The following is a 72,089-nucleotide window of genomic DNA, read 5'->3' as shown; positions in this document are numbered from 1 at the left end:
CCTTCCAACCCATCCTTCTAAAGCAATATATCTTCTTAATCATCTGGTTTTTATTAATCTTCTTTGCTGGATCGCCATCTGTCAGATTAAAGGCAGAGCATCTCAGTCATGCAAGGACCTTCTGAATCCCAGCACTGCCTGCCTTTCCCCATTCTCCTTCTGATTTCCCCACGTATCAAGTTTCCCATTGTTTCCTATTCAAGTGGTGATTGCTCATAGGTTCATCATGCCTTTGCCTTCCCAGAATGCCTTTTCCTTCCTGTTGCCTTGGTGAACCCCATGAAGTCTTCAAAACTTACTCCAGTTGTCACCTTCTTTTGAATTTTTTGCATCTCCTCAAGCCAGAGTCCTTTATACCTCTTTACATTGTCGCCATTTTTTTTTCATTTCTCTTTCCCTAACTAAATTGTGACCATTTAGTATTTATCTTTCTGACCCTTCCTCCTAGCAGTGTCAGTCATATGACTGATGGGCAATAAATATTTGCGGAATAAATGTATTTCTTGACGCTTAACTTTTGGTTTTGATGAAGTTTTGAATGTTATTCATATTGGCTACATACTGAAGAGAAATTTACACCAAAGGACAAAAAAAAACCATGTAAATTATTTTTTTCTTTTGAAATACAACTCTATTTTGTGTAAACTGCTTTAATTTTGACTGCCCATCAGTACTCAGTCATTGTGTTATGTAAACGTGGACCTGTAGTAGACTTAATTGTTTAAGAAGTGGAGTGTAACTATAATAATAAACTAATAGAACATAACAGTCCTGAATGGGGCCCAAGCAAGTGCTAAACAAATCAGACAATGGTAAGATAAAGTTAAAGACCACAAGATAACATTCAGGGATGTTTGCCATCATGTGGAAGATGTATTTCTCCATTGTGTAGGAATGGATCATTCACATGTAACCCAAGTGTCAGCTGTGTGGACGTCCCAGTCCCCTCACCTTCTGGAGTCCACTTTTATTTTAAATTTCAAATGAGCTATTGTTGTGGGAAAATCCCACCTGTGCATTTTTGTGGTGTTTCCATGTCTCTGTCCATGCTGCCGTGAGTTTCCTCACTATTGCTCTTGGTTTCTGCTGTCTTTCTTTTTCTTTCATTGACGCTTTGCAGTAACTGAAGGGATTATAGCATAGCACTCTGTGGACAACAGCTTAAAACTGAACAAGAGATATCATTGTCCTAAAATTTCTGGCTACCCGTTGGTTACATGAGGTTATGGGGAGGCTGGCTTTCCTTCTTGAAGCTCCTATCTTCTGCTTATCTCTAATCTCTTTGTATCATCTTGCCTGGGTGACCTGCTGAGATTCAAAGTTCTCACTTGTGTAGAGCGATTTGCTTCTAATATTGCATATCCTTCCAGACTATGGCCTGAGGTAGGGTGGGGGTGGGCATTCACAATGAGTTTTCAATACAATGAATATTTTTTTCTAAATAAATAGCATTATCTCTGATCTGATGCTACTCTGCAAGAGTGCAGAAGAAACGAATCTGTTCTTGTTCTAAATAGTAATTTTCTTCTGGATCACCATAGAAGTGGTTGCTTTCCAGCTCAGAATTTTCTGGAGCCCAAACTATGGAAGCTCAGAATGTCTGACTTCGAAGCAATATTAAAACTCAACCAAATAGGATATAGCTATGTGTTTTCTTTTCTTTTGTTCATGTGTTTTCAACAGTTTTTCCTCATGATTTGAAATCTAGGCATGTATAGGCTATATGTTAAGTTATTCTTGTAGCATGAATATTGGCCATGAGCAAAAAAAAAAAGAGTCGGGTACTACCTGCAGGCTTTAGTCAGCTTTATTCTTCCTTATTCAATAATGCTTTAAGCTATTCCAGTTTAATGATTTACTTTTAGTGGAATTGAACTTGAGTGTCTCAAAATACTATCATTAATTATGTTCATCTTTCATTATAATTACAACCTTGTCCAACAAACCTCATGAAATTTATAGTGGTCAGGCATAATAGCAATGGGGCACCCATCACTAGTTAGTCTGTGGACAAAATCCTCAGGAAAAATAAAAATAACAACAGCAGCAGCTGTAATTAATTGAACATTCCTATGTGACAGGCACTCATTTAAGCATGTTATATGTAATAGCTGCCATACAACAACCTGATAAAAGAGATACAATGAACATCCCCATTGTACAGATGAGAAAACAGAAGCACAAATAGTTTAACAACATGTCTGAGAAAGGGAGGTCTTAGCATGTGGTCTGTTGGGCTACATTTGGCCTATGGGTCTCTTGGAAGAGATGAAGAGACCAAGATCCAAGCAAATGAAGATAGTTGTAAAGTCTTGGACCCAGAACACCCATATTGGTGTGCTTTGCATTACAGCACCTGCTGCCTTTTTTTCCAAAGGTTTTGGAATTTCAATTTTTTTCAGAAAGGAATGTGTGACTTGCAGCTATCTGGAGGTAGTGAACAAATGGCAGCCAAGATGCTCCAATGGCTATTTGGTTCATCTCTTCCCAGGAACATTTGCCATTGTTTTCAGAAAATAAGTAATTGTTATGAGTTAATTTGTGCCTGATTCAGGAATGCAGGTGGATATTACAATAAAAAGTTCCACTGCTGTGACCCTCTATTGACCTTATAAGTGAAGTACATCATTCTAGTTATACAATAAAGCTTAAACTTCAGAGAATAGAGACTGGCACAGAAAATAAGATAACATTTTTAAATGTGCAGTCGTCTTTTAATTACCTGGGGCTCTCTGATACCAGGCCACTTCTCTGTCTGATCAAATGACCAGTTAATTTGAAAAAAGAAAAAAGCAATCAAAGAGATTTCCCCATTATAACTTTCAATTCAGTTGAAGAAAAGTCAGTTTAATAGCAGCAATTTATGTTGTTGTTGTTGTTGTTGCTAATAATAGAAATTCATTTGAATTAGTCTAAACAAAAGGGAGACTTTAATGGCATAGAAGGGTGGCCTGGAAGCAAATGGCAGGAATGTAGCAGTGAATCAAAAGTGAAGGCTATAAGGAGCACAGAAAACAGCCTTTATATTTTGTTTCCACTTCTCTCCGCAAATGCTTTTCATTTTGCTGTCTTTTGCAAATCAGCTAGCTCTGCCACTTTTCTACTCCTTTGTAAAATAATGGCCATGCCCAGGTTCTCAAGTTTATATAGTTTTCATATAACAGAACCCACATTAAGACTTTACTCTCTCAGTCACAATTGTAAAGTCCCAAGGAAGGGCTGTGATTGGCTTAATTTAACTCTGGGGCTCAGCCACTGCCAATCAGCTGTCTGGGCGATGGCCTTACTGTAACTAAAACATGGCTTTCAGAGTCCCATCCCTCTGACCCAGGGAATCAGAGTGGAGAGCTGGTCTCAGAGAAGAGGGACTTATGAGCAGGGCAGACACCACAATGGTCTCCTCTATTACCATGTGAACTAGATCTCTGTATGAACAAGCCCTTAGAAATTAAAGGACTATGTCAAGTTCAAAGACAGTGTCTCTTCTATCCCGCTTGGCACATTTTTAGACTAGATCATTGAGTTTGTAATTATGACAATAAATTTAAAAATCAGCCTGAATAAACCACAGTGTTATTAGGTTGGTGCAAAAGTAATTGGGGTTTTTGCAATTATTTTTAATCTTTTAGACTGCAATTACTTTTGCATCAACCTAATAATTTGAGTTCTCTGTAAACCAATAGCTAGAATGGATTCCAAAGCTAAGAGGAAGCATTTTGGATTATTCTTGACACCACACCCTTAATTTGTGGGGATAATTGAGATGCATCCAGGTTTTCAGTCCTGCTGATGGTGTTTAAGATGTAGCTTAAATTAGACTTGCCTATTTCCTGCTGATCAGATCCTTGGAGCCTATAGGGTTTTCAAATGCCTGCATATAATTATATAAACCAATCTGGGGGATGCATGAGTAGAGAAAGAGGAAGTTCTTGTCATGTTTCTAATATATCTTTTGTATTCTCCTAAGACCTGAAAGAAACTTGAAAGATAATCCAGTTAGATCCCTTCATTTTACAGATAGAAAATAAAGCACAGAGAGAGGAATTGAACAATCCAAATAACATTTGAGTGGCAGATCCAGTATTAAAACCCTAGGTCCCAGTCTTCTTTTTTATTATGTCCTACTATTAACAGTCAGACTCACAGAACATATGGCAGCACTGCTAAGTAGATATAGTTTCGCTAGTTTTTAAGTTATTTTTTCCCCAATATCTGCACTTTACTTATTCAGTCTAATATTTTCAGGCTCTGAATAAATGCTTTGGATAATTTTCTGGCTATTCAACTAATCTGTAACAATAACTCAGCAGCATAGATGATTAAATAGTATATTTATATATATTATTTTTTTTTTTTTTTGCTGTCTACTGTATTGATAGAGAATTAGGCTTATGTTTCCTTAATTGCAGAAAGAAAAGCAGCAAATATGCGCTTTGTAATTTAGAATAAATTTGTTCTTCACAACCAGTTGTAAAGAAATCTGTACAGAAAAATTTCCATAACTATAACTTTGTGTTGGAACCAGGAAAATACATGGCCTACAGTGCGTTTTATCTTTGTTTTCTCCACTCCGTGAAGGCAGATTATAAGAAAGGACTAGGTTTTAGATTAGAAATTAAATACTGGTGTAGAGATTTATATGTGCACAATAGTCTTTCAATCGTTTCTCCTTTCATTGTTCACAATGAACAGAGAGGAAATATGGCTAAAGAGTTTTTACTGATTCAAAGATGGCCATGCTAAATTCCAATATGCATTCTCAATTCCAAATAATTTGGGAAATGAAGCATGAAACTAAACACGAAATTGAAAATATATAATATACGTGCAATGTGCCAACCTTGTCTGGCCAAATGGCATGGGGTTAGAGTTCTGAATTCCTGGATTGTAATTTGTCCCAAGGTTTACATATAGATTGCACTAATTTGCTTTTTCAATTTGACAGAATAAATTATGTGCTTCTCAAATGGATCATTATTTTTGAATTAAAGTTATTTTTTCTAAAACAGGGAAGGGGCTGCTGGGAAGATTAAGCTCTTTGGTGACTATAATTTTTAATTCAATTTATTATCAAATAAAAGCAGAGTCATACTGTAAAAAAATCAAATAGGACTGCAAGGGTTCTGCTCCCTAACATTGGGTCATGCTCCCCAGGAGCAAAAACTTTCAACTCTTAGTTGACTCCTTTGAATTTTATCTCCATATTTCTAAATAAGGCGAAAAATGCTGACTTTTTTCAATTTTAGATATTATTTTACCTATTGACTTCACGTACACAGCTTTCCCAACTCCCATCCTCCTGAGTTGCAGCTGTGACAATATTTGCATGGTCATAATATTATTACCACTTAATTTTGGCTTATCCAAAAATTATAATGTTGAGAAGGGAGGAGTTGAAGAAGTGTGTGTATGTGTAATAAGCAAGGGATGTTAGTACACATAGAACTAAATGTAGACAATGATGCTGAACTGTGGAATTCCCAAATTATTTTATCTCACTGATAAAATATTGACCTCATATTGAATGGAGCACTGTGGATTTCTCTAAGTATATTTTAGAACAAAAGAGATGACATAATTTCAAATCTTTTTCCTTATTCAGCAGAAAACATCAGTTTCCAAGTATCATAACAAAAAGCCACAACGTTATCAATTCATCAGATCCCATAGTAATTTTATTCTCTTAATCAAAAAACAATGGATGTTATAAGTCTTTATTACCTTTAGAGAAATGCCCCAAATATTATTTTTGCTATAAAATTATATTTTCTGTCACTAACACAGAATCATGAAACTTTAGAGTTAGGTATGTCCTAAGGGTCACTTCCTTCTCCTTATGGATTGATAAGTGGATTTCCACTGAAGGTTAGTTACATGAATAAGTCAATGCAGTAAACTCTACTCCCCAAATTTCAAGTTCTTTACCCAGAATTTATCTAGTATTTAAATATCAATAAACATCTAGCTCTTTGCTCTCAATTCAGGAAGATGCTGGAACTCAACCTGGCTTCCACCTGCTTACGCTGGCTGCCCGAGAGATCTCTGCAGGTAGTAAATGGGGACAGTTACACTGAACTTGTTTCTTTGCTGACTTTCAGGGGTCTCTGTCCTGCAGTGTCTGATGTCAAGTGCCTGAAAACCATGGAGATAGACATACACATACATCTGTCCCTTTTTCATTTTTTAGTTATTTAGTGGAAGGGTAAATCCAGTCCCCAGTTACTCCATTTTGGTTACAAGTGAAAATCCTGGTATTCGGTTTTTGTGATAAAACTTAAGTTTCTCTGCTCTACATCACTCAGTTCTAATTTGGAGCGTTTACCTAGGCCGCTTTAGGTGGCAGCATTAGGCATCACGTCGTCTCCCTTAGCTTTGTAAAAGCCACTATACGGGTCCGTATTTCTAGCATCTGGAAAGTAGTCCTAGTCTAACCTCAGCAGCTGTTTATTGAGGGCCAAGTGCCTGAGACTTAGGATGTGGAGGTGAAGAGCACAGAAGAGGCCCTTTGCTTTAAGGCGAAAATATGAAATAAATAATAATACTGCGTTAACTTCCTGCCACTATCGCCTTACCCTACTTTATTTTTCTTTATACTGTTTTTGGCTCCCTGATGTCATGTGACCATTGGTTTACGTGTTGGTTTTACTCCAGTGAGATTGTAAGCTCCATGTGAGCAGAAACTTTGCATGTTTTGCTGCTGTATCCCCAATGCCTAGAAAAATGCCTGGGATGTAATGAGTACTTAACAAGTATTTGTCAAATGACAGAATGTTGAGTGAAAGTGCTACGAGAGGACGGCAAGGGTGTAATGAAATTCTGTAACCTGGACTACCTCTCAGATGTAATCCTTGGAACCACCTGCATAAGAATCGTTTCAGGTGATTGTTTAACATGAAGATTTTGATCCCCTCCCCAGATCCACTGATACTACTGAATTTCTGAGAGTGAGGCCTGGCAATTAAACATTTTAACAACCTTCCCAGATAATTTGTACAAACACTGAATTTGGAAAACAACTGGTTTGGGTCACAGGAAAGGTTGAAGAGAAGTAGTCATGTAAATGAAACTCTGAATGGTGGGTGGGTGTGTGTGTGTGTGTGTGTGTGTGTGTGTGTGTGACCTCCAGGTGGGCAGGAGCCAATTCAGGAAGTGTTTTTAGCAGGGGAGTTACAAGATTAGGTCTATGTTTTTAAAAAGACCACTCTGGCTGTAGTGAGGTAGTTTTCTTTATCTCAAAAGAACTCCTGCCTTGTAGCTGCGAGTTCCTATATAGACAGATCATGTGTTTTGCAATCAAGTAGAACAGACACAACCTCTTAGTAGCTGTGTGACAGAGAAAAAGTCTATAACACGTCTCAGCCTTACCTTCCTCGCATATAAAATTGGGATAATCATTTCCTTATTGGGTTTTCTGAAGGATCAACTGGTTTAATTCATATAACATACCTGGTGCATACAGATCTGGGAATATTGTTGGTTTTTTATGACCTTCATTCTAAGGTTCTTCGGCCCTTTGGAAGGAAATCAGGGAAACACATGAAACACTGGCGTACCCAGGGCCGATGTTGGCAAGTACATGAGTCAAACAGTCACAGGTTTGAGACGTCCTACACAATGTGGGCTGAGACTGTGGGTGGGCACGGACTCCTAGAGGCAACATCAGGAAAAAGAGAAGAGAGTGGTGTGACCGGTTCTTGCTGAAAAAATCATGCAGAATTTAAACACAGTCTTTGTCATCAGGGGCTGGGACTGGCAGCCAACTGTTCAATAAGACCTTTCTCAAAGGCCAGCACAAATCACTTTAGTTCCAGCAGTAAAATCTTCCAAGTATTTCGTTAGATTTCTCTCTTCCCTGGTGATGCATTGTTCTTGATTGCTTAGCAATAAAAACATTAAAACATTTTGTACCTTGTTTTTCCTTCCTTCCTTCCTTCCTTCCTTCCTTCCTTCCTTCCTTCCTTCCTTCCTTCCTTCCTTCCTTCCTTCCTCTTTCTTCCGTTTCTTCCCAACTTACATCTCAAACAACTAGACTCTAAGAGTTGTGCCTGTTCTACAGGTTCCTATTACTGGAACTGAGTGATGGTTTGAGCAGTGACCCATGTTCCCGAGTCGGCATCATGTTCTTCCCTCTCAGGCACACCCTCCACTGTGTCCAATCATCTCTCATTAAGTTTCACATTGTCTGAGTGTAACCTCTTTTCCCTTTGAAGCTGTCCTTAATGTTCATCATAACCTAATTGCAGCTGGTTAGAGTTAATAAGGGAGTTATACAGGGCAATTCTTGGCTTGTGAGACATGCTTTCATTCAGTTAAATATAAACAATGTACATACACACATGCACTTGCACTCGTACTCATATAACCTTGAGTGCCTACTATGTGCCTGGCAATATTGACGGTGGGTACACACTGGTGCATAACACGGAATCCCTGCACTCAGGAGGGAAATAAACACACACACACACACACACACACAAGTACATGTGTAATACTAAGTGATAGTAAGTTCCATAAAGGAAATACACAAGACACATTAATAGAGAATAGCAAGAAGAGAGGGAAAAAAATTATTTAACACGATCCTGGAAGCATCTCTGAAGATACGACTTTGCAAATTAAGACAGGTCGGCCATGCAAAGAGCAGAAGGATATGCACTCAAGACAGAGAGAACAGCATGAGTGAAGGTCCCGAGACAAGAAAGACCTTTTCTGTGTGTGTGTGTGTGTGCGCGTGCGCGTGCGTGTGTGTGTGTGTGTGTGTGTGTGTGTGTGTGTGTGTGTAACTGAAAGGAGACCCGTGTGGCTTGGACATAAAGGGAAAGATGAAGCATAAAGAGAAAACGTAGCCCAAGATGAAGTTGTACAGGTAAATAAGGACCAGGCATTAGATCAGGTAGGTCTCTGTGGGCTCTGGATAAGAAGTATGAGTTCTAGTTTGAGTGCATTGGAAACACATTGAGAAGTTTTGTGAAAGGGCTTGAGATTATCTGATTTTTATTTTAGAAAGATTTGTTTTGATTTCTCTGTGGATATAGATTGGAAGATCAAGGGAGAATCAGGAAGCACAGTATGGAGGCTTTCACAGTCGTCCAGGGAAGAGATGGTAGTGGCTTGAACCAGGATGGTAGCAACAGATATCAAAAAATGTGGGTGCATGTCACATTTATTTTGAAAACATAAGTGAAAGAATGGATTTGGGATTGAGAGAGAGCAATCAAAATGGCTTACAATTTCTAGCCATTTACTGAAAAGAGGAAAGGAAGGGAGAGGGGTGTTTTGGTGTTTAAATCAAGAGGTCAGTTTTGAAAATGTTAAGTTTGAGATGTCTGGGAGAAAACCAAAAGTAAACATAAAATAAGTAGTTAATTTTATAAATTTGGGGTTTAGAAGAGAGCTCAAGGAGATGATTACAAACTACAACTCCATCAGTACACAGGCAGTATGCAAGTTGGGGTACCCACTAAGATTTTTAAAATGAGGCTCTCAAATACAGTGGATCAAACAAGACACAAGTTTATTTCTCATTTGTGTAATGGCTCAGACAGACGTAGGGGGGTGGCTCTAGATTAGGTAGACAGCTCCACTCCCCAAGGTCATTCAGGGATGCAGTTTAACTTTATCTTACTGATTTGTTATCTGTTTGAATATTATTATTTTTGTATGGTTCGATTTGGTTCACTAGCACCAGGACCACATTCCATTGTTCAGAAAAAGGGGGAAAAACAGCAATTTCTTTTTAAGGAAGGTAGGGGTAGAAGTTCTAGGTGACCCAGAACTTTCACATATGACTTAGTTGCAAGAGAGGCTGTAACATACCATCTCTAAACTGACCCTGTGCCACTAGGCGAGGTGTCAATTCCACTACTACAAAGAAAGGGAAAATGGATACTAGAATATAATACACACTTTCTGCTACAGGCAGTTTGTAAAGCCTAGGGACTGGATGTACAGGGCTTCTCAGTGTCAGTACTTTTGACATTTTGGACCAGATAATTCTTTGTTGTGAGAGGCTGTGCATTGTAGGATTATGTATTAACTACCAATGTTTAGCAGCATCTCCATTCTCTACCTCTGGATGCCACTGGCATCCTCTCCACTATGACAATAAAATGTGTCTTTAGTAATTGACAAGTATCCTCTAGGGGGCAAAATTATTCCCTGTTGAGAACCACTGGGTTACACAGGGAGAGAAGACAGAGAAAGAAGATGAGAGTGTGACGACAGGGGTTGAGAAGTGCCAGTGTTTAAAGATTGTGTGGAGAGGAGAAAAGTGAGCAGAGGAGACAGGCAAGGAATAGTCAATGGGATATACAAAAAGCAGGATTGCAGGGTGACACGAAAGCCAATAAAGAAGGAAGTTCCAATAAGATTGGAATGGTTGACGTTGTTAAATACTACTCTGAAATCCACTGAGATGGGGACAGAAATGTGTTCGTTGGATTTTTCCCATGGAGATTATTGGTGACCTAGACAAGAGTGATTTCTGTGTAGTGGTGGAGACGAAACTCAGGTTGCGGTGAGTAAAGCATAAGTCAAAAATGAATAAGCGGACACAATATTGTAGACATCCCTTAAACAAGTGAAAAAGTACAGAAAAATCGATCAGGAGCTGGAGGGTTATAAGAATTCAAGGGAGCTGTTTGTTGTTGTTGTTTGCTTTTGTTTTGTTTTTTTAATAGGAGATGCTAGAGCTTGTTTTGCATGAATTCAAAAAAACTACTCCAATATAAAGAGAGTGACTTATGATCCAGAAAAGAGAGATAAAGACCAAATAGTCAAAGTCTTTGAGGGGTTGAGACCCAGTGCACTTATTGAGAAAATGGCCTTTGAGGTGAGAAGGGATACCTGGGTGGTAACTGGCAGAAGGGCATGAAGGACAAAGTTAGTTCTGTAGATTAGCTGATGGTAATACGAGGGAGTTCCCACTGGGTGGGAACTTTCAGCAAAGTTGGAGATTGGCTCCTGGGCTGAGAGTGACGGGGTCATAGAGCTGCTGTGGCATTGCGTGGGTCTGCAGGGGATGGCACAGAGATGACATTTGAGGGCAGCTTGAGAATTGTAGGAGAGTTGGACAGTGTTGAGAGAGTCTGTTTGAGATTTGAGGTCATGTGTCTAGAGTAACATCAGTCTTCCTGGCTGTATAGACACATAGCAAGGTATAGACTTGCTTAGTATCTAAAGTGAAGTAGTCAATGGCATGTACAGAGAATATGTCCAAAAGCGTGCCCTGGAGTCACTTCTCTCCAGTCTGAAAGCAACTCTCTTCTCTACTCCAGTTTCTGGAAAGGCACCTGGCAAGAGCAAGAAGGGCTGAAGTCTTATGCGGTGTTGGTTTACTAAGGTCAGGGCTTAGACTTGTAAGGGGGACTTATGAAAAGTTAGACTTGACCCTGAGTGGAGGATATCGGGTAGTCCTTTTTACATAGATCTCTAGGATTGACTGGAACTTATGTGAATAACATAAAATAGATTTAAAAACACTATGGGACAAGATATGCCTCATTCTGGAACTGCATTACTGAAGATAACTAAACTTGATTGCAGCATTGACTAAACTAAGAAATCCAACAGAAGGCTGATCTCCTGAATGTTCGCCAGTAGCCCAAGTCTGCAGCACAGATCCTCAATCCTGCCTGTGCCCATTTTGTGCCCATTTTGCAGAGAATATCAGGATTTGAAGATGGTAAATAATTTGCTTTAGATTGCACAGTTAATAAGTTATGATTTAGCTCCAGTTCTACCTGACTCCAGCTGTTAACTATTGTGTTCTCAGCTTCACTATGGTCAAGAAATATTTCCTGAGCATATTTACAAGGTAGTATGGTAAACACTGCGGGGAAGAGAATCTTAATCAGACATAATATGTGCCCTTGAAGACGTTATCATTTACTAGGAAAATACTAATCCCTATAATGTATGGCAGACAATGGCCTGAGGGATGGAGAACTCACCTTTTAGAAGACTCCCTGGAGGGGATAACAGAAGTGAGTGAGCCTTGGAAAAGGGGTAAGACATGGCTATGCTGAACCAAGCAAATAAGAATAGAAAAGAAAGAGGCAAGTATTACAATTGGCTGGCAGAGCAGGAACAAAAATATAGAGGTGGCGAAGGCAAGGCATTTTTTTAGGGAAAATTTAAATCGCCAGTTTGATTGGACAGTGAGTATATGTGGGGAAATAGAGACAGATGATGCTGCAAAAATCCAGGGAAGATTTAAATGGTATCAATAATAATTACAGCTAATATTTGCCAGGGACTTAATATGTGTCATACATTATCCTTTGGGGTTTATATTCATTAACCCACTGAAAACTTCTAACCTGTGAGATTGATATTATCTTAACCGTCCCCTCCCACACACACACACACCATTTTACAGATGGATAAACTGAGGTTCAGACAAGTAATTTGTCTAAGGTCCATGGTGAACAGTGATGAAGCTGAGACTGAAACCCAAGTTTGTCTAATATTAAAATTCATGTGCTTATTCCTGGAGCTATCTGGTCACCCTCCAAACACTACAACTGACACCAAATGGATTCTGCATCAGAGCCACAGTTTTAAACTACCGGTGACTTTTCCTTTCTCCCCTGATTTATGCTGATCTGGTGTATGTTGTCATTTCTCTGCAAACTTTTAAAGGCCTGTGGGGGAAGAGTTGGCCCTAATTTCATTCCAATGGAGAAAGAAAAAAAGAAAGAAATGAAAAGTGAATCAAATTACTCTCGCTGAAAAGTTGTCTCTTCTCCCCAAACTTAAGTGTATGAAGGTTAGGGCCTCACCTTCTGCTGTAAGAGAATGGACTTGTCCATTCTTAGACTTACACTGGGAGAGGGAGCAAGGGGATCATTCCTTGAGGTTCTGGACGATATGTCACTTGAGGTACTTTCCAAGAGGAGCTGCCATGTTGACTTTTACACAGGGTTAGGGTGACTATACATCCTGGTTGGCCAAGGGTGGTCTTAGTCTATGCCTGTTAACCTGGCATAATTAGGAATAGTGCCATCTTGTACTTTCAAGTTGTAAGAGTTCGAGGATACGTTATATGGCCAATCTACTGAAGTTCACGTAGCCAAGGAGGTTGGAACCGTTCCCAGCACCGTCACTTTGGATGAGGTTTCTGCCCTCCAGGAAGTTGCAACCAGGAGTCCAGACCATTCCCACCCACCCCCCACCCCCAATTCTGTTCCTTTACAACCTGGCAGAATAAATAATGCCTTAGGGATGTGGACTCTCCCCATTAAACCAAATGACTGTTGGTGTCCTGGGCTGCTCCAGAGACAATGAGGTCAGGGGCTGTTCTTCACATTTGAGGGCTGAGCTCAGGGTAACAGAAGAGGAGAGGCTGTACTCATCCATGAAGTCAGCAGTTTTGGGAAAGGGAGGAGATGAGCTAAGAACTTCAGTCTCAGGAGGTCCCAATGAAATCAGAGTCATGCTGAGTCACATGAAGGGAGACACAAATTGTGCCTTGGGGTTAGAAGGCTCTTTAATGAGGTATTTATGACGCCCCCCACCCCTTCTTCTAGGAAAGAATGCACCTATGTTTGAAGAGTTCTCTGTACTCATTGAAGTTTCTTATTAAAAATTTAAAAGTATATAAAATGCTACCTATCTTGGGTTACCCCTTAAGGTGGCATACTTTGATTATTGATGAGTTGGAAGATATTCATTTTTCATGGAATCCATTCAGAAGATGCTGGGCCACCGGGCTCAAGGCTGAGATTGGAAGAAATAGAAACCAGAGTACAATAAAATGCTGTTCTTGCTCTTCAAGTTCATTTTCACCATCCAGTACAATAACGCCACTAAGCAAATATTTTTAAACACTCCAAACAATACTGTACATTGTTTGTGGAAACGTTCATATATAGTAAAAGTGAAAAACATGCATGGGAATGATGCAATACCTCTTGAATACCACTTAACCTTAGGGAGGATGGGAGGGAAGGAAAGGGACGGGCCTGGGCTTCAGCTGTATTGGAAGGGTTTTATTTCATGGTGGGGGAGGATGGGGCAGGCACTGAAACAAAAATGGCAGCATTTCAACATCTATAGCTAAAAATATTATCAGTGGTACTGTTTTCTGTACCTTTCTAAATCTTTGAAGTAGTTTGCAATTAAACATTTTTTGAAATCCTACAACTGCTTTCTAAGAAAGGTGGGTCTGTTAAAGTGGATGGTCCAGACGAGTTGGTGAGGAAGAGGAGAAATGGAAGGAGGAAGAGGGGCTGCTGAAATGGTATGAAGCTGAGGCCTCCTGGGGTCATGGAGTCTATGAAAAATCTCCAAGTATGGTTTGACTATTTAAAAAAAGGGACATCTACATGTAATTTGAAATGGTGTGTGTTTCTCTAATATAAACCTCTCCATGTAACTCACACACGTGGGCCTGCTGAGAGCTGTTGTTTTTAAATTGAGGAAGGTGCCAGGTTCTTATCTGGATGACTCTGGTACACAAAGAAATAGCATGGCAGGTACAGGGTCAACAACCCACACAATTAACTCTCTCAGTCGAATCAGGAGTTGAAAGCCAAGGTTGACTTTTCGTCTCTTAAGAAATTCACAGAAAATTGGAGAAAGACTTTGGAATTCCACAAGGCAGAGCAGAAAAGAGAGAGGAGTTGAGACAATCTTCTCTAAAGTTTAAAGTCAGGGAGACCCCAGAGGACTCTGGGTGAAATGGTTTCTCACACTGGGGAGGTGGTAATGAGTAAGCCCTCCAACCAGTTATGAGTGAGCCTCTAGGAAAAGATGGGAACATCTGACTTCTTGCACAGATGAGTGTGGAGAGGAAATGAAAGGGACACAGAAGAAAGTGCATGGGATGGGAAGTGTGGGGGGCACATGGGATCCCCAAGTTCTCACTGAGTGACACCTGAGGAAGACACAGGCCATGCAGCCAGTCCTCATTGGCTAAGAGCATCCCCAAGTCCTCAAGGAACTTGTGTAGAGGGTTCCACATTCTGTACACTCCCATGACTTCTGAGAGAGATGACGTTGGAGTGGGAGCTGCGCTCATCCAGATGTCCTGCTTTATCCTGTTTTCAAATTATGGGCGTCCAGGGATCTCACGAGGACTCCTACCTGCAAACACACCGGGCACTTCTGCCAAGTTGCTGACTTACGACCACGGAATAGACTGAGGTCTGTCGTCCCTTTAGCAACGTAGGCAAAAGGGTAGTAACCTAGACCAGGCAAAGGCAGGGGAGTAATATTTTGCCATCTGGTGCAGTCACTGACCAAACGTTAATCTTTTTATTTTCTAGGTCTGGTATTAACTAGGGTCATGTAGCTGTTTCTTTCCTAGATAGGAAAGGAGTCAATGCAGTAGTAGATGGGGTTAGGGGTGAGATGGTGAGGGCGGCGGTGGGAGGCGGAGAAGGGAGGAGGTGAGGCCCAGGGAAAGCTGCGAGGGAGGAGAAGCAAAACAGGTTTCTTGGAAATGGAACTGCTTCCAACAAAGAACAGGCTGATGTGGTAAGAGCAAAGTAATAAAAAACAGACAGCTCACATTTCCCTGCAAGTGCAGAGCCAAACAGAAACTGAATTTTGGCTGTTTCCAGATTGTTGTATCTACCCAAGTTCTTCCCCAGGCCCTGGGTGGGGAGTGGGGTGGGGGAATCTTTCTTCAAAGCCCCACCCCCTCCCCGCTGACTCTACAGCAGAGTGCAAAGCCTGGGACACGGGGAGCCCTCCTTTCTCTGCCTCCCAACTAGTATTGCTCCTATCAGCACTATAAACACAGGGGTGGGAAGTCTCCTTGCTCAGCCCACTCCTTCCAAATCCCCCTCCCCCTCATGCCTTCCTTTGTATTCCCCACCGCTGCTTTACGAAATCCTCCAGCTCACAAAGAACTGTCCACACACTTGCCATTCATTCTCTTGCTGTGTGGAGGGCTTGACTCATTCTAAGAGACAGAAAGTAAGTGGGATCTCCAGTTTCATACAGCTCACTGCGCGAGGGCTGCATCTGATAGCCTTTGTTTAAAGGAGTCTGTGGTGGGATCTGATATTGGATCAAACAGTTGACCCCTCCCACTCCCTCTGAACCCTTCATTTTGGCTGATCTCATCAGAGCATCCCCAGAGCTTTCTGAAGCTTTTACCAAAAACACAGTCTGACTTCTTGCACCATCAAAAGACTAGTTTCTGAAAACTGGCAGGAGCAGTCTGTTTCTTTGCCAGCTGGAAAAGGGAAGGGGCAGGTCTCTAAGAAGAAAGTGGGACCTCAACTCCAAGCTGAGAGGTCAGTGGACCTGGAGGAATAGGTCACATGTCAACCCCGAGTCTTCCTTTACTCCTGAGAGCAGTAGTCGCAGGGACAAGCCCAAAGCAGAGAGATCTATGCAGAGGCAAGGGTGAACATCTGACTCTTCAACTAAAGCCAAGTTGGGGAGATGAAAAGAATAAGAAAGGGCAGTTATGTAACTTTCCCACATGTTGTTAGCTGGAGACTGAGTGTGGGCACAGGTCCTTCCATGGGCTTCCCTCTGTTCATCCAAATGGGCTCAGGGTTCCCTAGTCCTGTATGCAGCTTGGTGGGACATGATCTCCTCTCTCAATTGTCATGGAGCCCAGCACAATGCTGATTGAGTTCAGATTGTGTAGGGACCCTAAACTGAGTTGGATGCTGTGGTGACTGTTCCAAGAACTGAAGGCATGACTTGTGCTCTAACAGGAGAGAAAGAGCACATTGACTAATCCATACTCATCTTTAGCTTCGACGTACAAGGTATACAGAGGACTGCAAATTAATAGTGGAAGCGTGGTACAAAGTAGTCTGTTTATCTGATACTTCGATATTTTATACAAGATTCATATTAACTAAAATGTAAGCTCTATTGGGTTAGGGATTTTGATTTTTTTTTTTTTTTCCTGTTGCATCCCCAAAGCCAGGAATACTGCCTAGGTATACTGCATGTATTAGATACCCAGTAAAAATCTATTGAATTAATACATGTATTCCAGCACCAAATCTTTTATATTAAGTACCTGTTAGAACTCTTTCGTAAATTCCTTCTAATTTTTGCTGCTATCCTAAAGTTGAGAAGCTAAACTTCATTTAAATTTTGCTTGGTGACTCAGGGCCTGATTCCAACTTAATTACACTGTGTAAGAAGAAGGGTAGCTCTCATCAGATATGATTAAAATACGTGTCTGTTTGCTCCTATTTGCCCCTCTGCAAAATGGCCTCAGAGTGTTTTGAGTTCTTCTGTTGTATTTACGTTGTTTTCCTGTATCCTCCTTCAAGAGCAAATTGTGGTTTTAATGTTTTATTGTTCTTGTTTTTTTTGTTTTATTCTTTGGGCGTCTACCTGTAATCTCCTGAGTTCTGATTTGCTCCTTTGAATCTGTGACGTGGAATGGCCTAGTCTAGCGTGATAAAAGTACAAGCCTTGGAGATCTGGTTTTGGTTTCACCTCTTACCTTTAGTTATGTGTTACTGGGCTGGCTGATTAACCCCTGTGGAGCTCAGTGTCTTCGTTTTAAAACAGGAAAACACATGCCTTGCTGCTGGCATTTAGCATATTATGAGAGCAGAACTGGTCATGTTAACTGATAACTGCTTTGGGGAGAAGGGAGTGAGGGAAAGAGAAGAATCAGGGATATTTCCTAAAATTTTGGTTTGATCAACTGGGTGTACAGTGGTGTAAATGGGAAAGGCTGGGAGAGGAGCAGATGCTGACAACTTTGCTTTGAACATGTAAATGTAAGAGCCTATATGCTACACAAGGGCACTCTTAGGTCGGGTTTTAGAGGAGACAAAAGGCTAGATATGTTCATTTGGGAGACATAGGCTTATACATGATACTCAAAGCTGTGGGGAAATGTGTGGACTGGGAAGAGGAGGGGATCTGACTGGTTAACTCCTGATCACCATTCAAGTTTCCCCCCAATGTCTCCTTCCTCATGGATGCCTTTCCAGTCTCCTGATTCAATAAATCCCTGTTGTAAGGGACCCATAGCCATCACATACCTCTCCTTCATAGCATTCAATACAGTCTAAATCTACATTTACTTGGGTGATAGTTTGCTATTGTGATGATTGTGTCACCGCACAATAGCTACCCAAGGGTAGAGACTGTGCCTTCTTAAGAAATGCAAATGGTAGTTACAAAATAGTCATGGGAATGGGAAGTACAGCATAGAGAATATAGTCAATAATGTTGCAACAGCTAGGTACGGTATCAGGTGGGTATTAAACTAATCAGGGGAATCACTGTATAAATTATATAAATGTTTAACCACTAGGCTGTACCCCTGAAACCCATATAAGATAATATTGAATGCCAACTGTAACTGAAAAAAATAAATAATTAAAAAAAAGAAAGATCACCCAAAACTTGGAAATAAGGTGTAGTGCATGACCATGTGTTCTTTCAATTACACGTAGAGAATTGAATCATATAAGTCAGTCCACAGGAAACTGCTTATCATTCAACATACTATTTACCATTCATTAGGGCCCAGATTTTGTAAAATTAGGACTGAACTTGTAGAAAGCTGACATTATACAAGTGATTTTGTCCAATAGAGAGGATTATTACCACAAAGATTATGGTTTTATTACCCTGTGAGAATTAACTGGTTTTGTATCCAGCTTAGTTAGCAGTCTTAGTCCAGCATTCTTTTTTTTTTATTGTGGTAAAATACATATAACATAAAATTTGCCATCTTTATCTGTATAGTTCAGTGGTATTCAATTCATTAATAATGTTCTGTAACCATCACCACCATTCATCTTCAGTACATTTCTTCTTGTAAAACTGAAATTCAATACCTGTTAAAAGATAACTCACATTCCCCCTCCTGCAGCCCCTGTCAACCACCATCCTACTTTCTGTCTCTCTGACTGTGACGACTCTCAGTGCCTCATCTAAGTAGAATCACACAGTATTTACTTTTTTGTGACTGGTTTATTTCACTTAGCATAATGTCTTCAAGGTTCATCCCTGTAGTAGCATCTGTCAGAATTTCCTTCTTTTTAAGGCTGAATAATATTCTGTTGTATGTATATACTGCACTCAGCTTATCCAGTCATCTCTTGATGGACACTAAGATATTTCCATGTTTTATCTAGTGGAATAATACTACTACGTATAAACATGGGTGTACAAATAGGTATCTCTTTGACATGCTGCTTTCAATTCTTTTGGGTATATACCCACAAGTGGCATTGCTGGATCATATGGTAGCTCTATTTAAAATCTTTTGAGGAACCCGCATACTGTTTTCCATTGTAGCTCTATCATTGTAAATTCCCACTTCCCACCAACATTTTTACGTACAGTCTTCTTTCATTTCTTTCAGCAATGTTTTGTAGTTTTCATTGTACAAGTCTTTCAGCTCCTTGGTTCAGTTAATTCATAAGTATTTTATTCTTTTTGATGCTATTGTAAGTGGAATTGTTTTCTTAATTTCTCTTCCAGGTAGCTCATTAGTGCATAGAGATACAGCTGAGTTTTGTTTGCTGATTTTGTATTCTGATACTGTACTGAACTCATTAATCAGTTCTAACAGTTTGTGTGTATGTGAGTGTGTGTGTGTGTGTGTGTGTGTGTGTGCGCGTGCGATCTATAGGGTTTTCTACACATAAGATTGTGTCACCTGCAAAGAGAGATCATTTTATTTCTTCTGTTCCAATGTGGATGTGTTTTATTTCTTTTTCTTGCCTGATTACTCTGGCTGGAATATCTAGTACCACGTTAAATACAAGTGGTGAGTGGGCATCCTTGCTTTGTTCCTAATCTTAGAGGAAAAGCTTTCAGTCTTTCACCATTAAGCGTGATGTTTGCTGTGGGTTTTTCATATATGGCTTTTATTATATATTGACGTAATTTCCTTCTAATAGTTTTCTGAGTGTTTTTTTTATCATGAAAGGATATTGAATTTTGTCTTTTTTTTTCATACTGAGATGATCAAGTGATTTCTCCCCCTTCATTCAGTTAATGTAGTGTATTACATCAATCAATTTTTGTGTTGAACCACCTTTGCATTCCATGAATAAATTTCACTTGGTCGTAGTGTATATTCCATTCAATATATTGCTGAATATGGTTTGTTAGTATTCAGTGAGGGTTTACGCACCAGTTTTTATAAGGATTATTGGTCTGTAATTTTCTTTTCCTGTATTTTCTTTATCTGGTTTTGGTATCAGAGTAATTCTGGCATCATAGCGTATGTTACGAAATGTAGCTTTCTCTTTAATTTTTTTGAAAAAGTTTGACAAGGATTGGTATTAATTCTTCTTTAAAAGTTTGGTAGAAGTCACCAGTGATGCCATCAATCCAGGTCTTTTTTTCTTTCTATTTTTTCTGGAAGATTTTTGATTATTGATTCAATCTCTTTATTAGTTACAGGTCTATTTAGATTTTCTGTTTCTTTGTGATTTAGTCTTGGTAGGTTTTGTGTTTCCAGGAACTTGTCCATTTTATTTGGTTATCCAGTTTGTTGGTGTACAATTGTTTATACTATTCTCTTATAATCTTTTTTATGTCTGTGGAATTGGTAGTATTGTCCCAACTTTCAGTTCTGATTTTAGTAATTTGATTCTTCTTTTTTTCCCCTTAATCTTTTTAGCTAAACGTTTGTCAATTTTGTATGTAACTATTACCTTCTTCCATAACTTCCAAGTGATGTCTCAATTCTCTCATCACTTTTTCTGTTTGCAAAACTGTAAGCCTTCATTTAGACAGTGTTCTGTGTGGTCAGTTAGCCTCCACTTCGTACCAATACAATAATCATCACAAAAGCAGAAGTGGCCCTGAAATTGCATGGGAAAACTCAGTTGTAAAGTGGCCATCTAGAACATGTAAAATACACTTGGATTAATTTTTCAATAATGGGTGATTTAAACCCATTTAAAGAATTTAATTTAATTTAAATAATTAAATGGGTTTAAATAATTAATTTCAGACAAAATTTACAAATGCAACTTTCAATCCTCAGAGTACATTTTTTTCTGGCACTCCGATATCTGCCATTGCCCATTTATGTTGCCACGCTATAAATTATTGATGTTCCTGTGCTCTCACTTTCTGTTTTCTTTCTCTCATTCTAAGCTTCCTGGCTGACATGTTATCTGTGTGTGGTCCTCTACATCATCACGCTACCATTTGAATAAAATGTTGATCTCTATCTACAGCTACATATATCCCTATATCTGTGTTTAAGGTTAAAAAAAAAGCAACATTGCATACTTTTTCAAAACTGTTCTTTGAGTTATTGCTTCATGATGAGAAATTCTAAGATAAATACAATGTTTATGCTTAAAGTTTAGAAACACAGATCCTCAAATCTAATATTGTGGTCCATCTGAGAATATATGGACGCCAAACTTTAGTTAGAAGTCTGCTGCTTTCTTAACATCATTTTCATTTTCTGTAAATATTGGAGGATTGCACCAAGTCATTGCTGATGCTCTGATTAGGTGAAATATTCTCTCAGGTCCTTGGGTATCTCATTGGATTTAATTAAACTCTTTCACGGACTACAGAAATATTTCCACTGGACAATAACACCCATAAGAGTTGGAATTTTATCTTTTTTTTTTACATGTATTCCTTAGCATGGAGGGCTGGAGGGTGAAGCATTGCTCATATTAGACACCCAATAAATAATTATAGAATGAACATTTATTGAATCTCAGTAATATATCCTCAGACGTCATGTTGGCTTTGCTTCAATCCACCAACCATACAGATTCAATCATGCTAGTTTTCCACTTCACAACTTCTGAATGGACTCACATTGCCTACCTAGAAAATAAAATCTAAACCTCTTCCTATGGCATTTAAGGACATTCAGAGTCTGGTTCCATCTACATAATGATGTAGAAAACCCTGCACGCATAAGATGTCAGCCAGGAAGCTTAGGAAGGGAGGAAAAACAGAAAGTATTAGTCCTATTTCCTGGCACTTTGCCCCTGTGCAACAGCCACATTAAACTACTTATTGCTAATTCACTGCTCCACCCATCAATTTTGAAAGTTCTGGCTGCAAATTAGTGGCATATTTTTAAAAATTTGACTTGCATCTCCAATAAGTCTGGAGAGCTGAGATTTTCCCAGGTACTTTAAGAAAGTGATCTTCTTTGCTTTTATTGTGAATGCTATCGGTCTTTGCTTTTTCCCTTTTTAATGTGGGTATTTTAATTATTTGGGCTTATGTTTGATTACTGGCATATGACTACTACTAATTTTTATGAGAAATCCTTCTCATAATCTTATCCTTTCATCGATGTACTCTTTTAACCATTGTCTCATCATTTTCATTTTAGTCTTAAATATTTTAATTTGTGTAATCTAAATATTTTCTGGAAGTAGGCAGAAAAAATGGTCTTCTCTAAACCAAAAAAATATATACTATTTGTTATGAGTGTAGAGAGTTATTCTGAGAAATTGGCTTATGTAATTGTGGAAGCTTGTCAATTCAAACTCTGCAGGGTAGACAGATAGGCTGGAGAGACAAGGAAGAGTTGCAGGCCCAGTACAAATGCTGGGGCAGTTGGCAGAATTCCTTATTGCTTCAGGGAAGTCTGTCTTTGGTCTATTAAGGCCTTCAGCTGACTGGATGTGGCCCACCCACATTATGGAGAGTAATCTCCTTTACTCAAAGTCCACCAATTTCTATGTTAATCTCATCCAACAGACATCCAGAATAATGCTTGACCAAATATCTGGGCACCGTGGCCCAGTAAAATGGACATACAAAATTAACCATCACAGACACTGAGTGACACAGATGTGTTAAAGGCCATGCCAGCTATGTGAGCAACATGCTATGTGAGTGTGTGGTGGTGAGGAATGGTACGTCTAACATCTCCAAAGTGGAGAGTTCTGTTTAGTCGCTAAGTCCGTATCTTAGCTTTAGGTCATGGCCATGGGCACACAAATTGAACACTCGTGCTTTGTTAGGCTTGGATAAATCACCAGTGTTTTCTTAAGCTTTGGTATATCACGAAGCATCCCAGGTCTTTCCCTTGGTTTTACTTTTGTCCACATGATTTCTGTTCTCCTATCTTTTCCTCAAGAGTCAGTGTTGCATGGAGGTTGAGGTCATGCAATAGGGAACCAAATGGTTGACTTCTAATCTTGGCTTGGCCATGTAATCACAGTGCGATCTTGGGTAAGCTACTTGACCTCTCTAAGTCTCGGTGATTCATCTGTAATGTACAAATAAAAATAGTTCCTTCTTCAGAGATTATTGTATTAATTAGATGATTCATGAAAAACCCTTAATAGATTCTTTAGCACCTCATCTGTTCTCAATAAACATAAGCAGTTAGTTTTTACATATCTCAATTTCTATTTTCTTCTACCTTCAGGTAACTTCTTGTAGGTCTGATAACAGAGACTGCCAAATCCCCATCCGTTTGCACACCTTCACCCATTTTCAAGAAGGTGCAGGATAAAGCATGGGCTCTGAAGTTAGAGAGACCTGGTTTAGAACTGTGGTTATACAACTTACTGTGTGACTCCTGGCTAATATAGCACTTAGTGTCCCAAAGCCTCAGTTTCTCACTTATAAATTAAAGATAATAAAACCAACCTAAGGAGCTGGTTATGAAGATAAATCGGTGTTCTCATTTCTCTGATATCAGTTATCAAAATGTTCCGTTCGTAGTATGATCAATGAAATTAAGCACCACGCACTTTCCTTATATCTGAATGTCTTTAAGATCTCACTTTCCAGGTCAACCCAACTCCCATCTGGAAGCAGCACTGCACTGCTCCACCCCTCCCTCAGCAGAAAAGCCATTAAATCTCATCCAGAGATACATCAGTAGGGCGTTTAAAACCTGGACTTGATTTCTACTTTCCCCACGTTTGCGCTGGGTAACTTTGGCCAAATTTAAAATTTTCTGATATTCTACTTTCCTCTCCTCTAAAATAGAGATAATGATGCCTGCTGCAAAAGGTTGTTGTGGGAATCCGATTAAATTTACTTAGTATATTAAATTTACTTTGAGCGCCTACTATGTGCCAGCCATTGTGCTAGGTATTGGAATTCCAGTAGTGAGCCTGTTAGTGCATTGGTATGGTGCTCAGCACAGGGCCTAGAGTACAGGAAGCTTCAACCTGTGAGGTCTGTGATCAGTATCATCACTATCATCGTCGTCGTCATCACACCTGTGCTGTGCTCCCTATACACGGACTAATTCAATTACATTTTAACTCCTCTAGTCGCTGTCAAAATAAATAAATCCTTCGATGTTCTTAGAAATTCTGGGGAGATGTGTCTTCCCAGATAGCTACCCATAATCCCCACGGACCTCATGCTACAGTAAAAAAACATAAGTAAGTTAAAAAGTTATTTAACTAATTCTAACATACAACTGAAGGTGCAGATCATTGGTGTCGCGTGTACTGTCATATAGTTAGTACCTGATTGAAGGAAAAGAGTAGTCTGGATAATCCTAAAGAGCAAATAATATTTTCAAAATTGAGTGCTTGAACAGTAGAATGGATACATTGTGGTATATCCACAACATGGAATACTATACAACAACGAAAAAGAACGAACTACATGTTGTTAAATGTAAGTGGAAATCTCACAAACATTATGTTGAGCAAAAGAATCCAGACACATGGTGTATGGTTCAATTTATATGATAAGTAAGGCAGATAAAACTTATCTATGGTGACAGAATTCAGAATAGTGGTTACCTCTGGGGTTTAGGTACTGATTGGAAGGGGCATGAAGGAAACTCCTAGGTGATAGAAATGTCCTATATCTTAATCTAGGTGATGATTACATAAATATAAGGATCTCTCTCTGTCTTTCAGTACCTTTATACATTTTACATATGTAAAAAATACCAAGCTATTTACTGAAGATATAATATTACACTTAACATGTAGCATTTAATGTAAATTATAATATGCAACAATAAATGTTATATCAATACAAAGTAATTTATAAAAAATTAGGTAATAAACATCTGTCTATGTATACATCCGGCGCTCTCTCTCTCTCTCTCTCTCTCTCTCTATATATATATATATATATAGATAGATAGATAGATAGATAGATAGATGATAGATAGATAGATAGAGATATATATAGATATATTTATATATCTAGATATATATCCATACATATATCTATATATCTATATCTATATCTATATCTATATCTATATCTATATCTATATCTATCGGTCTATCTATCTATCTATTCACACACACACACATGCACAGAGGGTGCCAAAAAATGTATATATATTTTAAGAAAGGAAAAAACTGTTAAAATTGTAATACTAAATATATACCAATAACAAAAGGTGAATACAAGTCCTGTTTGACTTCTACAATTACAAGAGGTGCTCAAAGTGGTTACCATCAGTGTAACTTTAATACTTTTATTTTTTTTTCCTATTTACTTTCAGTTCATGTTTGGTTGAGGCTGGTATTAAAACGAGTTTGTGTTTTCCAAGTGTATTCCTGGTTCTTCTCTGCCTTCCTCAAGCTCTCGGCAGTACTTACGGAGAAAGAGGATGATCAGGAGGTGGTGGGGGAAAGCAGTGGAGAAAATACAAAAGTAGTTGTGGGCTTAAAATGTGCCGTCAGTAATTCTTAAAGTGAACGATCTGTATGTATGTAACTGCTCATTACATGAGGCTGTTGTGATTCCCCCCGCCCCCTGGCATTGGCAGTGGAGTGTTGGGGTGCCTCCCCTTGGCCTAGAATTAAATAGGAAAATGGTAATTACCAGCAGGCCTCTAGTTCTCCAAGTTATTATTTGGGGTGGATGGTAATGGCCTTGGAAATGTTGGGAATGAGGTGAAGGTAAGAAGAAAGGGGGACATTTCTACATACAGATTTTGGCCTCCTTCATCCTTTCTTTAGATTTGCTTGACACTTGAGGGGGTAAGGGATGATGCTGGCCCAGTTTCCTGTCTCCTTCTGATTTGGTGTTGGAGATAAGCCATGATACCTATGCAGAGTGCAGCTTGCTCCCTGAAGTTTGAAAGAAAATAAAGGTGATAGTCAAAGCACTGTAAGTGACCGTGTGCTCTGAGAGTTGATCTTTCAGCTGGGCCTATAGCCATGGGTGAGAGAGAGGCAGCAGGAATCAGCAGCAAATCTAGAATGTAGAAGTGATTCAGAGAAGGTGTGGAAGTAAATATCGTTCTTTTTTATTCAAGAAGGGATGAGAGAGAGGAAGGGGGTAGAGAGAGAGAGAGACGAAGGAAGAAGGAAAGGAAAGGAAACAAGAAAGAAAGGGAAAGGAAAGGAGAAGAAAGAAAAGGAAAGAGAGAGAGAGAGAGAGAGAGAGAGAGAGAGAGAGAGAGAGAGAGAGAGAGAAAGACCTACAAGAGAGAAAATAGGAAACAAGTGGAGCTGGGAAGGTGGGAAAGACAAAAACCTACTGCTAAAGAATAGTTACTTGACAACCTCCAAATCATAATTAGGAGAAACTTCCTGGACTCACATTTTCCACATAAACACTCAGGCACTGGGCAAAGTTAATGGGTCCCTGACTACTGCACAAGAGAGCCACCTCTGTCCAAACCCAGCAGCGATTGACGTCACAGACAGAGTGTCAGAGGAATGTGTTCTGCTCCGCTCATTTATATGTTTGACCCTAACCTTTTCCAGATGTGCAGTGGTTCTTCCTTCCAAACAGGGAGTTTCAACACTGAGCATTGCATGCTCTCCAAATCCCATCCTGCAGCAAAAACAAAAATCCAAGTTTTAGAACTGGACCTGTGCTTGTACACTGGAGTTGCTCTAGGCTGTTTAGGGTCTGCTGCTGGAGGCCTGTACAATGGGGTTTCTGTCTTTACTGTGCCTCAAGCTGCTCCTCAGCATCTGGCTGGCCGCCTGTCTTTGTCTGGCTGCGAAGAGGTGGGAGTACCCAGGCAAGCAAGGTCCTTCAGGATCTAGCTCCAGTCTGTCCCTGCCCCCTCCTGCCTGAACTCCCTGCCTTCCTGGTTCCAGGCACACACATCACTTGCAGTGGTGCTAACACTTCTTGGTGACTCATGGCTCTGTGGCTTTGCTGACTCTGTTCAGGCTGCTGGAACGGCCTCTCCCCTTTCCCCTTTATGACTTGGTGGACACTGAGTCCTCATTCAGTTCTAAAGGCGGTGCAAGCTTCCCTACTCCTAGAAGCCTTTTCTCTCTCCCTTCCCTCCTCCTTCCAGTTCCAAATGGCCATTCTGCTCCCTCCATAGCTGTGCTGTGTACGGACTCCTGACCTTATGCTTCACGTGCACGTGCTTACTTTTCTCTCTCTGCTTGATGTTTGAGTGGGTTGTTCATGTGTCTATTTCTCCAACTAGGCGGTAAGCCCTTTAAGAACAGAGACCGTATCTTGCCCATCTTTGAACCTTCCATTGAGCACTTAGCCTGAGACATAATAAGTATTCAATAAATGTCTGAATGAATTAGTGAATATGCCCAAGGAAATGAGGACAATGATATTATGACAGAAGTCAGGCATATGAACGACTCTGGAAGAGTTGCTTTTGACAAAATAGCAAAGCCTTGTTACCACTGATGAGGAATAGCATAGGAAAATAAACATAAAATTTACGCAGTGGAGACAATTACTGTCGCTATTACAGGGCCTTAACCCTGTCACTTTTCTAAGTGATTCACTGATATGATCTCATTTTCTTCTTACCACATCCTTTTTCCAAGTGGCATGGGGATTCTATAATCATTGTTTGTATTATTTCAAGTTTCTAGACAACATGATTCTGTAGCCTGCAGTGGAGACGTGTTCCAAGACCCGTTAACTCTTTAGAAAGCCCTAAATCCCTTTGCTGTAAAACAAGTAGACTATCTGTTACAAAGCAGCTGAGCAAAGGATCATGGCTTCAAAATTCCCTCTGTGCCTGTTACGTGAAAACCAAACTCTCCTTCCCCTCTGCACTCAGAGTTACCAGCCCTCCTTTCTCCAAACCTATGGCCCCTGATGTAAAGCCAAATCCATGAAGACGTAGCAGGGACCACCCTGGGCTTGTTAGTATACCCTTTCCCTGGAAGATAAGGCTGTATACATAAGACAGAGCTACTTACATCTTTAAAAACCCACACTCCACACTAGGCTTCCGTTTGTGAGAGGGGATTGGAAGTCTCAGCGGCATCTCCAAACGAGGAAGAAATGAAAAGAGGGCTGAAGAAACATTAGTAACAACTGGCCTTCCTGTCATCTACCCTCGGCATCTCTCCCTTCACCTCCTCAAGGAATCTGACCTCAGATGTACAGAGCTCAAAGAAATCAGAGGAGAAGTGCTGGCACCATGTTGTCACATTAAACAGCCAGGAGGCCACTGTCCCTTTCCCAGTGGTTTGCAATCATAAAGATGATGTCAGGATTTACAGCAGCCCAAGGGCTAGGGGGCCGCAAGGTGTTTGCTTGTTATCATTTTAGTAAGTGAAGTTGGGAGAAAAGTCCCCTTATCTGATTGTCCTCTGGGAGGGGAACCAGAAGTGGTGATGTCTTCCTATGATCCAGAAATCTTTCTGGCTTCCCACTGGAAAAGGAAATTTCCACAGGGAGTTCTCAATTTGCTGCCTCTCTCTCCAAGTAAGTAGACATCCAATTTTAGCGGAGTTAACGGCTAAGTGAATTAGGCCCTTCAGAGTGGCTCAGGATTCATAATTATGTAAAATAATTTATCCATTGTGTAATGTAATTATGTAGTATAATTACATTCATATAATTATATATAAAAATTGTATAAAAGAATTTATAAATTTCACAAAGAATATAAAAACCAGGCCTTAAGCATTCAGTTGTCCCTATTTTTCTATGCTGCCTCCCTAAGAACGCCCTTCACTGAAGTGGGATAAAGTGGCTTCCCAGAGTTACGGGGATTTTCCCAAGGAAGCTGTGAATTTGCGAAGCTGGGAGCACTGTAGGAAATCAATATTTTGAATCAGAAACAAAAGATGTGTGTTTTTCCAGAGTTGTGGTGCATGGGGAATGTTAGGGTTGCGTTCTTTCTTTCAGTTTTAAACACTTTGTTATTTTTCTTTAAATCTAATATCCATGCTGGGTACAGAACTTTAGTGGAGGAGCATTTCAAATTGTGGAGTAAGACTTGCATTCGTTTTAACTTTCATTCACCGCTATTTCCAAGGAGATAAAGGCAGGAGAGTGATGGGAAAAAATGAAAATAATCCTCAGCCAAATCAGATAGAGGGACAAGAGGAGCAGGAGAAGGGAAAGAACAAAACACACACTAACACACTAAAAAAGGAGGGAGGAAGCCTGGGAAAGTGAAGCTACCCAATTACTTCCCCAGTCAGGAAATTATTGCTAAGTTAATTTAATGGGTACAGGGAACAGTAAAGTCAACACAGTATGGTTCCGATGAGAGATTTAACTCTCCTCATCTCAATGTTTGCAGAAAACATTCCACTCCAATGAGTAGGAGGTGGGGAAGAATAATAAAGCTTTTTAGCGCTGCTTTAGGGATCGTGGTCCCCTGAATTACTGTCTCTAACAAACACTTACGCTGTGCCTACTACGTGCAAAGTGTGGGCAAGGCATTTGTAGGTATAAAGGTGAATAGGCCACTTGCCCTCCCATCTCAGTGACCCTGAGCTCTCTGTAGGGGTATGAAACAGACGTGAAAAGGGGGGCTAGGACAACTGTTGTTTTGGGTGAGTCTCTTTTGCCTCAAGGTTCCAAACTGCTGTATAACGATAGCATTATGAATTATTTTTCTGTCCTGTCCTCCTCTGTGGTAGACTTCTTCTCTTTCCTTCCTCCCTCCCTCCCTCCCTCCCTCCCTCCCTCCCTCCCTCCCTCCCTCCCTTCTTTCCTTCCTTCCAACTTCCTTTCTTCCCTCACTCCCCTCACCTCTTCCCTCCATCTCCCACTCTTTCTTTCATTCTTGCCATATTAGATTGAAGAAGTTTGCCAAAGATTTTTTAAATAATTAAAATATTGTTAAATTTTATGACAGTTTTTTTTCCATCTATTAAGGTGATGATATTGTTTTCTTTTTCTTTATCCCCTTAATTTGGGGAATCATATTGGTTGATTTTTGAATGAATCAACCTTGCCCACCTGGAATAAACACAACTTGGTTATTCTATTTGTGTAGTTGTTGGATTTGGCTTACTAACATTCTGTTTAGTATATCTGCATCTATGTTCATGAGTAAGAGCCTGGCCTATACGTTTCCTTTTTTATGAAGACTTGGTGCATTTAACTGAGTATTGAGATTATACTGGCTTCAAACATGAGTTTCAAATTGTTCACTTTTTTTTTCTATTCTCTGGAAGTTTGTCTAAAATAAGTTTGATTTTTCCCTTAAATGTTCAGAAGAATTCACTGGTGGAGTAACCTGGGCCTCAAGCTTTCCTCATCTATTAATTAAGATTCAATTTCTTTAATGAGTGTAGCTCTATTTATATTTTCTATATTGTTTAGTTTGGGAAATGATACTTTCTTGTACTAGCTGGCATAGTGTAAACATATTTATTACTTTTTTAGGAATTTGTCCATTTTATCTAAATTTTCAAATGTATTGGCATGAAGTCATTCATCATATGTTTTACATTGCTCTTTCAGTATTTGTGTTATTTGTAATGATGTCCACATTTGCATTCCTGATATTAGTATATTTTCCACTCTTATTGGTCTAGATAGGGAATTATCAATCTTATTACATCTTTTCGTTGAATCAATTTGTAGCTTTGTTGAAGCTCTGTATTGCTTGTTTGTTTTCTATTTTATGAATTTATATCATTTCAAATATTATTTCCTTTTACATTTAAGTGGGCTTTAATATTTTAAATTTTGGGGGACTTTAACTTTTATTAAAAGCTACCTTCTTGAGATTGATTCTTAACTATTAATAGTTGACTTTCAACCTTTTATTCTTTTCTAATGTGTTCATTTAATGCTATGCCTTTTCCTCTAATATGGCTTTATTTTCATCATATACTTTTGGGTATGTCATATTTTCATTAGTATTCATTTCAAACTTTTTTCTAATTTCCATTGTGATTTTTATTGATTGAACCACTGATTATTTATAAATGAATTGTTCGATTTCCAAACATATGGGGATTTTGTTCCATATTTCTAACTTCATTCTACTGTGTTCAGAGAACATACTCTAGATTGTTACAATCTTGAAATTTTTGAGACCAAATCAGCATGTGGTCATTTTTGTCAAATTTCCAGTGTATTTTTGGATTTGTAAGTATTGAATGTAAGTCTTGTCAACTTTCGTTTTATATAGGTTGAGGCACAAATATTAGGTACATACAAATAAAAAATTGTTATATCTTTCCGTTAAATTGAACCTTTGATCATTAAGAAATGTCCATCTTTATCTCTAATAGTCCTTCAGTCTGATGAGGGTGATGGTAACACAGTCACAGCACCTTTCTTTTGGTCAGTGTTTACATGGTTTTTCTTTTCCTATTCTTGTATTTTCCACATTACCATGTTCTTGTGTCTCTTGGAAATAGCATGTTTGTACCATTTTGTTTATCCATTCTGACAGTCTTTGTCTTTTAATTGTAATATTTAGTCCATTTGATGTAATTAGGAATAACTTGCACCTGTTTTTAGCAGCAAAGGTTTTGTTTCAGTTTATCCCACTGTTTAAGTTTCTTTTTTAGCCTTTCTTTTTCTTTGAATGACTTGTTGCTGTGTAATCCCATTAGACAAAACGTTGGCTTCTTCTCATACCATTGTTTTCTATCTTTGACTCTCCCACGATACTGATAATACCCAGACCAACGTTTCACACTCTTTGGTCTCAGAACCTCTTTACACTCTGAAAACGCATTTGGAACTCCAAAGACTTTTTATTTATGAGAGTTATAGCTCTTAAAATGTAGCATATTAAAATTTAAGGCTGAGAATATTTAAAATATTTATTAATTCATTGAAAAATAATAATAGCAAACCCTTTACATGATAACATATTTTCATGAAAAATAACTGCATTTTCCCAAACAAAAGCGTGTCATGGTTTAACATTTTGCCAATCTTTTTTTATCTGCCTTAGAGAAGGCAGCTAGATTCTTATATTTGCTACTATATTCGTTTTCTTTGTTTTTATAAATCATTTGGCCTCTGGAAAACTCCTCTGTATACTCATGAGAGTGAAAAGGCTAATACCATTTTAGTATTATTATGAAAATTGTTTTGCACTGGTGAATCCCTAGAGAGGGTCTCTAGGATTTCCAGTGGCCCACAGGACACACTTTGAGACCAGTGATTCTCAAACTTGCGTGGTGCGTCCAAACTTTAGTGGAGGGCTTGTTCATTCACAGCTTGCTGGGACACTCACTCAGAGTTTTAGATTCAGCAAGTCTAGGGTAGGGCCTGAGAATTTGTATTTCTAACAAGTTCTGAGTTGATGCTTCAGTTGCTGCGCCAGGTACCACACTTTGAGAACCACTGATCTAGACTTTTAACTCTGGGTTATTATGGATGTAATGTCTCCTTGTCTTTGCTTGTAGCTACTTTTTATGACATCAAAATCTACTAAGGTATTTGATGACTGTTACTTCATATACATCTTACACTAGTTCCTGGAATGTTCTCTTCTCTAATTGAAGTAATTAATACAAGCTTGACTTCAGTATGAGTTTTTTTGCGACAGTCTAAGGGTTTTGATGCCTGGGAATATTTTTATCATCCCTTTATATCTAAAAAGAAATTTGGATGAATATAAGCTTCTTGATTTTATGATTCCAGACACTTCCCCAATACTTTGAAAATATTACTCTAATTTTTCCACCCCTTTTTTTTTGTATGGCTGTATCTACTGTTGCTATTGAAAGATCTGAAATTAATCTAGTTCTTGCTTATTAATATAGGACCTGTGCCTTTTCTCTAGGAGCTTTCATGATTTTCTCCTTATTTCTGATAGTCTCACATTTTCTCATTATATGTTTAATGTGGGGTTCTTCCTTATACCTCCTCTTCGGGACTCTCTGGCCCCTTCCATCTGAAGCCTTCTCCTCTTCCATTTCCTTTTTCTCTTTTATTCAGGGAAATTTATCTCCATTATTTCTCCAAGTATTTCCTCCTCTCCATTATTGCTCCCTCTTTCTGGGAGATCTATTATTCTGATGTTATTTCTACTTCTATTCCCCTTACTTCGTCACCTCTTGGTTTTTCTTTTACATATTTCTTTGCCTTTTCATCTTTCCCTCTGGAAATTTTTTTCTCAATCCAGTCTTTCAACTTGCTACTCCATTTCTTACCTAATTCTTTCTGCTATTTATTTCATTTACATTCTGTATTTTAACTAGTATCTTTTCGTGTTTAATTTTTTTTTCTTGGTCTTTTTTATGCTTTCTTGTTCTTGTCTTCAATTGCTAATAACTTCTATTATCTCTTTAACATTTTTATTAGGAAACAACTTTTGGTGCTAACGTTTCTACTTTTGGTGGAATATGTAACCTGCTAAGTTATTTTCATTTTAAATAGTTATGCTCCTGAAATGTCTTAATATTTTGGCGTGTGAGCTATTTTCCTCTGGGATATTGGCTATTTTGTCAGACAAGGGTAGACCTTTGATGGCAACAGTCTTAACTGGCTCAGATTAAGCCTTGCAAAGGAGAAGGGAAAGCCAATCAGTCACTTCTGGCCCTCAGGACAGGGCTTCATTCTTTGCCTACCGGGAAGAAGCATCCTTACATTACAAAATGTAAGGAGTCCCAGGAGTTTGGAAACACAGGAGTGGAGAATTTCTGTTCAAGGTTAGTCTCCACTTGCTTTTCTTAGCACCTCACAAGTGCATATCTCGTGTGTTGCCTTGTTTGTGGTGCTTAGAACACCTGGAACAGAGCTGAGAGCCACAAATATGAGGGCAGAAATTGTTTGCCCAAGGCAAGCACAGAAAACAGCAAGGGCAGAACACTGAGAGTTCCTATCTGATTGTACTCTCCCAGCGTATGCAACCATGCTTCCTATTAAAGGCCAAAGCCTCACCCATATACCAGTTCAAAATAGTGTAACATCCTGTCTCCTGGCAATTTTTTGGTATTTTTCCTCTGTAGTTCCTTGGGGAAGGGAGTCAGTCTTCATACTGATTCAGTGTCTTGGAGTATCTTGATACTAATCCTATTTCTAATTTTTCTAAGAGTATGATAGACAAGTTACTCGATTTCTCCTTAGTTTTCTTATCCATAAAATGGTATTAATAGCTGACATTGACAACACTAGAAAGATTAGAAATTTTATATATATATGAAGTGGTTAGTATTGTTATTGGTATAGGCTATACAATGAACCATAGCTGCTGTTACAATTATTGCTGTTGTTTTTGTTGTTGTAACTGAGAACTAGAGCTGAGCCTGCCTTTCTCTTCTGCAGTGGAATGTTCTGGATAATGGGGTGCAATATGGCTGTGCCCTTAATGTAAAAAGTTGACTTTATTGTGTTTGGAATTACATCACTCAGATTATATTTCCTTTCCCTTTGGGGTCATATGAAGGTCTGACAATTGAGTTTACGGATTTGTTGCAATGATGTTGCTAAGATTTTTTTATATCAGAGGGACTATTCATTATGAATTTCTACCAACTGGACAAACAATTCACAAAGTTGACTATTTGGAAGTGCTGAAAAGGCTGCGTGAAAAAGTTAGACGACCTGAACTTTTCACCAACAATTCATGGCTCTTGCATCACGACAATGCACCAGCTCACACAGCACTGTCTGTGAGGGAGTTTTTAGCCAGTACACAAATAACTGTATTGGAACACCTTTCCTATCACCTGATCTGGCCCCTAATTACTTCTTTCTTTACCGGAAAATAAAAGAAATATTGAAAGGAAGACATTTTGATGACATTCAGGACATCAAGGGTAATATGACAACAGTTCTGATGGACATTCCAAAAAAAGAGTTCCAAAATTGCTTTGAAGGGTAGACTAGGCACTGGCTTTGGTGCATAGTTTCCCAAGGGGAATACTTCGAAGGTGACCATAGTGGTATTCAGTAGTGAGGTAAGTAGCACTTTTTCTAGGATGAGTTCACGAACTTAATTTTCTGATCTTGTATATATGTGGTTACCCAGGATTTGAAGGCCTGGGATGCAAGAAAAGGAGATGTGGGCTATGGAATTCTCATTGTGGGGAAGTAAATGATGCCCTGCAACGTGTTAGAGAACCAGACGGGACAGGATGGAAATGGATGACCATTGTGGATAGTGGGACTAGCCACATCCATGATCTAGCATTTTCTTTCCTTTTTGCCTGTTGCAGTTCCCTTCTGTGAGAGCCCAGTGCCTTCAGTGAAGTGATATTATACATTACAGAGTGGTCTTGCTTGTGCTTGGGGATTTAAGGATAGTACCATGTCCATTCTTAGGGTGATGAGTCTTGAGAAGCAGATAATGTGATGTTATGAAGAGTCTTCTACAAAAACAGATCCAGTCTTAGATAGTTGACCAAAGTGACAAGGGACAAGCAGGATGGACCTGTGTGACACCCCAACATGCCTCAGAAATACTTGGGGTGAGGAACCTGATAAAAGACTGGGCTTCTTGTAGCAGCTGGAGAGGAGGTAGAAAAATTATGATTTGACATTAGAGGAAATTGTAACCCACTATAGGATGGAGAACCAGGACCTTCACATGACAGTATTGGCTCTGATGCCACTGTGTTAATATTACCACACTCCAGCTCCCTGCAAACCCACCAGTGACTGAACAAATGTCTGTTGCCTCCTCTCCTGCTGGAAGGGCTCTTGGGGTCAGATCTTTTGACCTTGAGCTACTTGGTTTGTCAGCCCCCTGCCTTGGGTACTCGGCCACTATTTCCATCAGCAACGCTGACTTCTGACGTGGACCTGGCAACATCACAGTCAGCTATACCTACTGCGAGGCCTCAGCAACATGTGTCCTCAATTTGTCTCTTCCCAGGGTGGGTATGAGGTTGGGAAGCAAAGAAAATAAGGCTGCTGATTTCTTAAACTCACACATATTTATTCTTGAAAGATGTGCTTCTTTTCTCCCTCAGGACTAACGAAACTTTCTCCAGCTTTCATTTTTCATCTAAAATGATGTGGCTCATTTCTCTTCCTCCTCTGAGGAATAGCCAATTGCTGTTGGGTCAGTGAACTCCCAGAGGGGATAAAATGGAAGCCGATGCTATTTTAAAAATGCCAGAAAATCTTCCACTATGTCTAAATATGGCCACAAGAGACTTGAGTTCTTTAATTACGCTCTCCCCAGTTCAATAATTAGAGAAGCTCCTTGGAGTGAAGGACATGTGAGCAATTCCTAGGGGCTTTGACTGCCTCCTGGGCCACCTCCATAAACTCCACTCTGCAGACCTCACAAATTCCTACAAGGCTGGACAAAAGCAAGCCCCCCTTCTATGGGGCAAGCTCTGTTTCCTTCTACTCTGAGCAGTGACTCTCACAGCCTTTGTTATGGCCTCCTTGGAACTCTGTACATAGCAACCAGGGCGTGAGGTGAGCTGGTCTCTTCCCATTAAATATGATGCCACCAAGCTGTTCCTGTCAGTTATTACTATTAAAATGACAGCTGTTGGGTAGCCCTTAGTGGAAAGGGGCAACCTCCTCCCTCTTCTTGCTTCTCAAAAATAATGAACTTCTTACTTGCTTCCAACTAGAAAACGCACATGCTGACCCAGAGAGGGTCACATTGAGAACTTTCCCAGGCACAACCCAGCAGGCTCAGCGTCCTGATCTTGAGGACTTAAACTTGCCAGGTTCTCAGGGACTCAGCTTGAGCCTCCACCCTTCCCGCCCTCCCCGCTATGCTATCCCAGTGGTTGCGCTCTTCAATCAGAGCTGTTTCTTCCTTCAAAGAAGTAAAATCCATCAGGAAACACCCCTCCCCTGGGACAAGTTGGGGAGCTGTCAGGGAGGAAAGAAAGGCACAGATGTGTGTGTGTGTGTGTGTGTGTATACGTGTGTGCACGCACATGCGTGCAAATGCTCCTCCGTATATATGTGTATTGGGTTCTTATACATGCATTTAATGGGCACATGTGAATTTTTGTGTGCGTATCTGTCATGTATACAGTACATTGACAATCAGAGCACTTCAATCCCCTTTCCTCTTTGTTTTCCCATCCACAGCCTGCTTTTCCTTACTCCAAGTTAACCTCTTATAATTTATTTTGCTTTATCTATCTTTGTGTGTATGTCTGCAGAAAAACACAAAACAAACCAAAACAGACAAACCAACAAATGGAGCAGAATTTTGGCAAAGAGGATTGTTTGCAGATGGGAACAGTTGTGCTTGGTTTGGTGGAGGTTTTTTTCCTGGAACCCAGTGCCAGGGGCCTATGTGGTAAGAGGACACTGTCCCCTATTGACGTCATAAACCCTGCCTCACCTCCCCACTCGCCCACCCTTGTTTAGGAGGTCGTGTGCCCTGGGTGAGGAGGAATGACATGAGGCAGCCTGTTAATCCTACCTGGTGAACACAGAATAGTAAGTGGGGAAAGACAATGGCTTCTGACTGCCTTGTTAATCAAACCCAAGTGCCTGTGTTTGTTCCAAAGCTTTTTCCATTTAAGAATGTGTCCTAAAATCATCTCTTAGATTTACGATCTCGTGAGCTTTCTTCAGGGACTCACTGACACAATCATATTAACCCAATCTCTGTCTTCTGCATGTCTGGAAGTATAACATGAGATTTGGAGTCAGGCTCAAACCTTGAACTGGGTTACCAGCCATGTAACCTTGAGTAAGTTAATTATTCTCAGTTACTTCATCTAGAAAAAGGGGGAAATAACCATACCTATCTAATAGGGTGACTGGATAGATTGCATGAAACTAACCTGTAAAGATCTTAATGCAATACTTCACAAATAGTAAGTGCTCTGTTAGCTATTTTTACTTCCCCCTCCCTGCTCCCAGCTATCGCTGGTGTCAAATCTCTCACTCCTATCCCTCCCTCTTCGCTCCGTGCTGTGTTGACTTCCTAGTGCTGCCATAACAAAGTACCACAATTTGGGTGTCTTTCTACAACAGAAATTGATTCTCTCACAATTCTTGAGTCTAAAAGTTTGAAATGAAGCTGTCTGAAATGCCATGCTCCTTCCGAAGGCTCTAAAGAAGGAGCCTTTCTTGCCCCTTCCATCCTCTGGTGGCTTCTGGCATTCCTTGGCTTGTGGCCACATAACTTCACTCTCTACCTCTGTCTTCACATGTCCTTCTTCTCTCTGTCTCTGTGTCCTCTCCTACCCTTATAAGGGCACCAGTCATTGGATTTAGGGCCCAAATCCAGTATGACATAATTTTGAGATCCTTAACTAATTACATCTGCAAAGACCCTGTTTCCAGATAAGGTCACATTCTGAGGTTCTAGATAGACATGACTTTGGAGGAGACACTATACAACCTACTACACCTACCAACTTCAGCTTCTTTTTCAAATCATCTCAAGATTTGCATCTGTCAAAGTCACTTCTCCTACTCGATTAGGATTTTGCTCACTTTTCTCCATCCTCACTGCCATGACCTATAGCAAAGTTCACCTGTGTAACTCGACTCTCCTGTGAATGGATATTGCTTTTTCTCCGGTCTCACTCCTATCCATCCTTCACAGTGTCTCCAGAGTGGTCTTTTAGCTCCCAGTTGTTTTCAGGATAAAACTCAACATCTTAGCATTCAAGGCTCTTCACAAGTTGGCCCCAAACTTGCTTTTATAATATCCTACTATGCTCTCCACTAATCACCCTCAACTGTCCCAGCCCTCTCTACACTAGGTTTAAGGGAAAACCTCACTAACGCTGCAGTGTGACAGGCTGTTTCCAGGGTATGGTCTTGGATACCAGGCTCATTTAAATGAAAAGTTAGTTGAGAGTTCCTTGGAACAGGCATTCACTCAGGTGTGGCTATGAAGAGGGAAGTTGGAGGCCAGTTCTAGAGAACGTGGGGGTTCAGAGCTAGTTACCCCAAGATGTACTTCGGTGGTATGCATATTGTTTTGAGCTAAGGGCAATTTTAGCAGCAGGCTCAAGAGAAACTTCTACCCTCCTCCCCCTTCAACCACCTAGAAGAACCTAAATTAAGGGCCTTGCCCATAATAAGAGATTATCAGCCATAATCTCTTTTGGACCTACCTATATGGCAGAGCAAATTTCGGTTTACTAAACATCTTCTCTTCTTATCATCCTTCAATGACGCTTTAAGCCCCAAAGGTACCTTACCTCATCCCTAGCTCAGAATGTCTTTTATACCTAATGTCCCCATTCTGTCTCTGAACCTCTCATATACATGTGTATGAGGCATCTCTGACTCTCTCATGCATGTGGGGTTCCCATACATATGTATGTATTAAATGTGGTTATTTTCTCTTGCTAATCTGTCTCATGTCTATTTGATTATTAGATAAACCAAAAGAACCTTGAGGGTAGATGGAAATTTGTCCCTCCCACACAAGAACCTGGGTCAAACACCAGGCTTGAGGGGTGAGTTTGGTTCCACAAACAGAGAGAAGAGCTTTGGCAGCAAGGAGATCAGGAACGGGTTTGGAAAGGGAAAACAAGTTGGTGAAATAGTTGAACTGAAATAGTTGAGTGTTTGAATTGAATGAGTATGATGAATCCATTAATATATTAGGGGCTAGCCAAGCAGCCTGGGCTGGACTGGCTTAACATCACTAAGGAAGGATGGAAAGTGCATCCCACAGTCAGTCTCCACAGATCTCTGGTCATTAAGGAGGGACACATGGACCCCAGAGCCCCGTGATCTAGTCCTTGTGGCTCTCTGTTCTCTTGTTTTTGTTTGTTCTGTGGGACCAAAGGCCCTGAAAACTCCGGGTCATAAGTTGTGTTTGTAGCTGTTTGCTGTTGTGGTTTCTTAAACAGCTGGGCAGATGGAAGAACTGAGCTTTTACTGTTTTGAGAATGTCAAACGCTGTTTGTCTTGATTCTTGCCTTATTGCACTTCTAGTTTCTGAGTCTGTTTGGACACAGGCTGAGCATAAATCAGGAGACTGAGCTTGACTTGATGGCATCTAAGAAGTTCCACCTCAGATACTTTATGGCTCTGAATCCAACAAAGTAGCTGAATGAGGTGGCATTTTCTCTGCCTCCCAGATTTGGCTGACGTGACGTGCTCAATGCATGATTCTTGTTGGGTAGCTGATATACTGTAATCCTTTGGCAGAGGCTGCAGCATAAGGAAACGATGAGGGACTTATGCTACTTCAGAAGTGATTTACAAGGCTTGCAAGATATAACCGCTTCTAAAACCCATGTTTAGTTCATTACAAAACTTTTTTTTCCTCTAGCAATTTCAGAAAATTAACAGACTCAGAGTGTTTCAATGTTGGATTACGCATTGGGGATGAGTATTTCTGTCTTAGTCAGTGGAGGCTCCTATAACAAAAATCTCATAGACTGGGTAGCTTAAACAACATTTACTCCTCACAGTTCTGAAAGTTGGGAAGTACAAGATCAAGGTGCCCTCAGATGACGTGTCAGGTGAGGCCTTGCTTCCTGATCTTGCTGTGTTCTCACAGAGGCTGAGAGAGATCATCTCTCTTATCTCTTATCAAAAGGGCACTAATCCCATTCATGAGGGCTGTACCTTCATGACCTAATTACCTCCCCAAAGCCCTACCTCCAAATATCATCACATTGGGGATTAGGCTTCCCTTTTGTAGATTCAAATATTCAATCCATGGCAGGGTCTAACATTTTCATTTAACAGAAGGAAAAACTGAGGCACAGCAGCATGAGATCCTCTGCAAGGGGTCTCCAACCCAGTGAGCAGTGGTTTGTCTGTTTTTTTAGTACAGTACTTTATTCTCTTATATCACGACCATGATTCATTCCAATTATTTAAATGATATAATTTCATTCTCTCAAATTGTCTCTGTGTTGACCATTTTTTCTTCCCTTTTACTTAAAGATTGAAATAAGACAATTATAAGAACACAGGGGATTCTGGGAAGATGGCCACGTGACTGTAGCCCTCTTCTTCTTGACTCTCAATTCCCAACTCCTTCTTCTGTTGAGTTAGCTGGGAAGGAGATGAGGCTGAGTTCAGGAGGGAAGACTGGGCAGAGGTCTTTTTTCCTCCAGAGCAGAGTTAGAAATAGGAAGGAGATTGCCCCAGAATAAGGAAAGGTCAGGATGGGGGATCCTGAAAATGCTGGTTCTACGATTTATGGACCTGAGGGAAAGGGTGACATCAGCCTTAAGGGTACCTAGTTTTCTCTGGTCACTGTGTTTTCTCTGACCAAACAGAAGCTGGATGGGGTCTGCATCCTCCCTGACCCTGAGGTGGCAGAGTATGAGAACTTACCTTGTATTAGAATGTGGACTCACTGTTGGTGCCTTAGCAGGCGTCTGGCAATCTGCTGTTTCTAGACAGCCATTCTCCTGGGGTAGAAAATATTTCTTCCACACCATTTGAGTGACTGACACCAATTGGGAGACTCCAACAACCAGACCTGAACATAAATGAGCAGACAAAATGAAATGAAAACTCATCTAAGTGGTCCTGGAAACTAGAAGAGAAGAAGACCAGTCAGAACTAATAGAACCTTTTCCACAAGTTTGACTTGCTAGAGCATAACAGGTGACAGTCTACACCAAAACTGACAAGGACATTGAAGGAGATTCAAGTGTACCACAAACATAGAGCTAAATCACATAATTTCCCAATTCAATAATTTAGCAGATTGATTGAAGGGGAGGATGGTAACTTGGGAGACAAGTGGATATATATCAAAGCCCAGAACAAAAATATAAAGAAGGAAACTATGAGGGAAAATAAGTTTAGGGTGAAGAATCCCAAAGACTTGATATGTGGAAAACAGAATTTCAGAAAGGAATTGGAAAAAGAATTAATTCTTAAACAGTAAGGAGAGGGAATATTCGAGTTGAAGAGAGATCTGAATTTGTAGATTAAAAGAGTTCCTCAAATTTAAGGCAGGACTGATGAAAAGTAATATTCACCAGGCAATATTCTCATAACATTTCTGAACTCCTGATGTGAATATATGACAATCTTCCAGATGAAAAGAAAAGGTTGCCTATAATGAAAAAATAATTAGAAAAATATTGAACTTCTTGACTGTAACATTAACAGCTAAAAGATAATGAAATAGCATTTGCAGACTATAGAGAGAGGCATTTCTGCAAGAATCCTATATAAAACAATATAAACTTGCTAAGACATGACAAAATATTTGTTGATATTCAAGTCCAGGAAGTAGTATTCATCCATCCCCCCAGTATCCCACTGGATAAACTCGGTCATATGGCTCCATTTATGCAAGGGGGTGGGACAGCCTGGGGGACACATGCTGGCTGATTTATGCCATAACACTAGATAGTACTAAAGAGAGAATGGAAGTAAAGGCCTTATAATTATTTCCTTACTTGGTGTTTTCTGATTTTTACCTAGTTCTCCTTATGAAATCAGTCAGATCCATGAGTTAGCCTGGTAAATGTATTGTGCTTTTCACTCATTCAAGAGGTAGTTCTTGTGAGTCTATTCTGTGCCACAGCCTGATAAGTAGAGACTAAGACAGAGAAAGATCACTGCCCTCATGGTCTAGTGGTCCTGATACACATATCAATAGTGAAGGATTGGAGGCCAGTGTCCACTATTGTTTAGTGGCCTTGGGACTGGACAGATCCCAATTTAAATTCAAATCGTGATCGTGACAGAGACACTCTGTTACCTTGAAAGAGTTATTTAACCTCTTCAAAGCACAATTTCCTCATCTGTAAAGTAGGTATTATGATATACCACAGTGTTGTCTTTATGAGAATTAAATTATCAATAAATAATTCATGGGGCACCAATGTCCTAGATCTTAGAAACCCATAATGATAAGAAAATACGGTCCCATATATTTATTACAGAAATTAATTTCTTAAAATTAAAAACGGGCAAGCCTGGTGGCTCACGTGGGTAGAGCGCTATGCTTCTAACTCTGAGGTTGTCGGTTCTAGTCCCACATGGGCCAGTGAGCTGCGCCCTCTACAGCTAAGATTGTGAATAGCGGCTCTCCTTGGAGCTGCGCTGCTGTGAGCAGCTGGAGGTCAGCGTGAGTGTGCGCTGCCGTGGGCTGCTGTGAGTGGCCAGCCAACAACCGGTGACCGACTGCCTCTGCTGGGGGGAGTGCAAGGCTCATAATACCAGCATGAGCCAAGAAGCTGTGTCTTACACAACTAGACTGAGAAACAACGGCTTGAACCAGAGTATGAGGCGGGGAAGAAGGGGAAAAAAATTTTTTTAAACAAATTCATGATTACTATTAACATCTATATAGTACAGAAGGGTAATAGTGAAAGATAAAAGTGCCCATATACTTTATTTCTAGTCCTACTCCCCTTAGGTAATCATATTTACCATTTTTGCCAGTTGCTCCAGAGATTTTCTATGTGTAGGTAAGCATCTGCGCATATAGGTGTATGCTTTAAAAATTATAAATGGACTTACACTAAGCTGTGTTCTGTATCTTGCTTGCTTTGTCACATAATATACCTTGGTCATTTCCCCATGTCATTGTATAGACCAATTTTACTCTTTTTGATAGTAGTATAATGTGCATAATGTTTCACAGTATATATGCATACTGTGAAACATCAAAGTATATATGTAAATATACTTTGAAATGTATATCACAGTATATATATGTATATATGATATTCTAAGTGTTCCTTACTGAAAGGGACACTTGGCTTATTTCCTGACTTTTGCTATGTCTACAATGCTACTGCAAACTCCTGTGTACATTTGTACTTACATACATAAGAGAGTGCAGCTATAGGATGAATTCCTAGAAATTTAGTGATTGATACAAGGGTTCTGTACATTTTATATTTTGATAGAGATTGTCCTATTACCTTCCAAATGGATTATACCAATTTTTATTCCCACCAACCAATTTATGAACGTGCCCCCCCATCCCCCCAACTCCCCCGCCCCACATTTGTCACTGAATTACTTTTGAGATGAGAGTGGTATCCCCTTGTTGCTCAATATGCATTTATTTAATGACCAGTGTGGTTGAGTATCTCTTCCTGTTTATCAGCATTTTAATTTCTCTTTTTTTCTCAGATCTACGTCCTTTGCCATTTTTAAAAACATAGGATTGTTTCTCTTTTTAATAAATGCTTTTTTTCCCCATTCCCACCAGCAATTTATGAGGATTCTAGTTTTTCCACCTCATTGCCAATACTTGTTGTTATTATTATTATTATTATTTTAATTAAAATGTATTAAGGGGACAATGGTTTGCAAAGTTACATAGGTTTCAAATGTATAATTCTGTATTACATCATCTGTATATCACATTGTGTGTTCACCACCCAGAGTCCGTTCTCCTTCCATCATCATATATTTGACCCTGTTTACCCTCATCTACCACCCCCCTCCCCCTTAGTCTCTGGTAGCCACTAAACTATTGTCTATATCTATGAGTTTTTGTTCCTTTATTTGTTTGTCTTGTTCCTTTGTTGTTTTCAGTTTTATATCCCACAAATAAGTCACACAGAAAAAGTCGAGAACCATATGATTTCATTAAATGCTTTTTAAGACTTCTTATTTTAAGGATATTATCATTTTGGTGTCAAATGTAATGTATTTTCCAAAGCGCTATTATTTTAAACCTTTGCTCATGGTATTTTTGCTATTCAAAAGTACTTTCTTTTTTTTTGCCATATTTATTATTCTTTTAAATACGTGGTCTCTGGGTTTTGTACCATCATTAGGAGGGCCTCTGTCACTGTAAGGTTAATTTGAAAAAGTACCTGTGTGTCTCTTGGTACATTCAGTGTATTTATAAAAAGTGGTTGAATATTTTTAATACCTGGAATTTATTTTTGAATAAGGATTAGAGTAGGCATCTAGCATTATTACTTTTTCTAAATAGGTTAGTAGTTATACTAATATCACATAATGAATATTTGCTATATTTTCCCACTATACTTATTTGTACATGTTTCTCACCATATATCCATATGTGTTTTGGTGTATTTTTGGATTCTGTACTATTCCACTGATTTATCTGTCTTCTCAGGACTAACACTAGTCTAAATTAATGTAGCTATATTATTTTTTAAAATAACATTTGACTAATGCTTACTCATTGTTCATCTGTTTCAGAACCTCCCTGTTAAACATTTTTATGTTATGAGATAAATCGTTTCTGTGACATGATTGGATTTGATTAGATTCCAATGAATTTATAGATTATTTAGGGAAACTGATTTCTTTTCAACATGGGGTCCATTCTTCTATGTCTGTTAGCTAAATTTTAACATTTTAAAACAAAGGTCCCAGACATTTCTTAGTAAGTAAATTCCTATTTTAATCTTTCATTTACTATTGTAAATTAGATTTTAAAATTTCCATTATGTTTTCTAATGATTTTTTTTATCAACCATTTACTCAATTCTCTTATTTTAAAAGAAAATGTTTTTCAATGGTTTTTTTAGACTTTCCAACTATAAATCACATCATTTTTAAATAATGATCATTTTTCCTTCTCTGATTTTTTTAAACTTCTAAACTACTTTTTGTTGTTTTTGTTGGATTGCATTGGAAAGTATTTCTAGAAAGAAGTTACATAAAGGTGATGATACTGACCTTCCCAGCTTTGTTTTTTCCTTTAATGGGAATATTTATAACAGTTTGCCATTAAACAGGTAGCATAGTTTGAGATACTATTATTTTCCATGTTAAAGAAATGTCCATTTCAGCATCTATTGAAATAAGTCTATGCTTTTTGGCCCTTTCACTTACTAATGTGGTGATTTGCGTTTAAGAACATAGTTTTAAACATTGAATTATTCTTGGGTTTATGAACAAGCCCTACATGGTCCTAATATATTATTACACAATGCACTGCTAAATTATCTTTGTAATTTTTATTTTATAATTTTTACATTGATATATATTAGTTGGATTGGACCTTAAGTGCTAACTTTGTCAGGTATTATTATGATGACTGTATAATAATAATATGGGATCTTACTTCTTACTCTGTACTCTGGATTGGTTTAAAAAACACTGGTGCTCTTCAACAACTTTCACAATTGGTCAGTTTAATTTTTCCTCACTTTAGTCAATTTTGGCAGTTTTCATTTTTCATGAAAAGAGTCCATTTCTTCCAGGTTTCAAATGTGTTTGCACAGACATTTGCAAATATTTCTTATAGTTATTTTCGTTTCTTTCTTTCTCTTTGGTTATTTTTCTATTTTTTACTCCTCACTTTTTCTCTTGATGAGTCTAGGAAGTCATTTATCTAATGTTCTTGACTTTTAGTTGGAGGTAGATACAGAAATGGGCAATAAGATCAATTATAATACTTATATTGTACCTTATATTTATACCTTCATCCATTTACTATCTACTTGATCTGCCACATGCTACTGAGTTGCTTCAAGGGACACCAGGGAATGCTCAGTGCACCTTTATATGTGGAAAGGGCTCAATTCCTGCCTCAACCAAGACCGAAGACAGTCTCTTTTATTTCTCTTGTCTGTAGCGCTTCATTTGAAGATTTCATAAGAAAACAAGTTTCAACAGCTTATAATGTTTAAAACGCATTAAACTTACATACATGTACAGCGGTTTTATGGAAACCCAGCAGTAAAAGCACAATACATAGTTGAATTCAAGAAGCCATCAATGACAAAACACATTATTATTTAATGTGACACTAAGAAAAAAGAATAAAAACCATGGCCCATTAGATTATAACACATCATCAATTTTCAGAGACATAGCAATATCAGAGATGCTAAGATGTGGAAAAATATATGTATCTTAACATAGACTGAATATGGCATATGCTTTTTGGATGCAAATTAGAATGAAACTCTTAGGTCTACTTGACGATTTTGCGACTCTGTTCAAAGGTGAAGTGACCCATGAAATGTAAATTGAGAAGGAACTCCAGCAAAATATTATTTGCTAACTGGGCATCTGAGTTCAGCTTCAAAATTGACATTGCAGTGCTTGCTTCGGCAGCACATATACTAACATTAGAACGATACAGAGAAGATTAGCACGGCTCCTGCACAAGGACGACATGCAAATTCGTGAAGCGTTCCATATTTTTGGCACGGGGATATGAAATACAGTGTGGGGAATATAATCAATAATGTTGTATAGATTATGTAGGGTGCCAGATGGGCACTGGACTTATGGGGGAATCACTTCAGAGATTGTATAGATGCCTGACCAATACACTCACTGTACACCTGAAGCTGATGTAGAATAACATCGAATATCAACTATAAATAAATACATATAAATATATTTACATATATTTATACACATATATTCATTTATTCATTCACGGGATGTGGAGTACAGCATAGGGAATATAGTCAGTGGTATAGTAAGAGCTATATGCGATGTCAGCAAGGGAGTAGACTGGGACAGGGGTTATCACTTTGTGAGGGGTGTAAATGTCTAATCATTATGTTGTTTATACACCTGAAACTAATTTTTAAAAAAGCAAAGAAAAAAAAGTGTTCAGCTGATAATAAGTGCATTATTAAATAAACTGTTATTAAAATGCTAGGAAGAAAATAAAACTAAAAAGTGCCATTGCGAACTTTTCTCCTCCACGCTCTCATTCCAGACAGTCCAGGCACCACTGGCTTTGCTCGGTCTCTTTGGCAAGACAGCATATCCCTGAGCCAGAGTCTGCTGCTGAGTAGGGAAGGGGAGATATCCTGTGTTCGGGGTTTGGAAATCACTTCTTGGACAGATTCAAGTTGCTAAGTGCACAGATGAGCTCCTGCTGTTTTGTTCTCCCTGCCTGGACCACATGTGTCACAGCTGGAGCCTCTACAGCACGGGTCCCACAGTCTGGAGGACGATGCGTCATCCGCGCCTTCTCAGTCTTGGCATACATCTGCTGCTTTCCTGACAGCTGTCCAGAGCTTTTCCGACATTTCACTACTGTGGATCGGATGACCCCAGAGCGTGAGAGTGTAGAACCTGGAAGCCTGGGGGTCCAGCCCAATGCAATCAGCCCTAAATTCGAACACACTTAAGAATCATAGATTCTAAAACTAGGTTGGATTCTTAATACATCGTTAGATTCTTGACCAAAAAGCATTAGGTTCTAAAGCAGAAGAAACTAATTTACGAACATTCTACAGTCGATTGCCTTTCTCTCCAGGGCCTCAAAAGAAAATCTAGAAGCTTTAGTGAGTTAATGGCATTGGCCCATGGGGGGGCTTTGATTTAAAGGGTATTAATTAGATGGGCAAAGGAGATGCTTCCACTCAGAATTGTGCTTAACCGCTTCTCTTTATCCTAAACATCTATACAAATTAAGTATTTAATTTTGTGGGTGTTTTTAAATATGAATCTTTAAGTAAAATGGCCCCAGGAAGATGTGTCATATGTATACCTTCTTGCTTCGTGTAACCCACACACCACTTACCTGTGCAATTATGTACTCATCCTCCACTTGCAGAAGCATGGATAAAGGAACCTGGGAGAATGTGGGTTCAAATGTTGGCTTTGTCGTTTAGGGGTGATGTGATGTTGGAAAGTTAATTAAACCCCTTAGTTTTCAGTGTCTTCACCAGTAAAAGGGGGATTAAAAACACCAAACTCCAGAGCTTTTGAAGTTTGACTTATCATTAAGTCAAAATTGTGTACTTAGATTGCCTGTCGGAGTCCTGGGACGTGGTAAGTGCTCAATGACCGTGTACTTTCACTCTGTTTCCTCCCTTTCTAAAGAAATGACTTCTCCCCAGCCCCAGCTTCAGGCCTAGAGAAAGAGGACTCGATGGGGTGCAGGTACCATCTAGTTCACTCCCACCCAACATCTGCCAAGTCTACAGTTTCATAGCACTCCAAAAGGAGAGCTGTCTGTCTTTATTTTAAAAATCTTCTGACAAGCAAACTGCCCTCATTTGGCAACTCATTTCAGCTGTCAGAGTTTGTTCTTTTGCCTATTTGTTTATTCATAATAAACATACATTAAACCTATGCTATACCAGACACTGTACTAGGCCTCAGAAACATAAAAAGATATTTGACATAATTCCCCTCCTTCAGATACTCATAGGGAAAATCTGCAAATAAACAATTTAGATGCCAAGTAATTAGTGCTACGATAAAAAGAAAATATCCACAAAGTCTTATCGATCACATAAAATGGGCATCTTTCAGGAGTTGGGAACACATGGGTGGCACAGAGGCGTATTGGAAACACTTCCCAAAGGAGGGGACACCTGACTTAGGACCTGAGTAGTAAAGATGACAGGGGTTTTGAAGGTTCATTTCAGGCAAAATCTCAGAGGGAAGTGAAAGTTGTTAAATAAGACTCAGCATAAATACCGTTAGGAATGGTGGAGAGAAGAAGGTGACAACAAACATTCTCAACTTTACTCCTGTGAAAATGAAATACATAAATCTGAAGGCAGAGAAACCAGTTAGAAGGGTTACTGTAGTAATCCAGACAAGTTTGTTGAAAGTCTAAGCTAATGGCCAGGGAAGAATGACAAGAAGTCAGGTTGAAGAGCCAAAAGGAAGGTAGAAGCTTTAAAATAGTGATGTACAACTTACTGGGTCACATAGAACCCATCTCTCTCATTCTTAATTTCCAGTTCCCATACAGTGTTCAGGGCCCTTGGTGTTTTATCACTTTAGAGTGGTGGCTTAAAGAGGCAATAGAAACATTCGTTGAGAAATTTGATATTGTAAATCTGACAACGACAAGAAAAACAATAATAATATTATTTGGTGTTTTTTTTTTTAAAGCATATAGAGAACACATTATTGCTGAGTTAAATGCTAAAAAATTAATGTTTTAAATGATTTTTCTAAATTGTTAATTTATTGATTTTATGATGTCAACATAGTATCTTCAGGTTGATGCGAGAACTATGCGTTATAATTATATATGTTAGATTTCATGGTAAACTACAGGGTGCTTTTACGTACATTTGCTCATTTGACTCTCCTAGTGGCCCTATGAGATAAACATTTATCTTCATTTTACAAGGCAAGTAAACTGAGGCACAGATTTACTTGAGGTTACCCAATAAATAGCTAAGCCGGGAGCTGGTCTCAGCATGGTGTGATTCCACGGCCACACTGCCTCCCGCTGTGACGCCCATAGTAGGACCAAGATTCCTTCTCCTTTTGGGAAGCTGTCAGGGACTCTGGTTATAGCTGGAACCTGCAGGAGGAGACGAGAACACGGCTTGGTTCATGTAACTCGGTCCCCGACTTCCTCTAGACAAATCATTTGGCATGCTATTGGAGGGGTGGGGGTTTATTTAGTTTTTTTTTTCTGGATGTTTCTTTAAGGATGTTAAGAGGAACCAGCCAATACTAATCTCAAACAGGATATCCTTTAGGGAAAACACTCCACACTAAATACAAACAAGAGATTTCAGACTGAAGAATTGCAGACACTGAAGAATCCTTTCAATTTATGTCTTGGGTGTGTGTGTGTGTGTGTGTGTGTGTGTGTTCCATAGTATCTCTTGGACTTTTAGTAGACAACCTACTAGGGGTATGTGTAACTCCTCCTGGCATTCTGTGTAAATCTTGGTGAATGAATGTTTGCTCAGGGTTCTCCCTCCTTCTACGTAGATTTATTTGTACACATATTTTTTTCTGTGTATTTCTTTACATGACGATCTCCCCCGGCCCCGCATCTCTCTGACCTCGCGCCGGCAGTACTCAAGTCCATTAGAACACTTAAAAACAAGAAGGATCAATGAGCTCATTCCCACTAACTTCAGCCAGGACCACCCACAGTGAATCATGTGGGCCAGGACTAAATGTGAACGGGGGGACAAGTTCTTTAGCAGATTTTGCTGTCCTCTGGTTTTAGTATTTGGTCTCCACCATCTCTTGTGTCATGGAAAGTAGGAATCTACTTCTGTAGTCTTCTTCCTGAGGTTCAATCAGTATCCCTGGAAGAAGAGGGAGTGACACTTCAGTCCCCTAAGCTCTGTTGCATTTGTGTTTGAACATCCCTTTCCTGCCTACCAAGTGTTCTTCTGAATACCCCATTGTTATAGTCCTACTCGCCACCCTTTCAAGAGATTTAATGGCTAAATCAGATCTTTTTTTTCATGGCACGTCTCAAGGCGGACCCCTACCCTTATCTCTGAAACTGATCTTTCCCACTGCAAATCTGGTGCCAGTGTGTCCCAGAACCCTCTGAGCCCCAGAGAGAGCCCTTCAGCATAAACAAATCGAAATACCAAGAGGATATTTACAGCCACTGACCAAACTCCCAATTTCCTTGGCTGGTGCGGTAGACAATGTACTCCTGCCTCAGCCTTCAATTGTACTGTCAGAAATTGATACAGGAACACGATTGAGAAAATATTATGCTAAGCCAAGTCAATAGGCAAACAAAACATTGTCTACCATGTCTTGAGAGGATCTTGGGCTCAATGTTTGTTTACTTTCACAGTGATATCTCAGTCCTCACAAATTCTGAGCCTCTCCCACTTCAACTTTCTCATCTATTTCTCAGGGATTTCAGGGAAGCAGGCTTTGGAGCAGGCAGAGCCCCATGGCATCTAACAGCGCGCGCTTTCCTCCTGTCAGCACACAAAGCTCTCCTCAGCGGCCTCCGCCCACGCAGCCCCACTGTGCAAACTCATAAAATTCATATTAAGCAATTCTGAGTGGAAGCCTGTCCTATGCCCCTGTATTACCCTTTACGCCAGCTGTTTCAAGACCCCCTATGGGCCAATACTATTAACCCACTGATGCTGGCAAATTAAAGCTTCTAGATTTTGTTTTGAGGCCCTGGAGAGAAAAGCAATCAACTGCAGGGTGTTCTTAAATTAGTTTCTTCTGTTTGAGAAGCTAATTCTTTTGCAAGAATTCTAACTGCGTGTTATGAATCTAATCCAGGGTTTTAGAATCTGTGATCCATAATAATATCCATTAAATTCTGCTTGTTTCCTCTCTTTCCTACGATTATGTTTATTTCCCCCAACTTCACATACCTGCCTTTGTTCCTTGGCATTTGTCTGTTGAACCTAGAATGGCTGTCTCTTCTCCAGCTTGCAAAAGGCTCCTCATTTGTTTAGGCTTGATTTAAAGGTCCCCCACTCAATCCATTCGTTCAATACACCACTCTACACAGCTCTGATCCTACGCCTATCTCTCTACATTTTCCTCTTCTGCTTTCTTCTATCACTTCTATGATATCCAGTGCTCTCCCCTACGTCTGGGACTAGGGTGAGGCAAGGTGTCTAGGGTACACAATGTAAGAAGGCACCCACTCTCAGAGCTGTGCACTTCAATTTTGATCCTAGGCACCTCACTTGCCTTACCCTAGTCCTGGCTCTGCTTTCCCTAAACAAATCCTCTCGCTAGAAAGATTGGTATGAGTCAGATACGCCTACGTATAAATGTATTGCCTTATATTCAAATGATAGGCTTCGGCTGATTTCTCTTTATTTTTCTATTTAAAATATGAGCTAGTGATTTCTTTTTTTTTTTTTTTTTTCTTTTTTTTTTTTTTTTTTAACCATGGTAGAAGACTGATTCAGTTCTCAAACCACCAGGGAGCTTACTGTTTCCATCTACTTTGTTCCCCTGAGTCCTCCATTCTACAAACTGGGTTGCTCACTCTGTTCTAGGAACCTGCTGTTCAGCTAGCACAGTGCCATTTCTCTTTATCTTCCTCCTGGGAATTCCTGCACCTCTCTGTGTGGGATCTCTGCTTCCTGGAGCCCATCTTTATCTTGGCTTACTCTTTTCTGGCAGAACAAATTTTTGAGATCTTGCATGTAAAAAAAAATCTGCCTTTACCCTCTCCTCACAACTGATTAACAGTTTGGTTGAGAATAGCGTTCTGGGTTAATTTTTTTTAATTTTCACAATAGCTTCGAAGTATTGTTTCACGTCTTCTAGCTTCCAGCACTGCTTGTTAAGAACAATCTGATCTCTGATATTTGTATGTGGCTCCCTCCCCCCTCACCTTTCCTTCTCTTTGGAAGTTTTTAGGATTTTCTCTATACCCGTAGTATTTTGAAATTTTATGATGACGTACCTTGGAAGAGATATTTTTTAATGCATTGTGTTGGGCACTCTGTATTTTGTTTTTCTTTTGGTTTAAATGTGGAGACTCAGTTCTGGGAATTTTTCTTGTATAATTATTTTGAAAGTTTCCTTCCTTCTATTGTTTTCTCTCTTTTTCCTCATCTCTCTTTCTAAAATTCTTATCAGTCAAATGTTGGCCCTTGTGCCAGTAATCTATTGATATATAACAAACCATCTCAGAGCTGAGGAGCTTAAAACAATAGCAATCATTTATTTTGCTCACAAATCTGTAATTCAGGCAGGGTTTCAGGGAGATGGCTCCATCTCGGCTTTCTGTGGTATCACGACCGCATCTGCAATGGGACTAGAGGACTTACTTCCAAGATGGCTCAGTCACAGGGCTGGCAAGTTGGTGGTGGCTGTTAATGGGTGCCTTGGTACCTTTCCACATGGGATTCTCGACAGGATTGCTTGAGCTTCCTTTGTGTATGGTGGCTGGGTTCTAGTGTATTATTATAGGAGGCCTGGATAGAAGTTTCAAGTCTTCTTTTGACCTACTCTTGGAAGTCCCAGAATATCGCGTCTATAGCATTCTATTGATCAAGCAAGTCACAAAGACCAGCTCTCTTTCAAGGGGAGGGCATTTCAATTCTAAATCTCCATGGGAAGAATAGCAAATAATTTTCAGCTATCTGTAATCTGTCATAGCACTCACCCCTCTAATTTTCATATATTTCTCTCGTATTTTTTCATTTCTGGGTACCTGTAAACACAGCATTTGTGTATTTTCTCCAGCTTTTCAGAATAAAGCTTCTCAGAATAATGAAGTCAAAAGTGGGGATGACTTTGTGTTGGGGGAACAAATGGTGGCAGTCTAGTGACATTCCTTCTCATTGTCTCGGAGAGAGGTAAAGAATTCCTGTGCTTGTGCTGAAACTAAATCAATGTAGACTGGGTATTACATTGAGGTCCCAGGGCTGTGAGATGCAACTCAGCTGGGACCAGTCAAGAAGCACCAGGCCAGTAGTTCTCAAAGTGCCGTCCCTGGATGACGAGCATCAGCATCACCTGGGATCTTGTTAGAAACGCCAGCTTTCAGGCCCCAGCCTAGGCCCACTGAATCAGGAGCTCTGGGGGAGGGACCCAGTACTTCTGTTTAATTTTCCCTCCAGTTGTTTCTGATGCCCAGTAAAACTAGAGAACCACGACCCCAAGCCAGTCTCTTCCACTGGAACCAGAGCCACGTTGATACTTCTCTCCGCAGTACAGCCCAAAGTCAAGAGAGGAAGAAAGGAAAGGAAGAAGTCAGGAAAAGGGAAGTGGGAGGGTAGCCGATGCTGATGTTGCAGCCTCCGCTCAGACAGGTAAGGAAGCTACAACATCCTTGGCACTGAAGCGCCACATTTTCTACTTTGATAAAGTCACTTCCAGTAGTGGGCTGGGGAGGGAGACCTGATTTGTAGCATTTGCTGAATTTCATGGTGTGAATACTCCTACCGTGTCTGATTTCAAGCTAACCATGTGCTTGTTGCTGAGTAGGAGGTTGGGAAGAGATGCTACCAATTGGCTCTCACAAACTGGTTTGAGCTGCCATGGCGCTTCTCTCCATCGAAGGGAAAAGAAACCATCTTTTCTCCAGCTCCCTTGTTCGCTCTCCAACAAACCCGATCTTTGCTTAGCCAAATATACTCACAGGAGAAAGAAGGCATTTTTTGTTGCATGTAGCAAAGACTGTTTTTACTAGTTATATTCTTTGGTTCTTTATGGACCTACTTTTCCCACCAGAGAATGTGTGATAGAGTGGTGTGAGGAAGGGGAAATCTGGACTTGGATTTAATTTATCTAGTATCTAGCCTAGATTCTGCTATTAATTAGCTGTGTGACTCTGGTCAAGTCATTTCTCCTCAAGCCATACTCTTTCCACCCCAGACAATAGCAGAGGATACCTAGATTAGGGGAGAGCAGGGTTTTTATAATTTAAACACTTAATGGGCAGACAATGGTTTTTAGCATCTTCCTTCATACATCCCTTCTCTGTCTTATGAGGAGCCCCGCCCAGTAATCAGTGGACATGTCAATAATTCCACAGGCTCATGGGTGGTGTGATTTACCACTAGGCCTCCAGAGCCCAGATGTCCTATGTGGTTTTCGGACTCAAAAGAAGCACAAATGCGTACACACACACACACACACACACACACACACACACAGACACACACACGGACTGAAAGCTCCAGAGTGACTATCTCAGCAAACAACCATTGGAGGGTTTTTACCCTAGACCTGCTAGGGACTCAGTCGATCCCTGTTCTGGTGCAGATGAGGTGCTTGGAGACCCTTCTGTTCTCTTCCATGCTGCTGGCTCTGGTGGGATTCGAGGCACCTGTGACTTACTAACTGGTCTCTATCTGGAGCAGAAGAAACCTGATACCCTTGCCTTCCACTTACTTGTGACACTGACTACCTGGGTAAGCTTTCTGAGCCCCAGTCGCCTCACCTACAAAACAAGAATACCTACGGCAAGTGTAGGATTGTTGTAAGGGTTAAATAGGATACAAATTAAGCACATAGATGCATGTTGCTATTTTTTGTTTCTGCCCCTGCTGTTATTGCCAAAATGATGGCGGGGTCCACTCCATAAATGTTTGTTGAATTATTGATGACAGCCTGTTTACTCTTGACTTCTGTCCTATTTACATTGTCCTTCTCTGAAGTTTGTGTGAGTTTCCGCAGGAAGGGGTCACAGACCACACGGTCATGAAGGGCTGTGAGAGGCACCCTGAGTGTTCCCTGCCACTCTAGTTTCATCCCAGAATTTCTGGAGCTGAAGGTATACATCTCAGTAGCCTGTCTGATCAACACTTGCTTGTTTGATCTTAAAAAGTTAGTCATGGCTCGTTTGAGCAAAAGTCCCTTTTTGATCACAGCGAGATCTGTTTCCTCACTTTCTTCCTTGGGTGCATACACGGTTTTCTATAAACATTGAGGAGTCACTTACCTTCCATCTTCTGTGGCACTTTCTTGCTTGATGTACTACGTGTTCTATTAGTCTAACCAGACATGGCAGCAGGATACCTGTAAACTGCCTCTAGTGAGTATATCCAGGAATAAGCAAACTTTTCTTAAAGAGCCAGATAGTAAATATTTTAGACTTGCAGGTCACGTGGTCTCTCTTGTAGCTACTAAGCTCTGCTGCAGTAGTATTGCCAGCATTAGGCAGCGGGCCTGGTTGTGCTACAATAAAGTTTTATTTTCAAAAATTACATAGTGGGTCATATTTGGCTTATGGCTGATAGTTTGCCAAGTCTCATTATATGCTATTATCTGATTTTTAAAAAATATTTTTCTTTTCTCTTTAAAGTTTATTTTTCATCCTCCCCGTTTTGTCAAGTTGGTCACATCTCCGATTTTTCCATGTTACTGAAAAATCTAATAGTTTGTTTGGGAGTCTCCTGGTACTTAGAATAAGGTAATTAAAGCCATGAGAACTGCACATCATGCTCTCTTCTCCTGGCTAATAAGTTGATTGTGTTATTCAATACTGGAGATGAACAACTGCTCCCAACCAGGATGGCTCCATCCGTGTCCCACTTATGGGAATTCAGTTTGAGTGTAAACTGTGTTCTTCCACTGGGATTCAGAACAGTGTAGAAACAAATATACATGAATCTGTAGGTAGACTTCTGGGGTTCAAGACCCAGTTCTGCTACTTGCTAGCCACACGACCTCGGCAAATTATTTAATACCTAAGTGTAAGTTTCCTCCCATGAAATGAGACTGATAATAAGTAGGGTTGTGAAAATAATATAAAAGTGTGTGTGTGTGTGTGGTTGTGTGTAAATATATAAATAAAGTATCTGGTATTTAGTAGGCACTCAATTTATATTAATTATTTCTACACAGAAACGTCCGGGTGTATAGATAACTTGGTGGGGCAGGCTTTCTCAAGCGGTCTATTTTTATGAATTAATTCAGTGGGGATGGGGAAAGGTTTGTGTGGGATCCTGGCAGAGGAGAATGGTGGTGTGGTATGGGGTAGAGTGGACAGTATACAGCTTTGTTACTCACAGTCTGGTCCATGGACCAGAGACTCCAGTTTATTCACTTCGAAAACATTTCGTTTTCATTATTAATTTATATAGATGAGACAATGAAATACTAGTTTAGAACAAAGAAAGTTGCTTTTAAGAAACATGAACAAAAGAGTTTTCTTTTTCACGGTAGTGCTTTAGGGTGGGGCTTTATGCTCATTTTAATGATGTCACCATTGATGAGAATAGATTGGGATGTAATTTTGGCAAATGCCTCCAGAGAAAGTTTGACTCAGTCAAGAAAATCAGTCCAACTAAGTCTTCTATCTTGATTTCTTAGTTTGACCCCCACAGCTCTGACTTCTGAGGAAAGGTCCTAGAAAGGATAGATGCTAACTGAGTCTCTTTCTTTTGAATCAAGTGCCATAGGATAAGACAACTGTCATGTGATGACACTCCTTTTGAAGAGGCTCTTCTGAGGAGCTGAGGCCCCCCCACCAGCAACCAGCACCAATTTGCCAGCCACGTGAGTAAGACTCCTTGAGAATGACATCTCCGATTTTTCCATGTTACTAAAAAATCTAATAGTTTGTTTGGGAGTCTCATGGTACTTAGAATAAGGTAATTAAAGCCATGAGAACTGCACATCATGCTCTCTTCTCCTGGCTAATAAGTTGATTATGTTATTCAATACTGGAGATGAACAACTGCTCCAAACCAGGATGGCTCCATCCTTGTTGCACTTATGGGACATCATTTTAGCTTTCTAATGACTGAAGTCCTGCCCGGTCATTATATGATTGGAGTATGTGTTATTTATCAGAAAACTGAACTATCCCCTTCTCACTTCCAGCTCTGGGCAACCACTGATCCACTTTCTGCCTCTATAAGTTGGCCTTTTCTGGACATTTCATATAAATGGGATCATAATATGCAGTCTCTTTGCTTTCTTTTATTTAACATAATGTTTTTGAGGTTCATCCATGTCGTAGCATGTATCAGGAGTTTGTTCCTTTTTCTTTGCTGAATAGTATTCCTTAACATGATTGCAACATCTTTTGTTTTGCTAGTTGATGGATATTTGGGTTGCTTCCAGTTTTTGGCTATTGAGACTAAAGCTGCTATGAATATTCACATGCAAGTCTCTGTGTGTATAGTGTTTTCTACTACTCTCTTGGATATAAGTTTAGGAGTGAAATTGAATCTGATAGCTCTGTGTATCTGTTTGAAAAACTACCAAGCTGTAGTTTGGCTGAGCCATTTTATATCCCCACCAGCAATGTATGAATGTTCTTATTTCTCCACATTTTTGCCAACATTTGTTACAGTGTGTTTTATTTATTGTAGATATTTTAGTGAGTGTGAAATGGTATCTCATTGTGGTTTTAATTTGCATTACTTTAGTGACTAATGATGTTGAGCATCTTTTTCTGTGTGTATTAGCGATTCGTATGTCTTCTTTGGTGAAGTGTTTGTTCACATGTTTTGATCCATTTTATGATTGGGTTCTTTATAAATTCTTTATGCAAATGCTTTATTGAATAGGTATTTTGCAAATATTTTCTCTTAGTCTATTACTTGTCTTTTTGTTTTCATGGTCTTTTAAAGTGCCAAAATTTTGAATTTTGTGGTCCAATTTGTCCTTTTTTTTCTTTGAAAGACTATTCTTTTAGTGATGTATCTATAAAATTTTTGCTTCCCTCAAGGCCTTGAAGATTTTCTCCTATATTTCCTTCTAAATGTCTTGTTTTAGCTCTTATGTTTATGTCTATAATCTATTTGGAGTTAACTTTTGTGTATTGTGGGGGTCTAAATTCAATTTTCTCAGCATCATTTCTTGAACAAGCTATCCTTCCCGCAATGAATTGCCCTGCATGTTTGTTAAAGATCAATTGGCTATAAATCTCGGGACTTATTTCTGCTATAACTGATCTTGAGAACAATAGCTTTATAGTATGTTTTGAAATTGGGATATGCAATTCCTACAACTTCATTCTTTTTCAAATTGTTTTGTCTATTCTATTAGGTTGGTACAAAAGTAATTGCGGTTTAAAAGGTTAAAAATAGTTGCAAAAACCGTAATTAATTTTGCCCCAACCTAATAGATGTTTTGCATTTATATACATTTTGGGACCTGCTTGTCAACCCGCTGAATATTTTGACAGCAGTCCCGTGGGAGACTCTGAGCCAGAACTGCCCAGCTAAGCCAGTTCTGAATCCCTGACCCACAAAAACTGTTGGGGATGATAATGATAAATGTTGGTTCTTGTTTTAAGCCACAAACATTTGAGTTGCTTACTTCACAGCAATAGATAACAAATACAAAACACCCAATTTTACGTAGCATGCCCCTGCATGAGATTTAGTGCCTCTAAAACACATGCCATTCTCAGATTTGAAGATTTGCTGCTATTGAGGAAAAGAAAAAAGAAAAATGTGGCAGGTGGTAGAAGCAAGAGGGAGAAATGAAGAATGTCGAGGTGGTCAGAAAACTGGCCTGAGGGCCAAATCTGGCCCAGAGCCAGTTTAAGAATGCTTTTCATATTTTTTAAGGGCTGGTTAAAGAAAAGGAGACTGTGTAATATAGAATTTATGGGACCCTTTACAAAAAAAGTTTGCTGACCTCTGGTCTAGAGTACTAGAGAAGGGTTGGACAGAAGATAAAGATTTTGGAGTCATGAATATCTAGGTACTATTGGAGTTATGAGAAGAGATGGTTTGATATTTATATCTAAGACCTGGTCCCCCAGGTCTGTCACCACTGGGAAGGAGGTAAGTCCTAAGCTCCCTCAGGCAAAGTATCAGAGATGCAAGTGGTCATTTGGGTCTGTCCCTACCAAGCACAGGGACAAGGGGAACTTATAACTGCCTATACTCCCTCCCAGTAGGCCAAGAGGCCAACTACCACCTGCTACCCTCCAAGCTTCGGTTCTCAGATGCAAGAACGAGACTTGGGCTGTCATGGGGAAGCTCTTGTAGTTCTTCAACATACTCATAGAGAGGGCTGCACCTAACAAACCTATGAAGTGAAGATTTCCAAGTGATGTCCCCTCCCAGCTGGCTGTCAGCTAGCTCTGCCTTCCTGTCCCCCCACCCCCTTCCATGCCTGGGTATTACATACGCATCCTCTGAGGAGACCGGGAATGAGGGCCCGTGGTTCTTAAAGGTATTCGGACTTAATCCCTCCAGAGCCCAAGGATAAGAGAGGACATGAAGTAGGTCCCACATTGGCTGCCTGCTCTGCACCATAATTACTATGATAACTGAAAGGACCTAAATTGCTCCTGCCAATGTCTGCATGGGTTACTATCTAAGCCTTCCAGACCTGAAGAGCAAATGTGTTCCAGTTTGCCATTTGTCCCATTCTGCAGATTCAGCCACCATCCATCTTCCAAAGCTCTATGCACTCAGCACTTGGACTATCTGTGTTCAGGCCTCTCAGCCTTATGGTTTGCAAACCCCTGCAGCTGTAACTTAAATCGATATTTCTCTTTCGCTCTCGGTTAAATGGAGATCAGCTCTTCAATCTATAGTTAATTTTCAACTGAAGGGGCCAGGTTCCACTTTGTATAGCATAGACAACAAATGGCCATGATACCAACTTTGTTCATTGCTTGTATTCCCAGGGAGAGGGAGGGTGGGATTGTGGACATTTCTGCAGACCTCTCTGGTTTGGTGGAAAAAGCTCCAGATTTGAGGTAAAACAAAAACAAAAACAAAAAAAAAGCTGGATTAAAGTCCTAGCTTTGAATGACCTTGAATAGTCATTTAGCCTGATCGAGCCCGTTTATTTAATTTATATTGTGTGGCTCATGCTGAGCATTACGTATGACGGAATTCACCAAGGCATTTGTATCCTGCAAATTTCTATGCCTAAGGAAGGGGATGTTTTTATTTTATTTTCGAAGGTAGGATAATAGTTCAAATCTTTGTCCATTGACAATGTAGAGTTAGAGTTTCTGTTTACCATAATTCATATCACAGATTATATAAATGGACAGAGAGTTCCCAAGTGGAGGTTACCATGTTTCTTAAGAGAATCCAATTACATCCAGTTAATAAACTCTTTTCATAAACAGATGTCTCTCTGGAACTGATGCTAGATGGGGGTGAACTGGCTAGCTGATTCCTAGGTAATGAATGCAACTTTATGGGTCTTGCCTAAAGCAGAGGAAAAGCAACTCCAAAGAAATATAATGCTCAGGGTCTTCTTCCCACTCTGAATCAAATCCTCTGAAATTGATTTCCCTTGTTTGGTTGTTGTTTTTGTTTTTAAAAAATGAGCCCCTTGAGAAGAAAATAATAAATGCAATCTCTATCAATGTTTTCCATAGAATAAATTTCAACCACCCCAGGTCAAATGCAATGGGAAAGTGAATTTGAAACAAGCATATTTATTCATTCATTTCATTATTCTCCTTAAGAAAGTTACAGCCTCACTGGAAAGCTTGTAAACTGGCAGGACACAATAGCTGTCGAATTTCTCTCAATGGGCACGTGGGGAGGAGTAGGCCACATCTAGTGTCAGCTAGGAGTCAGGTCTGAAATGATGAGAGGGGAAAAGATCTGGCATGGGCTCTCACGGGTCCCTGCCATTTTCATCTGCAAACTGGAACTGCCTTTTTCTACCTCACCCTATTTGAATTGGGGTCCAGATTTCAGGTGATCTATTTCTTTCGTTTTCGTTTTGCATTTTCAGGACTTTTACTGGGGAACAGTGTGTTTTTTCCCAGGACCCATCAGCTCCAAGTCAAGTTGTTGTCCTTTCAATTTTAGCTGTGGAGGGCGCAGCTCAGCTCCAAGTCCAGTTGCCGTTGTTCAATCTTTGTTGCAGGGGCTCAGCCCACCATCCCTTGTGGGAGTTGAACTGGCAACCTTCTGGTTGAGAGCTCCCTCTAAGCAACTGAGCCATCCGGCTGGCCGGGAGCTCAGTGGCAGCTCAGCTGCAGCTCGTTGGTCTTCTTTCTAGTTGCGGAGGCACGGCTGACTGGCACATGTGGGAATCGAACCAGCAGCCCTGTTGCCCAGAGCTTGCACACTAACCAACTGAGCCACCCGTCCGCCCTTGTTCTATTCTTTCTGACTTGAGTCTCTCTTTGCATGATGTATCTGAGAACTGTCTTTTAGGGTTCTTATGCTACTATGAGCAATAGGTGCTGTCCCCCTTTCTTGGCCCATGTTCGTGAGCACCTTTAAAAGTTATTTCCTTTACATTTAGAATAACATCTAAACCACCTGGAATAGAGTATGCAGTACATAAGGGGCAATTTTCTTCTATTTCTTCTCCTTCAATTGTAGTTAAGACCACAACACTGTCCACTAGCAGATCCAACCCTTCCCAGGTTTTAGGTCCCGCCATCAGTTTATTGAAATATGGGACTTTGGAGTCTGCTCTTGTAAGTTAAAGATCTTGGGTTGGAACCCAGATCCGTGGGCCACCAGCTCAAGGGTGTGAGACTGAGGCAATAAATGGGACAGAAAGCAGTTCCCTTGGAATCACTTGCACTAGCTACCTTTCCTTTGCCGTCTGCTATTGTTTGCAAACAGAATGGCTAAAGGTTATTTCTGATCCCTAGAGGACTCTATCGGGATTTATATCAGTAATTAAAAGTGCGCTGCGTGAGGCAGCTGAATGCATCCAACAGTACAATATTAGACAGGAAACAGCAAGTTACTCCCATTCACTCCCAGGCCACTATGGCACTTACTTGAACACTTTATCTTGGTCCAGCTGCCAGAAAACTTTTCATTCTCTTTCCTTACATGCAGGGAGCCGCCTTTCCTTGGGTATCTGAACTCGGAAACATTTAACATTCTCCCAGGAAATAACTTCATTCAAAACTATTGTTTTTAAGTGCCGGAGTGATTGACTTGAAAGCAACTTGCGTAAATCACTGCTGTTGATTACTAAACACAATGGTAATTACTAGGGAGGATAATGAAAACACAATATAGTCATATGAATAATATGTCACTATTGAAAGTGGAACCTGCGAGGGACTCTTAATATCACACTGCAGTTAAAGGAACAGGGCCAGCAGGTCTGTGGCGTGTGTGCTTATGCTACTTTCCCTATTTCCCATATGGCAAGTATTGTTAAGTGATCGCTTTTTTTTCCCCTTCTGTACCTGGAAGCCTCAGAATCCTCCTCAACTTCCAGTGCCCGTTATCGACCAAACGGATTTGCACAAACGATGAAAATGATTTTCTATTCTCATGATGAAATGTTTCCAGACACTAAACTGTAAGTTATTTGAGGGTGTTGCCAGTCTTTTCACTCACCCCTATATTCTTAGCACCTGGACTCAGTGTTTGGCATGTTGTAAATACTCAGTAAAACATTATTAAATTGGACACCTGGTTCAACTCAATTACTGGTTAACCATGGTTACTGAGTCAAGAAGAGTTTCCTGATTGGTGTGTTCATGTGTCAGATGGGCTATAGGTAAGTGGACATACTGTCTCCTTCAGTTCTCAAGGCTGGAAATGGGAAACGGGCTGAGGGTTCTTAGAGCTCCAAGGCTCTAAGGCTCACCTCCTATGGTGAGCATCCTCATCTAATTAGCTCAGCATGCTTTCTGCATCTTATCGTCTTCTCTGTTTGCCATGAAATGAAAGGGATCAGGAAAAGGTTGAGAAGCATTAGGTTAGATGACTATCTCTGGATAATATTAAGATATAATAGCACACTGTATATTAGCTCATATAAATGATAGTTCTCTATTTCTTTATGAAGATTTCAATTCCTTAAGATCGCAGATAACCACAAGCAGAAAAAAATAGTCAAAGTGTGGAAGGAATTATCACAATCAAATTCGTGTGTTTGTGTGTGTGTGTGTGTGTGTGTGTACCTAGCAGCACCATAGGGAGTTCCCACAACTTGCAAAAGAGTCTTTCATCTCTCAGAAGGGGTATCCAAGGAATTCCACATGTACCAATGAGACAATATTAATAACCCTTTTATATGCAGTGGATACAAGTATTTCTTCTGGATGATATACACTATAAATCTCCAAGGGGACGCAAGACCTTCTATTTTCTGAATTCTAAAGGTGGGGAAGAAATGTTCAGAATCAACATCAAAACCATGAGCTGACATTGGAACCATGTACTTAAAATTCAGACCATCTGTGAATCATGGGGAGAAGGCATGAGTGAGTGGGAGGCAGTGCTCCATGGCGAGTTTCCAGTGTTGTGCCATGGAGAGAGAATGGGCATGGAAAGGGATAGAGCTTCGAATAACCCACAGCTCCAAGTCTCCTTCGCTGTATGGTTTGGATGACGAAGCCTCAGTTTGCAATGATAAAAACACGTGAAAAATATGTACTGTTCAGGTTGCTGTGAGGACTAATGAGACAATGTGTATAATTTGGTACTAAATACCTAATATTAGACCCTCGGTATACCCCCTGGGTCACCCTCAGGACCCAGTGAAAACCAGACCACCAAATAGGACAGACAGAGGTTTGGCTGGGTAGCAGAGTTAAGAGCCCCCCAGCCTGCCAGCCACGCGCTACTGCAGCGTTGATGACAGAAAGGGAGTCGCTCCTAAGGCTTTGGGAGACTTTGCTGAATAGTTAGTGTATGTGATAGGCAGAACTGTAAGATGGTCCTCAAGATCCTCCCCTTAGTGTACACATCCTGTATAATCCCCTTCCCCTGAGCGAGAGTGCGGCTGGTGAATATGATCGGAAAGTCACTCCTGTGATCAGATTATGGTATACGGCACAATTAACTTTAAGAAAGGGAGATTTTCCATAGTGGAGCTACCCTATTCAGGTACATCCTAAAAAAAGATGGAGCTCTTCCTGATGAAGGCAATTCAGCATGGGGGAAGGGTTTCGTTGTTGTTGCTGCTGGCTTGGAAGACTGAAAGGGTCAAGTGGCAAGAACCTGAGAAAGACATATAGGACCTAAGAGAAACCTTTAAGCATTGAGCACAGCTCCTGTTGACATCAAATAAGGCACAAGGAACTGAATTCTGCCAATAAGCATGTAAACTAAAGGACCATGAGCTCCACAGGAGAACATAGCCCGGCTCATACTTTCATTTTAGCCTGTAAGACCCTGAGCGGAGAACCCAACTATACTCTGCCTGTAGGACTTCGAACCTACAGAAATTGTGAAATAAGTAATGGCTGTTGCTTTAAGTAACTAAATTTGTGGTAATTTTGTTATGCAGCAACAGGAAACTAGTAGAAAGTATTTTTCATCTAAGCCATTTGAGTTGTTTTTCTGTCAGTCTCATTCAAGCTTTGCAAGGGTCTTTCAGAATTGTGGAATTTATTCCACTCTGCCAGGTATTTAGGTATCTGTTTTTCACGCATGTCTTTCCAAATAGCTGGTAAGTGGGGTGGGTCTTGTGCTTCCTCAAATAGTCCAGTGGAGTGCTCAATAGGTATTTGTTGGGTTGAGCATTTGTACAGCATTTGGCCACCTGCAAAGCACTCACAGCCCTGATCTGATTTGATCCTCCCTGAGGCTATGATATCGAGGCAGAGTAGAGAAGGGAGCTGAAGCTCAAAGAAGGAAAATTTGCCTAGGGTTAAAAGGGAAAAAAAATCCCCATACATTCATATCCCCGGTCCCCTGTCGTTTCACTGCATTAGAGCTTTCTCCATGACAAGAATGAGGTTGTGAAGTATCTTATGCTTTGTGCAGACTTTTGCTACAAAGGAGCCTGAGGGTTCTGATGGAGTCAAGACAAAGGGAATAATGCCTAGACCGTCGTGTGTCACTTCATATTTTCCAGAGCTTTGAGGAGTTACCTGCTTGTTTTCCATGCTCTATTTCTGAAGGCCAAGCCAATTGAGGAAAACGTTCTTTTGCTTTATAATAATATCCAAATAAGAAGCACAGGGCCTTACAGAATTATTTCAGAGGCAACAATCAGATGAAGAGTTTGGCAGCTCACTGTATTCTGAGCTTCCTAGAAATATCAGGGGTCTTGGCATTTTTGAAGTTACCCCTGCTGGTATTCACGGTCACTCGAAGAAGATTCAGAAGGACGTTAGGTTGGGCATCTTCTGTTTCTTGGTGCCAAGATCATGTAGAGCCTCCAAATGTCAATAATCACTACCTCATTCATTCATTTATTCAACACGTATTTGCGTGCCCGCTATGTGGTGGGCACCAGGAACATAGTGGTACATAAAAATAGACCTGGTCTCAGCTCTCAGTGAGCAAATCTTGTTCAGGAAAGCTGTTCTTGATTCCCAAGGTGAGTTTAGAAACATCTATACTACAATCTTATTTACTGTACATATGAGGCAGATCCATTATAATCCACATCTCACAGTATAAAAGTTCTTCTGTGCCCTTGGTTTCTCCGTCCACCCTCTAAACTTCTCTAGGTCAGGGAATGTATCCTCCCTTCATCGTATACCTAGGACTATTGTGCCTGCACAGAAAGTGTGCCCCACATATCACTGATTAAATAACTGAAGGGGCAAATGAGGGAATGAATTCCTTTGGGTACCATATTTGGGGGTGATTGTCTTTGGCACTTACAAAATGTGGGGAGTTTTAGTAAGCACTCTCCATTGCTTGGACCAGAGTAGACATTCAATGTATATTTGTTGAATACATGTATTCTTACAATCAAAGACGTTTCATTCATGTCAAATGTAATAGAAATCCTGAATCTATTTCCCATGGGGGGTCTCATTCCCAAAGGAGAAAACTACCAAAATCCTGAACAGGCCAAAGGCAGATTCCCTGAGTCACCCCCATTTTTGCCTAGGAATCTGGAGATGTTGCAACAGCTGTTTATAATTCCAGCCCAAATCCCAAATTAGTAAGGCTAAGTGGAAGAATCAGCCAGCCATTACTCCTGGCCCCTTAAAGCATCTTTGAAAAAAAAAAAAAAAAAAAAAACATGCCAAAGCGACATTGACACTGCTGTTGGAGGCTTTAAATAACCACCAGTTCTCACTGTGGCTCTTAAGCTGAGCAGCCCCTACGCACGCACGCTGTGTCCCTGGCTCCCTGGATAGCAGACAACTAGTCAACACGTCCTGGGAACCCCTTTTAGACCTCAGGCTCCGTTAGCAACAACACAACAAACAGTTGAAAGGGCTTCTGGGTATAAGCTTCTGGCTGCTTCAAGAATTGTTGCTAAAATAAGGGGGGAAAGCTGCAGGTGTTCTCAGCCTTCAGACGAAAAAGCTCCTAGATCCTCGTCAAGGCCAGGCATGTTTAGCTGGGCCTAAGTGGAAGTCCTTAGAATAAGAGTCTGCAGACAAGAGTGACAAGGAAGCAGGGTAGATATGTTCGTTTTCTTATCAGACACATCAACTGTGTAACTGAATTCTCTGACCCCAGGTTCTGCCCCTCCAAGTCATTATTAATACCTCTTAGACTGGACTGCACTGTGCCATGTATGCTTAAAATTCCCATCTGATTTGCCAGGGCATAGAGAACAGTGTCAAATCCCTGGCAAGCCATGAGCCCCCTTCTCCCACCTTACGTTAGTCTTATCACATCCACTGATGTCTATGGACACTGACCTTCAGCCTCATGGAACTTCAATCCCCAAATACGCCATGTGTCATATCCCCCATGGGACATTTGGCAACATCTGGAGACATTTTTTATTATAGCAATGATGTGGGGAGGTGTTGCTGAGGTTAAAGATGGGGTGAATAAAAGCCAGGAAAATGGCTAAACATCTTACAATGCACAGGACTTCACCTTACAAAAATGAATTATCCAGTCCAAAACATCAGTAGTACGCAGGTGGAGAAACTCTGGCACAAGCTATTACCTCTACTTAGAACACCTTTCTTTCTTCCTTCCACCTTCCCTTCTTTCCCAATGTGGTAAAATCATCTTTCAAGCCCTGCTTAAATTTTCCCTTCTCTGTGAAGCCCCTCTCAGCGCTATTCCCCTGTTGCTTTTGTTTCTTTATCCAATCCTATAATATTATTCCCCAAGCTGTACTAAAATACTTTTAACGTTTATTTCACTTAATTATTTTTTCAAAGCAGCACAGATAACTTTCTCCTTAAGGGGAAACTCAAGGGGAAAGTTCACTTTCCCCTTAAGAACTCGAACAATCTTTTTGAACTTCAATTCTGTGCTTGGTAGGAGTCCAGACCACATAGCCCTGCCCTCGGGGTTTTCTATGAAATGGAGGTCACGCTGGGCTCAGATGTCTGCATCCTTGGCTTGTGGCTTGTGGCCATCCTGTGAGTGCCATCCAGTGTGTGGGAGTTCTGCACCATCTCAGCCCAGTCAGGAAACACAGTCCTTTCCTCTGAATTTACAAAGTCCCCACTCACGCAAGGCAATTTGGGCAGGGTGGATTTTACTGGAAGGAGGAGTGGAGGAAGTTTACATCGCAGCAATGCAAACAGTGTCAAAGGGAACGTCAGACGTCTCAGTGCTAAAAACCTCAGCTGCTTTGGAGATGCTTCAATAGCTGCTTCCCAGGCTATGCCCCAGGCACAGGGTCCGCTTCACTAGCCCCTCATTCTCCCTTGCTTCTCTTGCCTCCTCCTCACCTCTGCCCTCTGAGATTAACTCCAGGAAGTATAATTTATATTCACCTATTTGTTTGGTTCTGCCGCCTCCCTTTCCCCAACTCAAATCCACCTCCGCTTTTGCTCAAGCAAGTCAAGTGAGGTATCCAGAAGGGAGAAATAAAAGGGAGAAGTTGGTTTCTAGGTAACGACCTTGGTTCAAAACTAGCACTTCTTTTCTCTTTATTATATTTTACTATCTGACACCCCATCTTGAAAACACATTCTTTAAGGACAGAGATTGAATCTCATTTATCTGTATTTCAGGGCTGAGGACCCTGCTGCATATACCGTTGATAGTCAGAGAATATTGAAGAGCTATTCTCCCATTGTTGGGACTGAGGTTGAGAGAGGACTCGTTGGGACTCTCCCCAACTCTTGGGATTCCTAGTGGGTTGTGGAGGCTGCAGACTGCGTGGGGCCTGTGTTTGAATTTCACCTCTCTGATGGTGAACATGGGGAAATGAAAAAGTAAAGAGTAATCGATGGGCACAACTTTCTTCTCACAGCTCGTGCACAGATCTTTTACACTCAGTGAGCATTTCTATAGGACATGTCGGTTCCTTCAACACTTACTCCCCTTTTGCTCCATCATGCCAGGGGGATACCATCAATGGCAATGAGGCTGCTTTATTACTTGGTCACTTAGTGCCATGGCAGATGATGTGCACAGCTTTGTGGGTAGGAACGTTCAAAGCAAGAAGCGTGGACCTGACGGAAGGAGGCCAGTCATCCACTTACGATAGCTGACTTAATGGAAACCAGAAGTTGGAAAGGTTACTTGTAGGCCCCTTTCCTGGATCAGGGTATGGAGACACTTAATCCTTGGTGAACCTTCCGTTCCTTCTGGGAAGCTCCAGGCTCACGGGGGCTGTGCATATGTTCACGCTTTAGGCGAGGGAGGTAGATGATAGTAACATGTAGGGTTCGGTGCCATAGCCAGTACTGCCTCCTCTACTATGTTAGCGTTTTGTGGGCCACTTTCAAACTTCTAACTAACCCCAATATTTTTGCACTTCTCATGGTAAAATGCATGAGAAATAAAATTTTCACTTAAACGATACAAACCTTACTATCACATAATTGATTTGGAATTTCCTATAATAATAATAAGAATAAGAACCCTGTTAAAATACTGTTAGCCACTTTCAATAAGAACATTGATAAGCTATGCACACAAACATCATGAGATGAAAGTTAACGTAGTGGAAAGGAGGGAACAGGAAGGCAGGGAACATAAGAAGACCGAATTTCTAGCCCCAGTCCTGCCAACAGCTAGCTCTGAGAACTTAAATCATGATCTCAGTTTCCTCATCTCTCTGTGAAAACAGGATAACAGTAGCTGTGCTGCCAACAGTATAGATTTGCAAGATGGATCTAAGGAAATAGAGGACTTGGAAAAGCTTTGGGAAGTTAAAACAGTTTTCCAGAGAATAACAATAACATTGGAGTTATCTGGACCAGAATGGCTAAACCAGGTAATTGTCTTGGAGCAGAGTTTTTTTTTTTTTCAAAGAGTGCGTCATGATCATGGCAGACTGACATTGCCCAGGCCTTGTATTTGGATGGGTCCTATGTTGCTGAGAGATACATTCAGTGACAAAGTGTCTAAGTGGCTTAGACACAGTAAGGGGAGGAGAAAGCTGTGGCACTGACAGTGGTGGGCGGGAGATGTTGAAACCACTATGCCTAGGACCATCCCATAGATTTCCTGTGACTGCTGGTTAGTCCTTGGAGACATTCCTTCAGGGCATATCAAGGGTGTCTACTGCGGTAGTAGGACGCACCCTGAAAGAGACCCCAGAGTTCAGTGTACTCATGCTGGCCACAAAAATAAACACTTTTAGTCCAGTGCCACATACCATTTCCTAGAAAGAGACTTAAAAGGGCTTGTGTTGGTACAGGATCAGCATTAGCTTCCTTAAAGACAGACCCAGGAGGGGCTTCCTTTACTAACCCCCCAATTTTCTGTCACTCTGACGTGAGGATCCTGTCCCTGAATGCTTGTCCTGTACCTGATGTGTAGCCATGGTATCTCCTCCTTGAAGTTGTGAATTCCCCTCCAGAGGCTCAGTGGGTCATCTTGAGGTGGGAGAGAATGGGATTCTATGGGTACTGTGCATTTCTCCGGAGCTCCACCACAGCAAACATATTCTACGAGATGTAAAGCACACTCATTAGCACACTTGAGGAGAGTAAAAGAGTTCAGGAGAAAGGAGTCTTGCAGCTGAAAGGAAGGAACAGAGACACTCCTTCACAAGCCTTCTGTATCAATCCTGGTTCTGGTACCCTCAAGGGGACCAACTGAGGAAAATTTCATGAAATGACTGTTTACAAAAGGGAGGGGGGGGGGTTAAGGGAAATCAACAGGGGTTGGGGAAAGAGGCTAATGACAGTTGGGAGCCATTACCATGTCTTGATGTGATGGGGTGAGAGGAGAGAGTGCTTACTTGAGCTCAAAGAGAGCTGTAGGCGAGAGATGCTGAACAGGAACTGAGACCTTGGATGGGGGTACACAACAACTAAACCCCTGACCCAGCGATGAGGACATGGGGATGTGACTACTCTGATCCATGGATCCCCATTGGCTGAACCCAACAGGAAGCCAAAGGACAGGGCAAAGGTAAAGGCAGCCTGCAGCCTCCCAGAAGGTGGAGAAACTTGTCAGACAGGAAAATGGAAGATATCCAGCACAGTTTTCTTGGCTAAAATCCCCTATTTTAAAACAAAACACTCAAACAAAAACAAACATCACTTAGTGGAAAGAGCAGAGAGTCACCAGCGAAGAGAGCAGTTTTCTAACCCCAGCTCTGCTACTCACTTCCTGAAAAGTCTTGGGTAGGTCATGTTGCCTCTCTCTGGGTGCCTTCTTCCTTCTGCAGGGTAGTGTGGGGATGAAGCGCGTTTATCAGTACAGGTGTGTGGTGAGCGTGAGAAGATGACTGGAACCCTGGTTATTGGGGGTGGGGGGAGGGCGGGATAGTGAACAGCCAGAGACGTTGTAGCTTAGAAAGAGGGAGAAGGATAGTGGTGTGGACACTCAGACTCCTCAGAACCTGGTGGAGAAAGAATAAGCAGGAGAAAGAGAATCCTGAGAATAAGCAACGTGCCAAGACTCCCCCCCGCCCAATGTCCTCCCATGTTCAGCGGAGTCCTGGGGGTGTCTGCTGGCAGCTGCCGAAGTGAGCATTGAAGCAAGACAGGGAGGAGCTCTGTTGATTCCTGAGTAAAAGGAACACTAACTCTTTTCATTCAGTGGTTACTTGCTGTTCTTGCCTAGTTGCCAAAAAGTACATCAGTGATTATTCATCTCAGCGGCCGTATGTCTCAGATTGACTGTCTCTGTTTGCTGCCCACTCCTTAGAATGTATGGTCCAGAGAGTAGGGGCTGTGCTGACAAGGAAAGGGAATGTTAGAAGAGACAAGATGTAAGGGTGAAGTGCAGGCCTAAGCCAACTCTCAAGATAGGAATACAGGAGAGGAGAGCCGAATAAGTTGAACAGACACAAGCAAGGAGGCAAAGGTCACATGTGTATATTCCCTCCCAGGCAAGGCTCAGCCAGATACAGAGAATATTGCAGACAGGTCA

At 40.4% G+C, this 72,089-nt stretch overlaps 1 long non-coding RNA gene and 1 other non-coding gene across 2 annotated transcripts; one reads left to right on the top strand and one right to left on the bottom strand.

The window, feature by feature from the left end:
* Positions 1–45,984: 45,984 nt before the first annotated feature.
* Positions 45,985–71,705, bottom strand: LOC148756522 (uncharacterized). Its single transcript, XR_016022886.1, has 3 exons — positions 71,322–71,705; positions 70,516–70,654; positions 45,985–50,107 (listed from the first exon to the last, which is right to left on the bottom strand). It is a non-coding gene; the product is annotated as an uncharacterized LOC148756522 (long non-coding RNA).
* LOC148756523 (U6 spliceosomal RNA) lies at positions 46,911–47,017 on the top strand. Its single transcript, XR_016018096.1, has one exon. It is a non-coding gene; the product is annotated as a U6 spliceosomal RNA (small nuclear RNA).
* Positions 71,706–72,089: the final 384 nt, after the last annotated feature.

The sequence above is a fragment of the Rhinolophus sinicus genome, chromosome 12 (assembly GCF_057876585.1).
Source record: "Rhinolophus sinicus isolate RSI-liver-muscle chromosome 12, RSI-T2T, whole genome shotgun sequence".
NCBI lineage: Eukaryota > Metazoa > Chordata > Mammalia > Chiroptera > Rhinolophidae > Rhinolophus > Rhinolophus sinicus.
Note: the sequence above shows the minus strand (reverse complement) of the source record. Positions and strands in the feature narration are given on the sequence as shown.